Source organism: Macrotis lagotis, chromosome 2 (genome assembly GCF_037893015.1).
Source record: "Macrotis lagotis isolate mMagLag1 chromosome 2, bilby.v1.9.chrom.fasta, whole genome shotgun sequence".
Lineage (NCBI taxonomy): Eukaryota > Metazoa > Chordata > Mammalia > Peramelemorphia > Peramelidae > Macrotis > Macrotis lagotis.
In genome coordinates this window covers 183,282,755-183,343,702 of record NC_133659.1, presented here as the reverse complement: position 1 = coordinate 183,343,702, position 60,948 = coordinate 183,282,755, and the positions used below count along the sequence as shown (strand labels likewise).

The 60,948-nt window shown below is 36.1% G+C and overlaps 1 protein-coding gene across 2 annotated transcripts; it reads right to left on the bottom strand.

Moving 5' to 3' along the window:
- Positions 1-1,695: 1,695 nt before the first annotated feature.
- Positions 1,696-18,115, bottom strand: LOC141513657 (CMRF35-like molecule 2). 2 transcript variants are annotated; one of them, XM_074223689.1, is made up of 7 exons: positions 17,934-18,115; positions 11,328-11,654; positions 10,301-10,424; positions 8,712-8,824; positions 5,132-5,169; positions 4,555-4,656; positions 1,696-1,887 (listed from the first exon to the last, which is right to left on the bottom strand). In XM_074223689.1, the coding sequence occupies exons 1-7, from the start codon at positions 18,007-18,009 to the stop codon at positions 1,759-1,761; spliced, it is 909 nt and encodes a 302-aa protein (XP_074079790.1). In that variant the 5' UTR covers positions 18,010-18,115; the 3' UTR covers positions 1,696-1,758. The 2 variants fall into 2 exon arrangements, with proteins under 2 accessions (XP_074079790.1, XP_074079791.1); XM_074223690.1 differs by having other exon boundaries at positions 8,712-8,821; positions 17,934-18,114.
- Positions 18,116-60,948: the final 42,833 nt, after the last annotated feature.

Below are 60,948 nucleotides of genomic sequence, written 5' to 3'. Positions count from 1 at the left end.
TTTAAACTTTCTATGCTTTGTCCCTCCTCACTTGCCTCTCATCATTGATTATATTTCACCAACACTACATAAATTTTTTTTTAAACCAACAATAGATCCATACTATCCAGGCTTGACTCAGGGTCTGTGATAGCTATGTAACTCTCCTGGCTCCAAGCTGGAATTTGCATAAGATTCTCCTCATTTGTGGAGAGAATGATGACTAAACGCTCAATTTTGCCACCTTGTGTGGCCTCTCAAAGCCAGAAGCCAAAAAAATCAAGCATCTCTTCTCTCCTAGCCTCTTGCCAACTCCACTCCTCATTCAATCACAAAGGTATGAGTAATTGGTTTCTCCAAGGATAGTCTTATGCAATTGCTAACATCCACTCCCAGGTTGCAGTTAGTAAGCAAACCTCTACAGAATTATTTCTCCAGAAGTCTCTAAGACTGTTAATGGTGTCTGAGCTCCTCTCTAGTTCTAGATCCCATGATTTTCATTTTACAGATGGGAAACCTGATCTTCAGAATAGTCCAGTGACTAAGATTGCCCAGTTAGTTAAATGTGGTAGGGGTACTCAGAGTTGACTGATTTCAAGGTGTCTAACAGAATAGTGAGATAAGATAAATCTGAACTGCAAGTGGCTATGCTAAGGAGGTACCAGTTGGTACTTTAAAATATTGAATACCTGAATTGGTGGTATTATTAATTGTAGAGAATCTTAATGGCTTGAAAGACTGAGCAGGGGACAAAGAGAAGGTAGAACAAAGCTACTGGAAAAATTGCAGGAGAGGGTTAGAACTCAGGGTATACAATCCCATTATCCTCTTCTTCCAAGAGTCTTGAATAGCCCAGCGATTAACAAGTACGGTATGTGTAGGGTTTGGATCACACCATTATACCATCATTTATTTATCCCTTTGATGCTGAAATTTCAGTCCATCCTTTTCCAATACTTTGGAGATGCCACAGAGAAAGCCAGAATCTTGGCTTCATTACCTCCTTCCACTTCTAAATTCATGCTTGTCCTGTGGGTCTTGGAAATACATGGATTTCCTCCCTTCATTGTAAAATAAGCAGCTGAAATCAAGTTGAGGGAAAGATACAGAATAAAAATAGAGAAATAGACCTGAATTTTTTCATTTGGTTATCTCTGGAGCAGATGTTTCTTATTGGTCCTCAATGACCATCTTTATCTATGTGTTCTCAGTTGCTATTCTTCCAGGTGCTAGGGTAGGAGAGCTGAAAATGGAGAGGAGAGTGACCAAAATTGAGGACCTCCAATACCCAGTCTGAGTTTTTGGTATCATGGTATATAATAATTATTGTTCATATTTCTTTGAAACTTTATGGTTAAGCAAAATGTTTGCCTTATAACAACTCTGTGAGGTGGGTAATTTAAATATTATTACAGTTAATGTAAGTATTATCAGTTCTATTTTACATGTAAGAAAATTTAGGCTTAAAGAGGTTCTCTTTGAGTAATTAATGTCAGAATAAGAACTCAGAGTCAGGAAAAAAAAGGATTTGAATCCAAGTCTTCTTATCCTAGGATGGGATCTTGCTTTTCATATACCATTTTCCTGTTTCTCAGATGGAAATTATCCTTTTCCCTTCCCACCAGCCATTCTTTTACTTATATTTGTATGTGCTTCATAATTGTTCATCAGTCCCCATTACAATACAATACAAAATTGTCATTTAAGACCATGGGGGAAAAAGAAAAATAAGTTTATTTATGTTTTTCTTCAAAATGCAGGAGGCTAGAAGGTTGCAGCCTATGTCTTCCTTACTGTACTATACTCTACTTTCTCCTCCAGGTATTCCTGTGTCTCCAAAGTTTTTTTCTGATTGTCCTTGGGAAATGTTAAAATGGAATATGTAATAGACAGTTCATGAGCACCAATCTGTAGAGAGAAAGGATATATGTTTAGGGGATCAAGAGAAGGAGAAGACATAAGAAATGAACAGTCAGCTTAGAGTAGTGTTTCTCACACACTTATGGAAAGTGAGAGTGGGGATGACCTACTTAAGATCTTTCCCCCCTGCCCCAAGATATTACTGATGTGCTACCAGAGGTTTTCCCATAGTTATGGCTTTTTCTGAGATGGAGTGCTGAAATGGCTTCTCCTCATATATCCTACATACCTTCCTTAGACCATCTATGTCTATCTTTGACTTGCAAGTCATAAAGTATGTTATAGACACAGTCTAATTTGTTCTCATTAGTCCCTTGGCCAAGGCAACAACTGAATGAACACACTGAGGTGGGGTAGAAGACAAGTCAGATATATATAGAAAACAGATGAGGAAACCCACATGAAGAGAAGTTAAAAGACTTGTCCCAACATCTTACAACTAGGGAGAGATCAAGGTAAAAGAAAATTTGGTTATCCCCATTTGAATCAGCACCAATTTCAGAGACAACAATTTTGCAAAACTCCTAACCTGAGACTGTTAGTCAAAACTTTAGTCCCTGTAGCTGGACTTTTTATTCTTTTCTTTTCATTCCTTATCTTTATCCCTGCCAAGCTATTTTTGAAAGCCCTTCCCCATAGCTTTCCTTTTTCAGCATAAGAACCCATTACTCTCAATTTTCACCACATTCTCGCCTCAGCCTACATGCCAAAGAAGATTTAGAAATGTACACAAAATAAAAAGTTCTTGGTCTTTCACTTAGAAGCCATTGAGGGCTTGTTCTTAAACATGGTCTCTACCCTTCTCTGATACAGCTAACTATGTTGCAGTACTTCAACAACTCATGCTTGAATATAATAAAAGCCTGATGGTGGGTCTACTAGTCACAAGTCCTGCCCCCTGCTTCCCCACTCAGTCCAACCCATCCTCCATTCTGCTATCAAAATGATTTTCCTGAAATGTAGGTCTGACTATGTCATCTCCCTACTCCATAAATTCCAATAGCTCCCTATCACCTATAGGATCAGATACAAACTCCTCTCTGATTATCAAAGCCTTCACATCTAGCTCCTTCCTACTTTTCCAGTCTTCTTACAGTGCTTTGCACAGTGCTGATTGGTCCTCATATAGAAATATAGCCAGACTGTGCCAATCAGTGCCAATGGCATTGGGTGTAGTCAATTTGGAGGTGAAAAACACCTCCATGACTTACTATTTATGATTTGGAAGAATGCCCTCATCTGGGAGTTAGAATTAGAAATGCCATTATTATTCTTGCCAAACCAGGAGTACAGAAGTGATAGAAGACTATCCCTCTGACATTAGAGTAATTTTGTCTTCTTTCTGATGCAGAAAGGATGGCACTGGGGAATTTTGTGCTGCTATTCATATTTTTCTAGGGAGGACCAATTTATAGGACTATTCTCTAAACCTTACCATCTATGACAGGACAATAGATGACATGAACTCCCAGAATTTTCAGACTCCTAAAAATTTTCACCCATAAATGAGGATATTTTAAAAGAGAAATTTATTCTTTCCCAGCATTTATCCATATTTACTCCACCATGGTCTAGAAACCTCTATATCCTAGAAGCTCACTCTAAGAGGTCTGCAATTCATACATTGGAAATACTGCTACCTGTGCTGCATTTTCCTCTGATTGACTGGCTCCTCCAGAGTCTCCATTCAAGGAGGGTACCAGGCCAATTATATTTTCATTCTTTAGGCTGTGCTCTGAATTGTCTCTACCATGCTTTCCCCATCCTGTCACCCAAACTTGGTTGTGTTTTTTCTCTGACTTTTTCAGTCTCTTTTAATGTGTAGCCTTCCCCTTTCAGAATGTAAGCATCTTCAGGCAAGGGACTTTTTTTTGCTTGTTATTTGTACTCCTAGTGCTGAGCACATAGAAAGCACTGAATGAATGCTTACTGCTTTCAGGATATTTGCTTCAATTATAGGGTACCCACTTCAGAGGGAATCAGGCAGCATGTTACAGTGGAAAGAGGACTGGATTGGAATCACAGGACCTGGGTTCAAATCTCACTTCTATTACTATCAGGATGAGATCTTGGGAAATCCACTGAATTCGTCTAGGCTTCACTTTCCTTATCTGAAAAATGAAGTGGTTGAGCTATATGGTATCTAAGGTTCCCTTTTAGAGCTAGATGTTAGATAGAACTTAAGGTGAACTTGAATGAAAATCAGAGCTCAAAGTGAATCTAGGCAAAACACTAAAACCAAAACTTAAGAACAACAAAAAAATCAAAGCACAAAGGAACATTGGGAATCCCTGATCAGGATCATGTGTTGGTATCCCTTTCATAGACAGGACTGTATTTCTTAGTACCCCCCCCCCCCACCTTTCCTCTCTAATACAATAACTCAACCCATAATCCCAGCCACTTCTCAAGGCATTGGGCATCAGCTCAATAAGGGACCGTGTGTGAGAGGAAATTTCAGTTTTACTATGCTTTTTTCATCCTGTATAGACCATACCAAAATGTGGTGACTCCAGTCCATGACAACACACCTACTCAGATTTTGTGGATATTGACTCTCCCAAGATGTTTTTAAAATTCTTATTACTGGGAATGTGAGTCATTGTAAGTAGGGTTGCTTACATAAGTACAAAGAGGAAGACTCCAAATACTTACCAAATTGCCATATTCTACACCTGCATTACTTTGGATAAGTGAATCCTGATTTGAGTGTCTCTCCTGTAGCTCCAGATTCTCATAATAGAGTTCAATATTTGGCTGTTCAGGGGCAAATGCATAAGACTTTGTCAGAACATTGGATAGTACCAGGTAAATGACCAGACCTAGAATTCTTACTAAGTATCTCCTCTACTGGCTGACCCAGTTCTCTCTGCCTACTTGCTCTCCTCCTGAATACCTTACACTTTGCAGGCAAAAGCCTAGTTGGATTATTATCCCTTATCTTCCTTAGTTCAATGCCTTATAGCCCTGAACTTGGAATTATTTTCACACTTTCTTTGTTAGATATAGGAATAGAAACAGTTCCTTCTCTGCAATACAGTCTTTAAGATGCTCAGGGTTCAGAGATGCTGACTTGCTTAAGGTCAAACCCTTCTGTAAGAATGGATCAAAATGAAGGAAGACTCCACTCTGCCATGGGACATGATATAAGCTGCATTCTTTGCTTCTTTCCTTATCAGGGAAAAATGAGGGAAGGGGATATTGATTTTCCTCAGATCATAGCTTCTCTTACCTGATTAGGTTCTGGAAACACCATGGACTTCTCACCAGCTAAAAAGAAACAAGTTAGAAGTCACAGAGTCATTTTCAAAAACCACAGATATTTGTCAGGGTGGGAGAGGAGTAAGCTGAGTCAGGATGATGGGATTGGAAGAGAAAGAGAAAACTTTCAGTATCATTCTCAGTGTCAATTCTCTTAAGGAGCAACTTTAAAGACTTCAGTCCAGGAGAGAAAAATCTTGTTCAGAGTCTTGGCATGGATAGTAAGGGTGGGCTCAGAAGCAGAGTCATTATGCAAAAGGAAAACAGGAAAGCAGGACAGGGTGGAAGAAAGGCAGGGACCATGTATACCTGAAGAAATATGTCCATCTTCAAAGAGGAGTTCCTGTGGGATCTGAGACTGATCTTTTTAATTTTCACTTAGGATCAAGGATCCAGAGCTGGATGGGACACCATGGACCATTTAGTTGATCCCCCTCATTTTATAGATGGAGAAACTAACACCCAGGGAGAGGTTTAGGTAAATTTCTTAAGATCATATAGAAAGTAAGTGTTTTATGTGGATATATATATATATATATATATATATATATATATGTATATATATATATAATATAAACCTAGATTCTCTAACCACTACTTTTTCTATTTTCCCTATACCTAGCTATCTCCCTCTGGAGAGGACTCATGATTCCATTTTTAAAGAACTCTCAGTGAGAAAACTTTCTTTACAAATATAGAGCTTTATAATTTGTCATCTTAGAATAGGAACTCCTAACCTGAGGTTCTTTATCTGTTTTTTTAATTGATGACTTCATTTCAACATAATTACATAATTAGTTTCCTTTGAAATATATATATATATACATATATATATATATATACATATAAACTTTATGTGTTTAAAGACACTATTTGGAGAAGAGATTTATAAGCTTCACCACAGCACCAAAGGGACTCATGCCATTAAAAAAAAATTAGAAAGTTGGATTAGAAAGTTGCCTGAGGGCATCAAGAAGTCATATGATCTGTCCAGAGGTTACATAGTTAGTCCATGTGAGAAGTAGATCGTGACTCTTGGATCTTCCTCTCCACTATCTCCACACTATCTTTTGAGAAGATCTCAAGAGGTCATCTAACTCCTAACATAATCCCTCTTTCTTTGGCCAGCAAACTATCTAAACCATTAAAACTGGTGAGATCTATATACTTTCTATTGTTAAAGTTTTCTTACAATCATAATCATTGTCTTAGAGTTATCCATTTTTTTCGGCATAGCTCTGCTTTTCCACATCTCTGTCCTTGTCAAAGAGAAGGATAAAAATCTTTAAAAGGAGTTGTAGTAAATAAAGGGTTGTTCACAAACCTGGGATAGGGGCAAGGAATGAGGTGTGACAAGGAATCAGAAGGGGAAAGATATACTTGATGTCTAGTGACTTTATTCTAAAATGAAGACATTTCACCCACATATTTTACATATGCACATATATGGATATATATACACATTAAAAAATGAAGCCAATTTTAGATAGGTTAATAAGTATCTTAAATTTTTTCAGTGCTTTCTCTGATGATCAGATTCCTACCCTAGTAGGCTCACATGCTCTAATTTTTCTTTATATAATTTTTTGGGAAATACTAATAATATCAACAGCAAAAATTTCTGCATTATCTTTCATATATCTCATTTGTTTCCTACAATAACCATTGAGGTAGATGACATTTTACAGATTAGGAAACTAAGATTCACACTTCCAGGAAGTATCTGAGACCATATTTGAACTCAGGTCTTTCTGATTCTAGGATTAGCTCTCTAGCCACTATGCCAGCAAGGGAAATAGTCTGCTTTTACGGGGCTATTTGACAAACCAAAGAGCAACCACTGCCTTTTTGGGGCAGCTAAACCCATGAAACTTTCCTAGTTTATTTTCCCCTCCCAAATTTTATAATGTCTCGCTTGGGGGTGTCTCCTAGGCCTTCTTAACTTCAGGGTTCTGAATAATGCTCAGACTACTCTCTTCTCTCTTTGGAAACCTGGCCCCCAGCCACTGTTGATGTCATAAACTAAGATCTAATTAAAGATCTTAGGGTCCCCTACTTTATTCCTCATCCTAACATTCAAGATTATATTCTGAACCCCACTTCTTACTTCTTTCACTGACCAATAAATTGGTTTTAGATTGGTATTGAGTGTGATTTACTGGAATGATTGGACTGATCAGAAGTAAACAGGGTGGTCTAGGCAGGCTTCCTGGAAGATATGGCTTTTAAATACTAATATTCTTAAGGATAAGCTTGGGGGGAGGGATAAAAGAAGAGAAAAGATAATCACAGAAGGAAGAGAATGTAAATATGAATTGAATCTGAGAAACTTCAGGTAGAATGAAAAGATTTACTTGATTCTACCCCAGGCAAAATAAGGGTGACAATTGGCACAGGAGTCTTGTAGGCCTAAATCAAGAATTTAGTTTTTTATATGAACATTTTACTGAGAATTAATTTTTCTAAATGGAAATATGGGACCATTGGACTCTTAGAGAAAAGTACCCCAACTAATCAGTGCCCTAAAGTTAAGCAGGTATGAGAAACAGTTCTGTTTGACTGATTAATAGTAAAGTTGAAGGAAAATGATATGAGCTCAGCTACCAAATAGAGGAAGTGATGCTTCTTCAGCCTGTAAAACAGAGTACAGAATAAAACTGAGAACCAACCACTTTCTTCCCCAAAGGCCACAAATAAACAGTGGGAAACTGAATCAGATGAGTGAGGCTGCTGTGTATGAAGATGAGGGGGAAGGGATAAGGGCAATTCCCCCTGTTGAGGATAATGGAGATCTATTTTTATTCTCCTCTGAAGATCACTGGGTGAGTTCAATGTTCCAAATTTCTCATGACTCTTGTTTTGAATCTCTCCTTTTGGAAAGCCTTAGAAGTAGAGAGGGGCTATGGTTAAAAATCTACCTCACCCTAAATTGCTAATGTACCAAGGAGCTCAAAATGAACTTAGGTGGCTTACTATTGGCTCTGCACCCTAGGGAAAAAAGTAGGAAGACTTGACCTATAAAACAAAGATATCAAAGAAAGATAAAATAGTAAAAAATATAAAAATATTTATATCAGCTTGTTTTGTGGTAGCAAAGAATTAGAAACTAGAATTTAAGCTAATTAATTGAGAAATGGCTGAACAAATTATGGCAGGTGAATGTAAAAGAATACTATTGCTCCATAAGAAATATTAAAAGGGATGTTTTGTATGAACTGGGGAGATTTGTATGAATTGATATAAAGTAAGAACCAGGAAATCAATTTACATTAAAACATTAATATTGTAAAAATGAACAATAACAACTCTAATCAACTATGATTTCAGAAGACTGGTGATAAAGAATGCTGCCTCGTAACAGAAAGGTGATGGGACTAATATACACATATTTTTGAACATGACCAATATGAGTAATTTTTTTGCTTGATTATGTATATCTCTTATGAGGTTTTTTTTTAAAGAGGGAGTTGAAGGAAGAGAGGCAAAAACACTAGGTAACTGAAAAAAATTAACAAAAATAAAAAAGACTTGGCCTGGGTTGGCACACTTACCCTTCTTCTGTCTCATCATTCTCCAAGCCAAAAACAAAGCTCCCACCAATGAAATAATTAAGAGACCCAAGATCAAGAGCAGTACTCCAGGCTTTTCAAGAATCCCAGATCTACTTAAAACAAAAAAAAGAAAAGTAATCCAAAGTAATCACTGGTTTAATCCCTCTTCCATTCCTCCTTCTTTCATGTCTAGGCACATAACCCATGTCCTAGCTGCACTTGGAAAACTGACCCACCAGATCTGGAGAATGATTCAAAGAAAAACTTATTAGGGACCAAAATGACTCTCTTGCTATCTAATAACCAAATGTAGAGCTAGAGTTTGGCCCCTTATTTCCTACAAGAGCAAGTGATTCAGGATTAATGGTGTCCCCAGCTTGAATATCAACTAGGAAAGAAGGCTAGCCAGTTTGATAAGACCAATTACATGTCAAAAATGTGAAGATAAAATTGGGAACCTTGATAATCATTCATGAGTATAAAAATATGTTCCCAGTTCTGGACATAGATATCCTCTCCAATTTGGGACATGTAGTAGAGCAAGTGTTAGACTGAGGGCTAAGAGGACTGGGCCTTCCTTCATTTAAGCTTTGCCACTCAATAGTTGCTGATCTAGCAAAAATCATTTCCTCAGCTTGGGGACTTGATTTCTTTTTCTTCAAATTAAGTAAATTCAAATTCAGGTTTCTTTAAGTGGTCTCTAAGATCCCTTCTACTTCTAATATTTTATGGTTTTTCAACTTTCAATCTGTCAATAAAATTTTTTTTAAAGTGCCTGAGGGCATTGTGCTAAATGCTAAAGATACAACATGTACATAAATGGATAAACAAGTTATATAAAGAGTTAAAGGGAGGTGATCTTAGAGGAAAAGGCAGTAGGAGCTGGGGGGAGTAAGCAGGAAAAGTTTCTTGTAGAAAGTGGCATTTGAGTCAAATTCTGAAAAAAATCCAAGGGATGTCAAGAGGCAGACGTGAGGAGGGACAATACTTCAAGCATGGGAGAAAGTCAAAGCAAAAGCCCAAATAAATGAAATGAAATACCATGTGTAAGGAATAGAAAAATAACATATGTTAAGAACAGAAAACAACCTTATTTCTCTGTATCATTGAATGTGGAGGGAATAAAATATGAGTAGACTGGAAAGGTATATCAAAACTTGATTCTATAGGTAATATGGAGTCACTGTAGTTTATTGAACAGGGGAATGACATGGTTAAAACTGCCTTATAGGAAAATTACCTTGGCAGCTTTGTTGGATTTATTGGCAGATTAATTGGAGAGGAGAGAGCCCAGGAATCTAATTAGGGCCATGGAGTCCAACTAGAAGACTATTTCAATAGTCTGGGGGAGAGTTGATAAAGTCCTCAACTAGGGTGTGTGAAGAGAAGGGGAAGAATGCAAGAGATTTTGTGAAGGTAGAAATCAGATTTGATAATTAATTGTATATGTGGTGAAGGAGAGAAGGGAGTCAAGGAATATGCCAAGTTTGTGAACATGGGAAATTGAAAGGAGAATGATAACTTTAACAACAATAGGGAAATTCAGAAAATTAGGTGATTTGGAGGAGAGATAATGAATTTATCCCTACCTTGGGGTAAAAATAGTGTCAGAAATTTCTTTTGAGGTCACTTTTCCACCTATTTCATTAATGTCTGTCACTGGCATATCTGTTGGTGATGTGGTTACATATATATTTGGGGCTTCCGAGGATGCTAGAAAAAGGAAAATGAAAATCAGGTCCAAGGCATTGTTCCTTTGTCTTTTCTCCTGCAAACATTTGTGTATTTCCATTTTATATAGAGTTTATGGTTCATGACTGTAGCCACAGAGATGACTTTGAGGGATAAGACTTGCTGGAGTAGAGGGGGGTTATACTTTGCCTAGTCCTACAAAATTTGTCTAGATCAGGGATGCTTAATCACGATTCTGTGACTTCATTCTTAACATTAATTTTGATAACTGTATTTAAATACAATTGTATTTTGTAATTCTCTATATTTTATTTTATAAAATTTGAAACATCACTAAGAAGAGGTCTATAGACTTTACCAGGAAGACAAAGATTTCCAGGACACAACAAAGATTAAGAATCACTGACTTAGTCCCAGACAAAAGGCTACTTAGATACATCTCAAAGTTCTATAACCCTGTACTATTCAATCTTTGCCTGATGGGATAAATGTAAGAAGACTTATGCAGAGAGCTCTCATTAGATTGATGAACTATTCAGTATGGAAGACCTGGAAGTCATGGTAGGGAAGAAGTCAACACTTGAAGGTGGTTGTAGTGACTTCTTTGTTGAATTTAAGTGTTTTCTTTCTGGCAACAGCAGATATCTCTCATAGTGTAGTAATCAGTGGCTTGAGACCTTTAATAAGTCTAGAAAGTCTCTTCCTTTCTTGCTTCATGATGTTCTAATTCAATGTGGCATGTTGGAAAGAGCAATAGAAGACCTGGAGCAATAGAAGCTCCAAGCGTACTCACACATTATTTGGAGTCACCAACAACTAGTTGTGGATTGGTTTTACTGCCTTAAGTTGTGGGGATGGAATGTGGAGGATAATTCTTGGTTCCATAGGTCCTGGGGGGCTAGCTGGAAAAAGTATCCTTCTTACCTGGAGAAATAAATATAGTAATTGAGAACGTTTCATCCAGAGAGTTGGGGAGATCAATCCCACATTGGTATTTTCCTTCATCAGCTTCAGTGAGGTTTTTCATGGTCACAGTGAATGTTAGGTTTTCAGAATGATCTCTGATGGACACTCTTGATTCTTGAGTTTCCATTATTTTTTCACAATTTTTATATACAAATATAAATGTATCTTTCATTTTGCACCAGTATTTTTTTTTAGTCTTGTATTTTTCTTCATAGGAACACTGCACAATCAGAGATTTTTCAACAATGCCTTTCACCTCCTTTGGGCCAGTCAGAGACAAACAATCTGGAAAACACAAGTAAGAGCAAGGTCTAAAGCAAAGCACATGGTATCCTACATGTTTGTTTCCCCTTAAGGACTTCATCAGGCATCATCACCCTAAGGTACTGGCATAAAGTAGAAGTCAGGGACACAGTAGATGCTGTTATCAGATTCAGAGACAGAGAGAACAAGATGATCATGCTCAGCTCAGGGGAACTGATGATTAGAAGTTTTGTTTTTATTACTTTTGCTTTCCAGAAAGGAAAAGTGGAATACTATTCTCTTAGGAGAGGTGTTAGACACCTCAGTACAATTACTATACCTTGTGACTTTACCTAGGAAGTTGTCTTTAGAGGACCAGGAAATAAGATCATTATCTTGGATATAACATAAGGCTAAGAATCAAGAGGTCTGGATTGTAATCTTAATTCTGCCATTTTGACTTTGTCACGTCTCTATCACTTTTACATCTGTAAAAGGAAATGTTTACAATAGAGTACTTTCTGGCCCCAACACCTGTAACATCTGAGACATCCCTCTTTTACACATGTAATGTCCAGATATTTTTGGTTAAACTTATTCTGTGGGTACACATATACTCAAATACACTTTTTTTCTGGTTAACTAGCTTAGAAACATAAGTTACCATAAAGCATCTCCATCTGTCCTCCTCTTCACCATGGACCTAGAGCATACTGTTCCATAAACACACATCATCAATATGGAAAATAGTCACATTTAGGGATCAAATATGAAGACTGCACATTTGGAAAATAAGGACACCTATATGATGGGGCAATTCAAGCCTTCAATACTATAGGACCAAAGATGCATGTCATTTATGTTATTTTATATGTTAGTTATGTCATTTAATTGCTTTCATTGGACATGCTCCCCATTGGATGGATGGAATATCTCCATGTCACTGGTTCTCATTGATCTCATGGTGATTACTGGTATTAGTTGTTAATAACAGCTTGGCAGTTAACCTCAGTTGGTCAGGGTCTCATGGCAGATAATGGACACAGTAATCATTCCTTGGTATTATTCATCTGGTTGGTTATTCTACTGAGTCAGTTAGGTGACACAGTGGATAGAATGATGAACCTGGAATCAGAAAGTTCTGAATTCAAATTAGGCCTTGGATTCTCATGAATTGGTGCAATCCTGGGCAAGTTACTTTGATCTCTGATTGCCTCAATTTCTTTAGTGTAATAGGCATCATAACAGCATCTACCTTTCAAGATTATGAAGAGAAAAGAGATAATGCTAACACACAGTAGATACTTAATAAATGTTTGTTTTCCTGGAGAGCAGTTTGGCAAAACCTAGGCATAGATCAACTCATGTTGTTTAGCAAGATAAGGTCAATATGAGTACATGACTTATAGAGTGATATCATAAGAAATAAGGAAAGCATGGAAAAATTTACATGTCAGATTTATGGAGAAGGGAAAAGTTTATGATCAAAGAGATAGAGAGGATTATGGAAAGTATAATGAATAATCTTTGTTTCATGAAATTAAGAAGTTTTTGCCTAAACAAATTTAAAGAAGCCAAAATTAGAAGAAAAGGTAGAAAACTGGGAAAAATTTTACACCAAGTTTCTCTGAAAAAGGTCTCATTTTGAAAATATAGAGGTAACAGCCAAATTTATAAGTATATGAGTGATTTCTTGATTGGCAAATCGTCAAAGGACAGTAACAGTTTTCAGAAGAAATCCAAGTTATCAAAGGTCATATGAAAAAATGCTTCAAATCATTACTGATTAGAAAAATGCAAATTAAAACAATTCTGAAGTACTACCTACCACTAATCAGATTGGCTAACATGGTAGAAAAGAATGACAAAAGGAGGAATGTGGAAAAATAGGTACACTGATACACTGTTGGTAGAGTTGCAAACTAGTCTAACCATTCTGGAAAAAGAATTTGGATTAATTCCCCAAGAACTATAAAACTTTGCATATCTTTTGACGTAGCATCTCAAAGAGATTACACAAAATACACAAAAATATTTATAACAGTTCTTTTTGTTGTGGCAAAGAATTAGAACTTGAAGAGATACGTCTATCAATTGGAGAATAACTGGACAAGCTAAGTTAAATGACTGTGATGGGATACTATGGTGTTATAAAGAAGGAGGAGGATGGTTTCAGAAAAATAGTGGAAGACATGAACTGCTGCAAAGTGAAGTAAGTAGAACTTGGAGACCATTGTACAAAGTAACATTAATATTTTAATGATGATCAACTGTTAAAGATTAGTTACTATGTTTCCCCTTAAGGACTTCATCAGAGATCATCACCTTAAGGTACTGGCATAAAGTCAAAGTCAGGGATATACTAGATGCTGTTAACAGATTCAGAAACAACTGTTAAAGATTAATTAATGTTACTATGATAGTTACTATAATACATTGATCCAAGACAAGTCCAAATCACTCACTCAGATGAAAAGTTCTATTTACAATTACAGAGAACACTGATGAACTCTATCTAGTTCTTTAAATTAAAAAAATATTTTTTAATATTTTTTTTTGAGTTCCAAATTCTTCCCCTTCCCCTTCCATTGACAAGATAAGCAATATGATAGAATTTATGAACTTTTAAGTGTATATTGAAACATATTTTTTTGCTTTTTTTCCAATATGGAATTTTTTTTGCATAACTTCATATGTATACTTGATATTCCATATTACTTATCTTCTCAATGAGTGGGGGAGGAGCTGGATGGGAGGAGAGAATTTGGAAGTTCAGTTTTATAAAATAAATGTTAAAATATAATTATTTTTAAAATACTTGTTTTCTTTCTTCCTTCTCTCTCTTCTTTCTCTTTCTTCCTTCTGTTCTCTCTTTTCTTTTTCTTTTTTCCTTTGCTTTCTTTTAGGTAGATTAAGGTAGATGGGGAAGGGGTCTCTCTCTCTCTCCCTCCCTCTCTCTCCCTCTCTCTCTCCCTCTCTCTCTCCTTCTTTTCCCTCAAGAACAGTTAATGCTAACTTGCCACCAAGGCACATAACAAAGGACTTTTCTTACTATGATGTTTCAGTTTGCTTCAAACAAATTGTATCCTCTAGTTGACTAGAACTGCAGAGGCAGTTATCTTTATATGCAAGGAAGTTGCTCATGGATATTGGATATTGTCTTTTTTTTTTTTTTTTACCATTGAATGCTACTGAGAATGTTAAAGTACCAGAGAAGGAAGATTTCCTAGGTGGTACCAGATTTGGAAGCTACCAAATAGGTAACCTCAAGATTAAGAGTTTTCAAATTTGAGCTTTAAGGTATTAGATTCTTAGAGGAAAATATCCTCTATACCATGCTTCTTGGACAAGGAAGAGTATTGCTGATAGAGGACTGCCCTGTAATTGATAATTGTGTGTGTGTGTGTGTGTGTGTGTGTGTGTGTGTGTGTGTGTGTGTGTGATTTTGCTGAGTGAGGTAGCAATGACTGAGAAAGGGGAAGGAAGAGATCTGAACCTTCCCAATCCTGCTTTTGCTTTGAATTACTCATATTGAAGTTTGTCTAACATCTCATCCGGCCCCCTACCCTGCGCCAAGTGCAATTAACTTATCTAATAGGCTACTTGAATGTTTTTATATCTCTTCCTGGGTTCTCATGAGACAGTTTCTGAGAGGGACAAAATATAAACTGAGCTATATCTAATATATATATATATATATATATCCTACTATGTATATTTAGAAGTCTTTACTTTGGAAATTTCCCCAGAGTAAAACTCAAAACACTGTTTAGTCAGCCAGAGAAAATGAGCATTTTGGGATCAAGTGACCCCAAGGTCTTGAGGATAGATGGATAGGTAAAGAATGAGTCATGTGTGTAACATAAGGTTTATGAACTCCCGGTAACCATTTTAGGTAGGCAAGTATTGTTTCTATTAGTAGGTAGGGCTTCAGAAGAGAAAGTGGTGGGGGCAGTTAAGTGATGCAGAGGATAGAGCACCCATCCTGGAGTCAGGAGGACCTGAGTTCAAATCCAATCTCTGATTCCTGATGTTTACTAACTGTGGGACCCTGGACAAAGTATACTTGAAAAAATAAAAAAAACAGAGGAGAAAGTAGGTTTGAGGAATGAACACCTGATGAAGATTGAATCTCAGAATAAATAAATAAAAGAGACTTCTAGACTATGGATTAAATTATAGGAATGATGGGATTCTTGATCATAGACAGAATACCAGGAATTTGCCTGGAGTTTGACCAAGAAGTCATTAAACTGAAAATGAAGAGGGAAGGGTAAAAATTATCAAGCTAGGTATTGAGCTAGTTATTCAGAGGGCAGCATATACGATATAGGAAAAAACTGAAGTCCAGAAATGATTCTGAGGAGAAATAAAATGTATATGTGATTTTAAAAGCTATTTAAAAGGCATGTGCAGAAACTAAAAGAAAGGGTAAATAGTGGAACCTAAATACAAAACTGTCACACAGTCTTGGAAGAATAATATCCAAAGCCCTAAAGTCTGGAATTAGCTGTGGCTGGTAATAAGTGTTAAAGACAATGAAAAAGGTGTTTTTTTTAAATTTATGAGAGGCACAAGAGAAACATCATTGAAGGAATAATACAGTTTCTGCATGTGGATGGAACAAATGAGAATGAAAAAAAATGAGAAAGCATTTTTAACTTTGCTTCTCAGGGTTCTAATGAATTACATCCTAAGTTGAAAGAACTAACAGATACTATGACAGAAATGTTTTCAGTTATTTTTGAAAGATCATGAAATTGAACAAAGTGTGATTGTATGACAAGAGAAAAACAATAATCATAAACTTCAAAAAAAAGGTTGCATTTGAACTCTATAAAACATAAGTCACCAAGTATGAATTCAATTCCTGACAGTATTCTAGGATTGCAAAAGGGATGTTTATAAACATCTAAAAAAAAGTGAAGTACTGAAGACTGAGACAAAACAGTTTTCAGTAACAGAGAACAGACTAATTTCATTTCCTTTTTGACATAGCTAAATAAAGCAGATTTCTTTTCTTTCTCTTTCTTTCTTTCTTTCCTTCCTTCCTTCCTTCCTTCCTTCCTTCCTTCCTTCCTTCCTTCTTTCTTCTTTCTTTCTTTTTCCTTCCTTCTTTGCTTCCCCTTAAAATAATTCTAATACCAAAAATTTACACGTCTCTGTAATTCACATCCTCTCTATGAAGCTCAATATACCCTTATGTAGAAATGAAGTCATAAGATTCTGTCCTAAACAATTATTTTCATAGTATGCCACAGTTCAGTTCAAATTTATCCTGAAGTTGATAGAAACCTCTATTTCCTGGAGGTGTAAATCCTAGAAAAGAGGTTTCATTCTTAAGGGTAAGTATAAGTAAAATCCTATATTTAAGTTTTTTAAAATTAAAGAAATTTTATTTTAATTTATGGATTAAAATAAGCATTTCTAGAATGCAGTAAAATAAAAAAAGATTAGTACACATGAAATTGTCACTCTGCTATGTATAACTTTTTATTCCCTTTAAATATATAATAAAATTAAAATGCAAATTTCTTTTTTCTTTCCTTTTTTTCTTCACTCCCCCTTGACCCTTCCCCCACCCTAGAGATGGCTACCATCAGGCACAAATAGGTATATATACACATAGATATGTTTATACATGTTCATATATGTATATAAATATATAATCAGATATTTATTTTTATGTAAACATACAATACATGTATACACACATATATAATATGTACACATATATGTAAAATTATATAGGTATGAGAGCCAAGTTAATGTGAATGAACAGACAAAAAAAAAGTCAATAGGATGACATGGCAGCCAAAAAGACATTGTTTTCTTCACTGTCCATTAAGAGAGGCAGAGGGAAATTTGACCACTAACTGTCCTCAGCTGTGATCAGATCAGAGGCTAAACTCCTTGCTGATCCTCAGACAAAACATTCTATCTTCCAGCTCTGAATTCTTTCACTGGTCTGGAATGCTCTTCTTCCTTATTTCTGCATCCTGCCTTCCCCAATTTCCTTCAAGTCCCAGTTCAAACCAGGGAAACCTTTGTGGATCCATCTTGTTTCTATGGCTTCCTTCTATTGATTATTTCGAAATTTATTCTGTCCATGGCTTATTTACACATAGTTTTTGTATGTTCCCTCCCTCATTAGACTGTGAACTCCTGAAGAACAAGGACTGTCTTTTGCCTTTCTCTGAGCCTGAAACATAGTAGGATCCCTTCTAGATTCTGTATAGAGCTTGGTTCCTAATTTCTCCTCCTAGATTCCTCTTCCCCTGCCTTTGCCAGAGGAACTTTCAAATGATCTGCCTCACTCACCTTTTGGGCAAAGGAAGAGCAGGATAAAATGCAGAGGCAGCAGCAGCAGCAGGGGGAGTCTCTCTTGCGTTCTCATTTCTTCAGTGAATGCTCAAACCACATTATTTTCAGTTCACTTCTCTTATCTTTATGATGAGCCCAGGAAGACAATGAAGTTCCTACAAGCCTCTGGCTTAGTTTTCTGGTTTTTTTTTTTTTTGATATCATGCTTCCTGTTTTTATGTAACTATTTAGTTAATGTTAAGTCAGTTGTTCAGAGGGAGGAAATAAGCATTTATATAATGCCTACTATGTCTCAAGCACTGTGCTAAGCATTTCACAAATTTGAAAGTTTACTGAGATGATAACTCGATGTGAGTGGTTAGAAAAAAGGATAGAAATATGTTGTGTTTGGTGGGTAAGAGAAAGGAAGGGAATAAAGTATAGCAAATACTATGGGTCAAATTCTATTCTTGCTTAGGTTCTAGGTAATGGATAATGTTCTTGCACTTTTCCAGTCACCAGTGGAGTGAAACAGAGTTATGTGCTGGTTCCCAAGATTTTTCTTTTTAGTATGTTTTCAATGATGTTGTCAGATACTTTCAATGAGTACAGAAACCATATAAAGGTCAGCTATTGTACTGATGGTAAGTTATTTAATTTGAAAAGACTACAAGTCAAGACTAAAATGAAGGATGAATTGGTGCATGACTTTGTATTTGCAGATGATTGTGCATTCTATGCAACCTTCTGAGACTGCTATGCTTCAGAGTTTGGATTGCTTTTTAAATTTGGTATGAAAATGAAAAAAGATGACATTTGAATTCAATTTTTCCTGACTCCAAGACAGCATTCTGTCCATTAGGTTACTTACCTGTATCATGTACAGGACTGCTTCTTCCTCTATGGACCCAGCAGCAACATTTCTATAGGCTGTGTCATTCCTTTGTATCTATGGTGAAATTCCCTGTAAGAGGATACATAGCTGAGGCTGTGTCCTCATCTGGGTTGCCATCAAATTTGGTAGTCCTTGCTGCACTCTTCTTCCTTTTAACTCCAAGAAGATAGTATCTGTTCAATAAGACTGAATGGATTTTTAGTTGTGTCTGATTCTCTCTGTCCTCATTTGGGGTTTTATTTGAAAAGATACTGGAGTGGTTTGTCATTTCCTTCTCCAGAACATTTTACAGAATCAGGAACTGAGATAAATTGGGATAAGTGACTTGTCTAGGGATACATAGCTGGTAAATCTCTGAAGTAAGTTATCTCAAGAAGATGAGTCTTACAGACTCCAGACCTAGCACTCTATCCATTGTGCCACTTAGCTACTCCTCAGTAAGACAGTCTGCACTATTGTCCTTAAATATTTTCATGATTGGTAGTCCTGTACAGTCACCTCTTAGACTGTGAGTTTCTTGAGGAGGGGGACTATGCCTTTCCTTCAAACCTCTGTCTTTTTTGTCTCCAATTTTCCACAGTCCCTAGCATTTTGCTAAATTTTGGTAAATGCTTAAGTAATGTTTATTCAATTCAATTTCATGAGAACACTAAGGAAAGTTTTCACAATCCCATTTTCTTATTAGAAATATATGGAATCATGCTACATTTCCAGCTAGATAATGGATTGTTGGGCCTGGAGATAAGAAGATCTAAGTTCAAATTTAGCCTCAGACACTTAGTACCTACCTAAAGTGACTTAGTTACATCTTTTGTTTGCTTCAGTTTTTTCATATGTAAAATGGAGATAATAATAGTACCTAAATTGTAGGGTTGTTGTAGGGATCAAATAAGATAATCATTGTAAAGTGCTTAGTAAAAGTCAATTCATTTTTTAAGGGACAGAGCTGAGGGAATTAATCAGAGACAAAGTTGAGTCTTCAGGGAGTTATTAGCCCTTATGTGTCATCTTCTTTCCTACCACATACTGCTAGACAGATACAATCCACTTGGTTTATAAGGACAAATGACTAAGACTTCAAAAATAATAATATATCTAGGGCAGCTAAATAGCCCAGTAGATAAAGCACTGGTCTTGGAGTCAGAGTTCAAAAAGTTCAAAACTATATTATTAGCTGTGTGCCCCTAAGCTGGTCATTTAACCTGTAAAATAGGAACAATATTACCTTTCTTTCAGAGATGTTGTTAGCATCAAATTAGATAATAATTATAAAATGTTTAGCTTGATAAGTGACATATAGTACTCTTTTAATGTCAACATTATTATCATTATCAACATTATCTCTGTTATTGTTGTTATGAGGGCCAAAGACCAGTCTGAGAGTTCCATGGAAGAAGTTTCACTTTGACTTATTTCTAGCAATTGTCCAAGGCAGTAGTTCTTACTCTTTTCTTTGTCATAGACCCCTTTGTCAGTCTGATGAAGTCCATGGACCCTGATCAGAATTTGCTAAATTTTAATTGGAATTTAGTGAAAAAATATGTTTTCTTCCCTTTCCAGGTTCATAGATCCTCTGAAATCTATCCATAGATCCATTGACTCCAGGTTAAGAACCTTTGGTCTAGGATACCTTCAGCTCCTTGCCAGTTCCAAGCAAGTTAACAAGTCACAGAACATAAAATAGATTGATTATTTTCAGTAAAAATACAAAAAAGAACCCACAGATTTAAGAGAATCTTCCCCTCTAATAATTTCCTCCTCTTCCTGAGGTCTAAACCTTGGTTCCTCGGTTGAGGACTATGTAGATCCTGGAAGCAGGTAGGATTTACCACAGATAAGGTTTGCTACACTGTCTACTAATCTGTGTCCTTTCCTTAGTTGAGGAACCAAGGTGTGCCTCAACCTAAGAGAGGTATTCTAAGCTTAGATCAGTTTTGTAGACCCCTGGCAAGAGAAGCTGCATTTTAAGTCTCCTCCTTCTGCTACTAATTGTGAAACATGTAAATTATTCATAGGGACTGAGTGGAATAGATGAAAAGGAGTTGCTGACCTTTGTTCTACTTCCCCCCACAACCAAATAATAGCATTTCTAGAATCGTTAAAGGAACCCAGGGAAGTGGGTTGTATGAAGGAAGTGAGCAGCAGGTCACACCAAGCAACCTGGATAGGTATTCATTTTTCCCTAAATCAAGTCTTCATGAGAGACTTTGTAAATTCCTAGGTAAATAAGCGTGCCCATGTGTCAGTGGTGTAACATCTGTTCCCCCATTCCAAGCAGGAGTTGGGGAAAGAGAGAACCAGAGAAGAGGAAAAAGAAGTTCCTCTTTTGTCTTTCTTCCTTCAAAAAAGATCCCATTTATGATTGCCTTGACCTGGGACACAGTGTGACAAAGACTGAAAGACTGCTCTTCAATTCATCAAGTAAACATAGTGCCTTGGCCTTGGTAACAAGTTTATTGACCTGAATTACAGGGTTTAAGTGAACCTCTGAAGTTATCTAATCCAAGCCCCGGCTCACTTCTTCCATATAACCTCCTCCCCTGGGTTCCTTCAAGTATTTTTTTTTTGTCATCAGTTGCTTTTTTCTCAAAACTTTTGTAGAATTGCTTTAGCCTCTGTGTGTCAAAGGACTTTTTGTATTTTAGAAATCTTGTAATTTGGTTGTGAGGGGAAAGTAGGGAAAAGGTCAGCAGCAAAGGTCCTTAATTCCTTTTCATCTCTGCTCAGTTTCTGTGGGTGATTTACATATTTCACAACTAGAATCTGATGTGTAGAAAGGAAATGACTTAAAATGTATTTCACTTGCTACTTGACTGGGAATGATTGGCTAGGGTTAGATTAATGACAGATAAACTGTGACTGTGGCAATGAATTTTTATAATGTCTGGCTTGGTGCTCTTTTTAATGATTTATACAAGGATATGTTTGTTGTTTTGTATGTTTAAAACTGCTAAGTACTATCCTCTCTCTAAGAATGTAAATGAATTGTTATTACATTTTAGGGAATTAATGTGTTACCTTCAGCCCTAAGCTTCTTTTTCCATAAAGATCCTTGGTCCTTGATTTAGATGAAATGGATTCAGTCCTTGGGGACTGAATGGATTCAGATTTTTATTCACACTCTTTGGCTAATTATCTCTTCCTTTCTCTTCTCAGCCATCCTAGGGAAAGTCTCTACAGCAAACCTTAGGTATGACTCATTTCCAGGGTTTCCTTAAAAAAGATCTACCTATATTTCTCTTAGGAAAGTTAATCGATGTACAAATCAATCAACAGACATGGATTAAGCTCTTACAATGTGCCAGCAGGCACTGTGCTAGCTGTCAGAGTTACAAAGACAGAAGGGACATAAGGTTTGACTTCAAGGAGTTTACATTCTAATGGGGGAGACAATGTATACATTTAAAGGTTTATGTAAAGCAAGGGACAAAATAAATACAAAGTAGGTATTAACAAAATAGTTTGGGTGGTAATACCAGGAAAGGCCTTCATAGAAGCCAAGTGGCAGAGTTAAGGAAGAAAAGCATCCCAGCAAAGGGGTATTTTAAGAAAGTGTGGAGATGGAAGATGAAGCATCATGGATAAGGGACAGCAAACAGGATGAGCCTGTAGAGTGTATGCAGGAAGGAGTAAGATGTAAGATAAGGAGAAAGGCAAGTAATAGGGAGGTTGTGAAGAGCCTTAAAACCAAGTCTTTAAAGAAAATTTATGTTTGCTCCTGGAAGTAGTAGGGAGATATTGGAGTTTATGGAATAGGAGCATGACATGGTCAGATGTATTCCTTGGGAAAATCACTGTGGCAGCTATATAGAGGATGAATTGGAAAGATAAGAGACTGGAACCAGAAAGACAAATTTGAAAGTTATTGTAATAGATTAGGTAAGGCATAAATTAGAGTGATAGCTCTGAGAGTGGAGAGAAGAGGATAGGTGTACATGTTTTTGTCTATAAACATATAACACATGTGTGCAGTACACACACCATGTGTAGATATGTATGGGTAGGTATATGTATGCATGTATATTGTATATATATATGTATTTATGTATTATATATGTATATCTCTCACAGAATAGATTGACTATTAATGTTAACATTACATATTTCAGTCTTACAAATACAGATAAGTATATAACAATATAATTATATAATATATGATATATACACATTATATATAACATATACATTATAATATAATACACATTATATTTATATTTATGTTATAATCACACAATTAATATATTGATATGTAATAAAATATATTAATATGTCAACATAATATATCATGTACATGGTATATATATAAAATACACATTTTTATATGCAATATGAGTATTAATAGTCTATGCATTCTGGGCCACACTTTCCTACCAATACATACAGTTTACATCTGAGAGAATAAGAATAAATCAATGAGGCACTTGAATAGGGAAATCCATGTGTCTTGGACAATTGACCACTCTGCCCTGAAGGCATTGGTATTCTTGGTCCTGCTAGGGAACAGTCCTGAGATGAGCTGGGTGGGACTATTGTTCTTCTGCTTCTTTCCACTGTCTTGTTGGGTGAAGTTACTTCTTTTCTATTCTCAGTTCATGGAAGCCATACTAAGATCTTTTAGGGAAATAATAACCCTTAGTCTGGAGTTTATCTTTTCAAGTTGACTCCCTTTGCTGAAGCTGAAACAGTATTGTGATTACAATGACACACAGAGGGCAGGAATTTCTATTCAGTTATCTAGATTTCTAATGGTAATATTGTATTTCTCTAATTCCTTTTTACAATATTCCATATTTTTTCAGCAATCCATAACTAGCTGGAACTCTCTGGTGGACTTTATGCAATGCTTTTGTATTATTACATTCTACTTAATCTTGTTTTCCTGGTAATAATATTTCAGTCCATTTGCTAGAATTAAAGCTTTCCATGTCTTATTTTAGAGCAATACAAAAGAAATCGTCACAAACTAGTTGAACTTTTGTCAAGATATTATACTCAGGTTATATAAATAATGCTAGTTAGGTACTTAGATTCCTAGTGGCAATTCTGGTTTTTCTCTAGCTAAATTTCCAATATTTCAAGTATTATAATCAAATATCATTAGGAGCTCTCTAAAAGATGATTTTTATGTGTCATTGTTTAAATGTATTCTGCTGAAATGGATAGTGCTCATGTGGATAGAGCACTGGACTTGGAATCAGGAAGACTCAACTTCATGAGTCCAAATCTAGTCTCTGACACTCACTAGCTGTGTGATTCTGAGCAAGTCACTTAACCCTGTTTACCTTAGCTTCTTATTTGTAAAATGACAAGGAAGTGGCAAACCAGTCTGGTATCTCTGCCAATAAAACTGCAAATGTGTACATGAAGGGTAGGACAACAACAGGAGTAGGACTCATCAATAAAATTATGTTGAAGTATGATGTTTCCCAATAGTATTATCTTTCAGTATTTACTAGAAATAAAGTTTTTCAGTTATCTAGAATAATAGAAAATAAATTAGAGTTAGCTAGCAGAATTTTTGACAATGTAATATACTTGTGTTAGGCAAATGTTTTTGAGGTAGATATTGAACTTCTTAATTGCATTATTGGTTTTCCTCAATGAGGTTTCCAGCATTCCAGCTGTTTGCAGTGTTCCAATCAATTAGAACTCTCCTGTGAGATGCAATGCCATTTTGTTGTTAAATACCTTATTCACTAATAATATTTAACTGCATCAAAAATATTTTATTAAAAATTTTATAAATATAAACAGACATGGACATTTCTAAAATGCAAAGAAAAACAGAAAAAGCAAGATAGTATGTAACCTTGGATTTCTATTATATAAAATTTCTAAAAACTGTATGTGTTAGATGTAACATAGCTTTTCCAAAACTGTTATGTTTGTTCTCTTTTTAAATCTCCTGGTTTCTTCTGTGTATTTGTTTAAGGATTTCATTGATATTCTTTCTTTTACTTTTTATATTATTATTATTATTACTCCTCCCTGTAATTTCCCCTTTCAAAAACTAAGCAATTTTCCTTGTAACAAATAAGTATGGTCAAGAAAAACAAGTCCATACATTGGTTATGTGTGAACATTTATATCTCATTCTATACTTTTTAGTCCATACCCTCTCTGGGATGACCGCTCCCCAAGAGAAAGGGGAACACAAATCATTGTGAATCAACTAAGGTAGTGGTTGGTCAATGTGATGATCATAGTTTAAAAATCATTCATAATTGTTTTCCTTTACATTGTTGTAGTAATTATACAAATTGTTCTTCTGCCTACTCACTTCACTCGGCAGCAATTTATTTAAGTGCTTCCAGGTTTATCTGAATCTGGTTTTTATTTTATTTTATGGCACAATAATATTCCACTACATTCATAGAACATAATTTGTTTAGCCATTTGTTTTACTCAATTGTTGGGTACTTACTCCCTTTATTTGTCAATATAAAAAGTGCCAAGTCTATGTAGGTCTAATCAGCTACAATCAGATATATGTTAGACTCTTAACATAGTTATGTCATTTTGATCCTCTTTGAGAACAAACCACTACAAAAAGTGCTGCTACAAATATTTTTGTACATTCTTCCCTCCCTTCCTCTCCACTTTCTTCTTTCCTTCTTTGTTTACTATACTCCCTCCCTCCCTCCCTCCCTCCTTCCCTCCCTCCCTCTTTCCTTCCTTTCTTCCTTCCTTCCTTGCATCTTTTGACCTTGTAGAGTTATCACTGAGGTAAACTATGAATAGTTTAGTAACTTTTGGGATATAATTCCAAATTTTTTTTAAGAATGACTGAACAATCAAATAGCTCCATAAACAAGACATTCATTAATCTGCTTATCTAACCACTCCCTTAAAAATCATCATTTTCATTCTTTCTCATCTTTTGCCGATCTGATTGATGTAAGACAGAACCTCAAAATTGTTCTGATTCATATATCTCTTAATAGCAATGGTTTGAATCATGTTTTATATGACTGTTGATAGCTTCCATTTCTTCTTTTGAGAACTGTCTTTTCATAGCTCTGACAATTTATATTTTGGGGAAATTGATCTTGATCTTTCTTATGTATTTGCAATAAATTCCTAATATCTGTATATGCATCTCTCTCTCTCTCTCTCTCTCTCTCTCTCTCTCTCTCTCTCTCTCTCTCTCAATCTCAATCACACCTTTATCAGAGAAATTTGTTGCAAAGATTACCACCTCCCCCAGTTGATTTTTTTCTTCTTCTGCCTTTTGCTGTGTCAGTTTTGTGCAAAAATTTTTCAATTTAAATTACAAATTTGTCCATATTCTCTTCTGTGATTCTCTTTATCTCCTTAAAAAAAACACTTCCCTTTTCAATTGAGAAAGATTGTTCCTTTCTTCTTCTAGGTTGTTTGTGTTGTGACCTTTTATATCCATGTTTTGTTCCCATTTGGAATTAATTTATTCTGTGACATGAAATATTTATTTAAACCTAATTTCTGCCAGATGGCACTCTAATTTTCCTGGCAATGCTTGTTAAAAAAGTGAGATATTGCCAATAAACACCTCAATATTCAGAGTTGTTGGGCTTATTGAACATTATTTATTGGATATGACTGCTTTTGGTTCTTGTGTGTTGCTATTGTTTCATTGCAAACATTGTGGTCTGGTGCTGGTAGACATCTTCCTTCCATTTTTTAAAAACTTATTTTTTGAAAGATTTTATTTTTTGTATCTCCAGATGAATTTTGCTATTATTTATTTCTAGTTTTATGAAATAATTCTTTGGTAGTTTTATTGAACATACTGTCATTCTTTATTATATTGGCATGTCCTAGTCATAAATAATTATTGCCTGACTTTATTTGTGTAAAGAGTAATGTATAGTTGTATTCATTTGTATCTTGGCAGGTGATGTCTCAGACATTTCATACATTCTTTAGTTATTTTAAAAAGAACTTCTTTTCCTGGATATTCATGCTAGGTTTTGTTGGTACTATCCAGAAAACTTTATGAATTTGTGGTTTTATTTTACATATACAAGACCTCTAGTATTTCTTTATTACATTTTATGCTTAGTTTTGGATACTACCAACCTTATAAAGTAGTTCATTTATTGGGAGCAGCTAGGTGGTACAGTGGATAGAGCAGAGGCCCTGGAGTCAGGAGGATCTGAGTTTGAAGCCAACCTCAGAAATTTAATAATTACCTAGTTGTGTGACCTTGGGCAAGTCATTTAATCCCATTGCTTTAAAAAAACCCCAAATAGTTAATTTATTACTATGCTGTTTTAACATAATACAATATTGAATTTTTCATTTCCTTTTTAACCATCCATTGCTATTATCATGTGATTTTTAATTGTTTTTGTTATTAATGTGGCCTAATGTATTTATAGAATTTCTTATGTTTAGTCAACTTGAATTCCTAATATTAATCCAACCTTATTGTTTGAGGTATATGGCCTCATCAACAAGTATTTATAGCCTCTATGATGACATTTTATTCAATATTATACCATCAATATTCACTAGAGATATTGGACTATAGTTTTATTTCTCTGGATTTATCTAACTTAAGTATTGGGACCTTATTTTCAATGAATTTGGTAAGATTCATTCATCTCTTATTTCTGCAAACAATTTATTTGATATTGGATTTAATTTTTCCTTGAATGTTTGATAGAATTCACATGTATTTCCATCTAATCCTAATATTTTTTTCCCTTGGAAGGTCTTTTATGACTTGTTCAAATGAGATTGGTTTATTTAAATTCTCTATTTCTTGTTTTGCCAATCTGAGAATATTATATTTTTGTAAATATTCATACATTTTATTTGTTAGCAGTTTTGTTGGCATATAATTAGGCAAAAGAGTTTCTAATAGTTTCCTTCATATTATATTGACTTTGTTAGAATATTTATTTCCTGGAATCATTAAGTTCTGATTGCTCCGTTTTTTTTTTTTCAAGGAGTTCATTAGTTGGAGGTTTTTCTATCTTTTGATTTTTGATCTAGCTAACTGACTTTCTGACAATCAATGTAGCATGATGAATAGATAGCCCTTCTCAGAGCCAGGAAGATCTGAATTCAAATCCCACTTCTGACATTTATTGGCTATTTGATGTTGGGCAAATCACTTAATCTATCATAATCTTTGTATCCTTTCTAACAGTCTAAGTTTCAGGAAAGGTCTGACCTTTATTGATAGTAGAAGTTTCCTCATCCTCACAGCTTCCTATAGCACACAAGTCTAGTCCATATTATTATATTTATCTCTGTCTTTCAGGAAAATTAACTTTGGTTTTTTTCCACTTCGACTGCAGGTATCCATTTGTAGCAATACTTTATTTTTAGCTGTCTATAGTAAAATGGTGCAGTGTTAGCTTATTACTGTATACCACTTTAAGTATCTCCATTCCTAGTAAGGATCTTTTATTCTTTTAACTAGAAATAAATGTATTTTGCTATTTAAAGTAATATAAAATGAATAAGAATAATCTAGTTTTGATTTTGACATGTTTTTTAATCTGGATGCTATACATGATTTTTTGTTAGCTTAATTTATACTAGTAATTTTGTTTTCTCCAGGTAGGCTTCTGGTATTCAATTATTTTTATCATTCCAATAGTAACAGGAACTCTCTAGTGGAACTTGCTTCAATGCCAGTGTATAACAATAACTTAAGTATCTTGATTCTAAGTAACCATATTTCACACTATTAGTCAGAAATAGATCCTTGGAACTATATAGATCAATACTTGTCACTTTGGAATGAAGAATTTGATGAATTTGATTTAATTACATGCCTGACTTTTAGTTAGCCAAATCATATTCTAACAGTAATATTGGAATACTTTATTTGGATCTCTGATTTCTATCTATTTGTACCATTACATCATCAATAGGAGCTCTCCAGGTGGACTTAATGTATTGTCATCATATACATATAATTTACTTATCTTGGTTTCTTTTAATATTTCATCCTTTTTGCTAGATATATATATATATATATATATATATATATATATATATATATATATATATATACACTTTCTATTAAGGACAATTCAAACCACATTGGAGCAAATAAATTGAAATTTGGACAATATATTCTATTTAAGTTATGTACATGATTTCTCTCTAGTAATATAACTTTCCAATATTAACAATCCAGGTAGGTTTTTGGTATTCTAGGTATTTGCGTCAGTCCATCATCATTAGGGGTTATCTAATGTAACTTGATGCATTTTAAGTTGCATTTTACTTGTTTTTTGTTTTGTAGTAAAAGTATTTCATGTCATCTGGTAGAAATAGATGCTTCTCGATATTTGACAATACAAAACTTAGGAGTAAATGATATGAACTTTTTATGATGTATTCTATATGTTAAATATGAAATTTCTATCTAGAAATCTAGATGTTTATTTATATTAACCCAACCTTAATAAAGCTTGAAGGTCTGAGTACAACATTGCTGTCTCACTGTACTTTATTTTTGTCTCCTTTTCCCCACAATAATCTTTCACTCCAATTCATTAGAAATAGATCCTTCTAGCTATTTAGAGTAATACAAAACAAATTAGAACAAAGCATTTTTTTGACTTGACAATGCTCTCTAAAGTTATGTAAATGGTTTCCAGTTAATTACATAGTCTTCATGTTAATGTTGAGTTTCTGAAAATAGATTTTCAATATTCTAGCTATTTGTTGAATCCAATATTAGTAAGAACTCTCTAGTGTAACTTGTTGCAATTTCAGTATATAACTGTGTTCTACTTAGGTATCCTATTTCTTCACAATATTATTATTAGTAGTAGTAGTATTTATTTGCATAATATTTAACATAAGGGAGATAACCTCAAAGGTTCTTTTCTTTATTTTTATATTCATTTATAGTCTGTCTTTCTTACTGCCCTCCCTATTGAGCAACAAAAGCAAAAAGAACTTCTAAAATAAGACTCTCATTTGGTCTTAAGGAACTCACATTCTAATATTATTCTGAAAGTGAAATGGAAAAGCCCAAGAGTCCTCAATGCATATCAGCAAAGCAGGTGGTGGTAATATATCTTCTTCAGCATCATTTTCATTAATTAAATCATGTCTTTTTCCTGATGTTAAACCGTTTGACCATACCAAGTGAAAACTGATAATGGGACCTTTCTTTTTATGGTCTTTAATGGTTGTGGTTGTTGAGGGGGTAGCATTTGAGAAACAATTGATAGGTCAAATTTCGAGTTGCTTCTCCTCAGTGATGGTTGTGGGTGCTAGGATAGAATAAAGAAAGTAGTTTTGACTTAAGTTCCTAAAATGTCCATCCATTGGTTCGATGTGCCCAGCTGTCTTTGAAGAGGGTGGAAACTTTATTTTCTAAATAACTGTGGAATGAGGAGTTAGTTATATTTGATTTTTTCAGTTTATACTTTTATTCTCTTATAGAACACAGGAACTCAGTAGGACCTTAGAGGAAATCTAGTCCAACTCTCTCATTCATAGAGGAGGAAATTAAAACCTAGAAAAGTAAATTGACTAAGGTTATAGAACTAGTTAGTGTCAGACATAGGATTTGAACCTACATCTCCTCACTCACCACTCTTTCTACTACTACTTACTTTTTACATGCAAAATCCCTTTCTCACTATGCTTTTTGCTCTGCTCTACTTCATGGAACCTGTCTCTGTTGGTTTGACAAGAGACTTCTAAATTACTCCAACCCTGTCCATTAGCCCTGGATAACTTGGCCATCTTGCTCACAGTTCATACTGGGATTCTATCCAAGTTACGGCCTCCGGGTTTGGTGGTTGTCAGATCTATGGCATGTTCATATTTCATGCCAAAGCAAGACTGAGACACACAGAGGATTCAGGAAGAGAAGTCAGAGGGACTAGGAGGCGGCATAGGGACATTGTGTTTGGCTTGGCTAATTCCAAACCTGCACCAAAGAAGACTCACCTTGTTTCTCATTTGTATTGTCTAGTTTCAACCTCCTCATCAGAAATTTTTGATTAGGCATTTAATTGGCTATAGCAATCTAGGGTTTACTGATCCTTTTCCATTAGTTCCTCTGTGGAATAGGTCAACATATTTCTGCTTAAAAGTCTTCTCTGACTAACCTTAACCCTCTTCCCTTGGGGGATACTGGTAAATATTATAGAATGTAAGAGCTCAATAGGGGAGCTGGGTAGAAAACTGACTCTGGGGAGAAAAAAAGGACACAGAATACACTTGTTTGACTTGTACCAAGAATGAATGAAAAAGCACTTTGTTACATTTATTAACATTTTCTCCATAATCTTTTTAAGTCTAAAGATAATCAATAAAATAATAAATCAATCCTTGATTCATAGTGTTTGCAAGTTTCTAAGATATAAATGATCACACTGAAAATTTAACATTTAATTCTGGTGAACCAGTACAAATCTCTGGCATTCCCTGCTTGCTCTACCTTGAAAACTCTTAGAGTTTACATTCTGGGTACTAGATTATCTTGGACTTTTTCACATTTGACATTAAAATTGGTTTATTATATTTCATATCAGAAGACCCGAATTTGAATTCAGCTTTATCTGTCAATCAATCAATAAGCATTTATCAAGCACTGACTGTGTGGTGGGCAAATTATGCTCCATCTCCTCATTTGTAACATAAGGGTGTTAATTAGCCTTAGTATGCCTCAGTTTCCTGAGCTTTAAAATGGGGGTAATAACAACATCTACCTTCCAGGATTGTTGTGAGGATCAAATGAGATCATATTTATAAAATCCTTGGCACACAATATACACTTACTAAATGCCTGCTTCCTTCCCTTCAATATAACTGAAGGAGAGGATCTTTACTTAATTAAGAGAATAAACTTTTAATAGAATAAGTAGAAAAAAATAAAGAAGAGAATAATTTTAAAGCCACTTTAGAAGTGACCATTTACAAAAATAAAATATAACTACAGAATAAGTAGATGGAAGGGGTGAAGGAGAACATTTATTAAATGCATATGGTGTACCAGGTACTTTATGCTAAGGGTTTTATAAGTATTATCTCATTTGATTCTCATAATAACTTTGGAGGTAGGTGCTATTATGACCTCAGTTTAACATTTGAGGAAACTGAGGCAGCTCCCAGGGTCACACAGCTAATAAATGTCTAAATCTGGATTTAAACTCAGTTCTTAGTGATTCCATGTCCACATTCCATCCACTGCTCTCTAGTTTCGTGAAGGACATTTCTTTTACTTGGACTTGGATATTGCTACTACGAAATAATTTATTAAAGCACTATCTCTACTAGGTAGCTTTTGTCTATTTCTAAAATAATAAATTTTATCTATTTGACAGCCATAAACTAAATTTCCTTGAAATTGTTTTATAATTCATACTTAATTATTTAAGATAGTTTTTTTCTTCTAATGAAACCAAATCTGTGAGGTGGTTATGTATTCATTCATTCAACAAACATTTGTTTAATGCCTACCATATAAAAAGACCTGTGATAGGTACTATTTGAATATGCTATTAGAAATAATTAAATCTTTAAAAAAGCTATTCCAGTATTTTCCACCAAATTATTAATTACACTACTCTGGGAAGAACTGTTTCACGTATAATTGGATCCCCTTCCCAAGAAACATCTTGTGGGATCCTTTAGCAAGTGATTAATAGGAAATTGTAATTTTATTGAGTGAATTTCACTTAATAAAACAGAAACAAGAGAAGGAATCAGGTTAATGAAAATTACTTGCACACAGACTTTTTTTTTTTAGGTTTTTGAAAGGCAAATGGGGTTAAGTGGCTTGCCCAAGGCCACACGGCTAGGTAATTGTTAAATGTCTGAGATCAGATTTGAACCCAGGTACTCCTGACTCCAAGGCTGGTGCTTTATCTACTATGCCACCTAAGTCGCCCTGCACATAGACTTCTAGGGAAATATCTAGTTTCATGAAGATTTGGTACATGCTCTGGGGCTACTCTTCCATTTCCTAAGATGAGTCCCTAGAGAACATATCTGACCTCAGGGTTCTAGGGTTAACCCAGAGGGTTTGGAGTGGGTATCTTTCAACTCACGAATCTCCAATGGCTTGTCTTGAGACCCCCCCCATCTTAACTTAGAACTGGGTATTTATTACAGTATTATGTTGATATAAAATATTCTCTCTGTCCTCTAGTCTCAAATCTGTGACATATTTTCCCTTAAGTATATACAGAGTCCAGAGAAAAGTGAACTCAAGCTTAGAGAACATATGTGGCAGAAGGTTGATTACAGTTCCTGAATGCTTTTGTTGGAATGTTCGAGATGTTGTTCCCCATACTTATGGCCTACTTTTCTGCTTGGCTTCTTGTAGAGCCCTGAGTTTTCCTTTCCTCCTTGTGTACATCTGTCCTTGGTCCCTGGGTATCTGTCACTACTGTTCCAGTGATGATCCTAGGTTACTGCTAAAACATTGAAAAATGCTAGTCCTTTGAAGTTCATCTGAAGGTGGCAATCTGAGGTCCTTCATCAATGAAGGGGAGGGTGAAATACTGAGGTTGGGACATTCTTCCTCTTATCCCTCCCCAAGCAAGTGATTCCTCCTCAGGGACTTGTCTGGAGGCTTCCCATATTTGTTGTTCAGTCATTTTTCAGTCTCATCCTTCTCTTCATGACCCCATTTGGGGTTGTCTTGTCAAAGATACTGGAGTGGTGAGTGGTGTATAAATTTCCTTCTCTAGCCCATTTTTGTAGATGAGGGATTGAAGCAAACAGCATTAAGTGATTTACACAGGGTCACCGAATTAGAAAGTGTTTGAGACAGGATTTGAACCAGGAAGATGAGTCTTCTTGACTACAGACCTGGCACTCAATCTACTGCATGAATTAGACCTGGCACTCAATCTACTGCCCCCTAAGCTTCCAATCCAAACTACTATATGCCCAACTCTTTGTTCAAATCCCAATTGGCTTATTATTATTTATAGATATCCCATAAGTTCTGACCAAGTTTCCTCAACTGATTCAAATACACTTCCCATGAAAAATCACTCTAATCCATCTAAAGACTTTTTTTTTTAGATTTTGTAAGGCAATGGGGTTAAGTGGCTTGCCCAAGGCCACTGATATATATATATATATATATATATATATATATATATATATATGTATATATATTTGTATCAATATATATATATATATTTGTATCTATATATATATATTTGTATCAATATATATATATTTTCCAGGCAGCTATTTCCTTTCTTATTCTAATTGTATCAATTTTGTTCATGTGAAGGTTTTTTCAATTTTACATAATCCAAATTATATTTTTTTAACTTTTGTTATCATCCCTATTTCTTGTTTGTCTAAGAATCCACTCCCTTAGTCATAGCTTTGAAAGATGTCTAACTTGGTTCTCACTTAATTTTTTTATGTTAGGATATTTAATATTCAGGTCATGTGTCCAATTTAATTTTATTATGACATATGGTATGAAATGTTGATCTAAAATGATTTTGTGCCAGAAAGTGCTTTAGTTTTCTTTCCAATTCTAGTCAATTAGGTAGTTATTTTATAGGTAAGTTATCTAGGTAAATTATGTATTGAACTCTCAGTTATTGAATTCAATTATTTTTGATTCTTTTTCTTAGTTTCATTGATCTGCTTTTCTGTTTTTTTAATTCTAGTATCAATAGTTTTGATAACTGTTGTTTTATAATACGATTTTCAGTCTGGTTTTCAGTTTACTGTCCATTTATTCTCCCCATTTTTTCATATTTTCACCTTCTCTTGTCTTGTAGTCTAGTCAAGTCACTCGCAATGACCTTCTTTCTTGCTAGAATCTCTAAAGCCTGTTCCTTATTTCCTCTTCAACAATGGAAACAAAAGTCCACCTTTGATGTTCAAAAATCTATTTGACAAAAGTCTTAAGAGTGCTCCTCTTCTCCTTCTTTAAGGGACAGTAGAGTTTTGATCAAGGAGGTTCTGCCATGTTAACTACAGAAAGTTGCTTTTTTAATCTAGTCACAAAAATCATCGGTATTCCCTTCTCTGAAGTTTATGTTGATGAAAGGTGAAGGGGGATGGTTAAATACATAATAAATTCAGAGGGTCCAAATATTTATTGTTGAAAGGGACTTTATTGTTATGTTCCTGTTAGACTAGCTGCTCAGGAAGTGTTAGGTTCCTGACGGCTAGTTTATCCTTACCCAGGTGAATGCTGAAGTGGCAGGAGACAAGGGAGACAAGTTCTCCTTAAAGTTTTCCTAGTTCTCCAAGTTCTCCATTTATTAAACCAAATACAAGTGCTTAAATATCCTTCCCAGTCCCTGGTCCTCTCCCACTCCTGTGGCACTTAGTAAAATAACACTCTGGTGCTAGAGGACACCAGGTGATACAGTAGTCCCACACACAACAGTCCCTTACACTTGATTAACTATATAGTCCAACCTCCTTATTTTATAGAAAATTAAGACCCAGAAAAGTAAAGTGACTTGTGCAAGGTGACACAGGGAATAAAAATAGAGATGAGATTCAAATACAGACCTTCAGACCTTTCTTTCTATTATACCAAACTATTGACAACTAAAATGAAAATGATGCCAAAGATAGTGAAACAGGTAGGACCCTAATAACAAAGATGAACAAGATATAATCTGTAACCCCATGAAACTTGCGCTTTAGTTAGGGAGATGTTGGGTTCTGTTAGGATTAAAGGGGATTTGCAAAAGAATCAGATGTTGAAAGCAATAGGTCCATTGTTTCGAACCATAAGAAAAATCCATAAAGTTTAACTGGAAATATACAAGAAAACACTGGAAGAGAGACAAGGGTAGCAACTGATACCTCTAAAGCAAGGGAAGTCACTGAAAACTGAGGAGATTAGAATAATACACATGAATAGTAGTGGGATTATTAAAGAAATTTTGGTTTGGCAGTCTTTACAACTAATGTTTCTGACAAAGGACTCATTTCTAAAATATACAGAGAACTGAATCATATTTAAAAAAAAGCCATTCCCCAATTGACAAATGGTCAAAGGCAATTTACAGTTGAAGAGCTCAAAGCAATCCATAGTCATATGAAAAATTGCTCTAAATCATTACTTATTAGAGAAATGCAAATTAAAGCTTCTCTGAGGTACCACCTCATACCTCTCAGATTGGCCAATATGACCAGAAAGGACAATGAACAATGTTGGAAGGGTTGTGGGAAATCTGGGACACTATTACATTGTTGGTGGAGCTGTGAACTCATCCAAACTTTCTGGAGAGAAATTTGGATGTGCACCCAAAAAACCCCAAAAATGTGCATGTCCTTTGATCCAGCAATACCACCACTGGGTCTATACCCTGAAGATAAGATGAAAAAGGGTAAAAATATCTCACTTGTACAAAAATATTCATAGCAGCCCTGTTTGTGGTGGCAAAGAATTGGAAATCAAGTAAATGTCCTTCAATTGGGGAATGGCTTAGCAAACTGTGATATATGTATGTCATGGAACACTATTGTTCTATTAGAAACCAGGAAGGATGGGAATTCAGGGAAGCCTGGAGGGATTTGCATGAACTGATGCTGAGTGAGATGAACAAAACCAGAAAAACACTGTACACCCTAACAGCAACATGGGGGCAATGATCAACCTTGATGGACTTGCTCATTCCATCAGTGCAACAATCAGGGACAATTTGGGGCTGTCTGCAATGGAGAATAGCATCTGTATTCAGAGAAACAACTGTGGAGTTTGAACAAAGACCAAGGACTATTACATTTAATTTAGAAAAAAAACCCTGATATCTTATTGTCTGATCTTGCTATCTCTTATACTCTATGCTTCTTCCTTAAGGATATGATTTCTCTCTTATCACATTCAATTTGGATCAGTGTATACCATGGAAACAATGTAAAGACTGACAAATTGCCTTCTGTGGTGCTGGGGGGAGGGAAGTAAGATTAGGGGGAAAATTGTAAAACTCGAAATAAATAAAATATTTTAAAGAATTAAAAAAAAAAGAAATTTTGGTTTGGGTCATGCTCTGGTCAACTAAGGAAAATTCACCAAATGACACAAAAGAAGTTTATTAGCACAACAAAGCATAAAGCTCCTGGAGTGTTCCTGGTCCTCAAACTATTCTGCTTTTATATAATAAAACAATTTAAATATAAGAGAAGACAATCTTGATTGGTACACATTTTCAATAAAGAGGATTAGTACTACCTCATCTCTTCCTCTATCATAGCATCATGGGGTATAGGGGTGTTCAGGCGGGGTTAGTATAACTCTGGTAAGAGGGCTTGCAGAGCTCTTTTCAGGGCCGCTACTCACCTCTGGCGTTCGCCTTTCACCTAACTCTTACCTGTGGCTCCAAAAAAGCTGTAGCACGTGCAGTAGTTACTCCCAAGATATCAAGGATGTGTTCATTGTTCATCTGTATAAGGAAATAGATTATACTGTGGCATTCACAGGGAAGTCTCTCTCAGTTATTGCTAGCAAGATTTTTGCCAGAATCCTTCTTAATCAGCTGATGCTTCACCTGTCTATGTGAAAGCCAATGTGGTTTCAGAAAAAAAATGACAGATGACTGACATGGTGTTTGCTGCCCAATAACTCCAGAAAAAATGCTCGGAGCAGAACAAAGGTCTATATACAATGTTTATCGACCTGACCAAAGCCTTTGATATTGTCAATCATAAGGGCTTGTGGAAGATCATGGCAAATTTTGTGAATATTTTTGGAAAAAATCATCAGCTTGTATAAGTTCTAGCTAAAGGATAATGCTCTCACACTTTCCCAGTCCCCAGTGAAAAGAAGCAGAACTGCTTCCATGCTTTTTAGTATGATGTTTTTCCTGATGTTGTCAGAAGATCAGCTACCACACTGATGGTGTGGTATTTAACTCAAAAAGGCTACAAACCAAGACTAAAATGGAGGCAGAGTGGGTGTGGGATTTTTTGTTTACATATGATTACACATTCAATGAAGCCTCTGAGGCTGAGATACAACAGAATAGGACCACCTCTACTGCTTGTGCTAATTTTGAACTGACAATTAACACCAAGAAAACAGAAGTTGTCCTACATATGTGGAATCATTGATTATAGTGAGTGGAGAAATTTTGAATGCTGTGGGTAATTTCACTTAGCTTGGCAGTCAATGAAGTTGACATACATATTGCCATAGCTCACCATTTGGAAGACTCCAAAAGAAAGTGTGAGAGTAGAGTTATTAGGCTGCCCACCAAACTGAAGGTCTATAGAATTTGTGCTGACCTCATTGTTGCATGACTGTGAAAACTAGATAGTATTATTAGTACCATGTCAGGAAATTGAATCACTTTCATTGAATTATCCAGGAAAGATTCTGAAGATCACCTGGCGGATTAGATATACACTGAGGTCCTTTCTGGAACTGAATTGCTAAGCATTCAAATGTACTGCAGAGAGAGCACAACTGTGATGAGCTGACTGCCTTGTTCAAATGCCAAAAATTTGCCAAAAAGACTATTTTTATGGAGAACTCACACAAATGTTCATATGGGGGGTCAGAAAAAAGTGATACAAGGACATTCTCAAGGTCTTTCTAAAGAACTTTGGTATTGATTGTGAGACATGAGAGATATGGGCACAGCAATGCCCATTATCTAGTGCCTACATTCAAGAAGATGTAGTAGTTTATAAGCAAAACATAATTACAGTTGTTCAAGAAAAACATCCGCAACCTAAATGTTCAAATACATTTTTTGTGGTAGAGCCTTCCCAGTAGCTAGTAGTCTGGTCAGCTACAATGGGACATTCTGTACCTTGACCCCAATTTCATAATGTCATTTTAGTCAACAATAATAGTAGTATCATATAGAGATGGGATTAGTGATAAAGGGATGAGATGGTGTATCTGCAGAGCATCCTCTCCTGCAGACTGGCTGCTCACATATCCAAAGTTCAAACAAGGTTAAAACATGAGGTTACTCAGATTACCTCTGAATCAATTACTGGTTTTGCATAGTATGTGTTGTCCATGTTGTCCATAGCTTGTTTATAGACAATGTGTGTATTGTCTAGATGAGGATTTTGCAGGAAGGCCTGAATAGATATTTCTAGAATCTTGCTCACCCTTCTCCAAATAGACTTCCTGTCTAGAAGAAAATAAAGGAAGGGATCTTGACATTGTCTGCTCTGTTCTCTGAGAGGGGTTCCTGAATCAGATATATATATATATATATATATATATATATATATATATATATATATATATATATATATATATATCTATATATATATATATATATATATAAAACTGTCCCTGCAGGAGAATAATGTTTTTTGTTTTTTTTTTTAGTTTCAAGCCACTAGTTTCTTTGGTCACTTTCCTTAGAGGAAAAGAATACTCCAAGTTTGTATTTCTAGGTTTAACTCCTTTCTATCAAATGATATTTATATAAAGGATCATTACAAAGAATCAATAGTGAATAAACTCACTTATCCAGGTAGATAGCAAATGGAAATGAAAGAGGTTTTACAGATTAAAATCTGCCAGAAATATATGGGAGGAGGGAGAGAGAGAGAGAGAGAGAGAGAGAGAGACAGAGAGAGAGAGAGAGACAGAGAGAGAGAGAGGCAGAGACAGACAGGGACAGGAAGGGGAGGAAGGAGAGAAAGAGGAGGAAGAGAGAGAAAGAGACCCTGATCTGATCCAAAGGAAAATTTCTTGAAGTTTAATAAGGCAAGGGAGCATGGAGATCAAGGCAATGTTGAGGACCAGACTTTCCCTACATATCTTCCTTCCCAAGTTCATTCTCTACATATTCTCTTTTTAAAAAGAATCTAGAACTTCCTGAATCTTTTGAAGCAGGAAGGAAGAAGAATTTATCATTTCTTCAAAAGCATGAACTCCTCTCTTCATGCAAATGTTATCATTCTTTCTGCTAATGAGGAGAGACTTTTGCAAATGTTCCAGACTGGCAGCCAGGATTACACTATATAATTAAATATGTAATTGTGTGGTATTGACTGGTTCAGAAAAGAGGGCTTGATAAACATTTATTAAGTACTTACTATATATCAGGCTTGATACTGTGTGTGGGGAACACACAAAGAATTCCTTGCTCTCAAGGAGTTTACATTCTAAAAGGATACTGAAGGAGGGAGAGAAAGAGAAAAGGTGGGGCATGGTAGAAAATGTCAAGGAGACCTGGACCCTGGCAAGATAAGGTATAAACTTACCTATCAGAGCCAGAGAACTCAGGGGTGGAACTCAGGTTTCCATTGGGGGTGAAGATGGTTGGAGAATGAAAAGGTTAGAAGGCAGGGTGGAGGTCTAGGTTCCCATTTTTAGAAAGTGGTTGTGTTGCGGCAGTGCCATAGGTGGGAGAAAGACTGTGAAGAAGAAAAAGAGTCACAGTAGGAAAATGTGTAGTGTCAAAGAGAGGAAGTGGGGTCGTATTCCCTAAGGTTAAAGCCCTAGGCCAAAATACCTTTGGTCTCATGCTAGTTACCATTCTGACCACTGGTTAAGGTTTAAAAACAACCTGGCATTCAAATTCTTCCTACTTATCTTCTTCAAATTCATTTTTCCATTGAGTTTAGAGTCACAGGTTAATTAACAATAGGTTAGTTTGCTGCATCTCCTCTGGTCTAAGAAGTGTCTACCATTGGTAGTAGGTGAGTTATTCAAAGTATTGACTTAATGCTCTGTCTCTAGACTTCATCTTGTCTTACTCACTATTTCTTGCATTCAGGATTTTGTCCTTTGGACCCTAGTTCACTGCAGCAACATGTAGAGGAGAAAGTGTTGACTGGGAATTAGGAAAACCTGGGTTCTAATCCTAACTCCAATTCTGGTGGGTCACTATTTCTTTCTGTGCTTCAGTTTTCTCATCTATAAAATGAGGGATTTGGATTAGATGGTCTCTAAGGTCCCCAAAGGCAATGATCTTATGAATTGTTCACAAAATATCATCCTGCTTCTGCTTCAGGGCTTCTTGCTTTTGATATATACAGACCCTTTGTTGTTTCTGCTGCCTGCTCACATACTAAGCTTCCCACTTGCCTCTCACACATTATCTAAACTAACATTGGTGGTTAACCCTCCCATGGAAATTCTCCTACCGTCCTAGGACTACTTCTCTTGTTTTCTCTTTCTGCGCATTCTCTGGCTCAGAGGTGCAAAATCTCTGTTCTATCCAAGCAGACTTGGGTTGACCCTTCTGCTTCTTAACCAGCCCAGCTTCAAGTGATCTTTACTATTTTAAATTTCTCAGAATACTTTGGACTACTCTTTGCTTTTCCATTCTGATTCTTATTTAATTACACTTACGGAGTGTAAACTCCTTGAGGGTGAAACTGTCATTCCACTTTTTTCATCTTTTTCATTATGCTCTGTATAAAATCGATATCTGACTTCCTATTGAATTCCATCAAACCCAAGGTAGCAGTTAGATAGAGCTGGTGAAAAGTAGAAAGCTCTCTAGCAAAGTTAACTGGCATCTGGGGTCCTGAGAGTAGAGTGCTAGTTTACAGGATTTCTTCCCTATGTTGCGATTTTTTTTAAGGGAAATTGATAAAAACAAAACAAAATATATGTTTAAATCTGAAACTTTATTCAATGCAACAGATATACATCTATTATATTTTTATTATGTAAAAGTGACTCCTGACTCCTGGACTATATTGTATCACCCTGGAACCTTTCTTAGTGTCTGAGGTCTCCTCATTGATAAACATTCAGCCGTTCTGTGACCTTCTTATCAGGAAACATCTCTCTGTAAAACTTCCTCTTTTTTTCTATCTTTCCCTGACTTGATCCATTGCTGAAACCACCATTTTGTGGAGGGGTCCAGAACAGCTTTCATTCTCCCTCCAACTCTGTTTTCAGACTTCAAATGCATGACCTTGCATTGGATACCCTAAGCCTCCCAGATTCAGCTTTTTTTTGCTATATTGTTTTTTTTTTCCTCATTGGAGTATAAGCTCCTTGAGGGCAGGGATTGTCTTTCTTTTTGCTTGTATTTGTATCCTTAATTGGAGAACCAGGTGCTTTTGTGGAAGAGATGGAGATTAGCCTCATGGAAGACTTGTTCCAGGAGACTTCAGTTGCTTGGATAACAGAATGCCTAAGAGATGCCACACCTAGAATCATGCCTGATATAGTAAATACTTCATAGTAAGTACTTCCCGGGGGTGGCTAGGTGGCACAGTGGATAGAGCACCGACCATATATATATATATATATATATATATATATATATATATATATATTGGACTAATAGGGAAAACACAGCAACAACATAGGGAAGGCACTGGAATGAAGAGGAAATGGAGAAAGGTAAGTACTTCCTGGTATATAATAAGTTTTTTCTCCTTCTTTCCCCCCACCCATCTCTTCCTTCCTCTCTCCCTTCTTCCCTGCCTCCTTTCTACCCTTCCATTTCCTTTCTTCCTTCTTCCTTCCTTCCTTCCTTGCTTCCTTCCTTCCTTCCTTTTACCCTCCCTTCTTCCTACACTCTCTTTCCTTTCCTTTCTTCTTCCCTCCCTCTATTTCTTTCCTCCTTTCCTTTTTTCTTCCCTCCCTCTTCCTCTTTCCTTTCTTCCTTGTTCCTTTCTTCTATAACCAGAAGTTCTCCTGAGATCTCTGGACTTAGACATGCTAGGTTAAGTTCTATGGGCATGACTCCAAAGGATTAATTCCTCATATTGATCATTATGCCCAAACATGAATTCTCTAGGATAATTTATAAAAATACTGATTAGGTTTGACTCATGTCCTGAGTAAAACATTTAGGTAACAGGGTCTCTTCTAGAAAAGCTACCCAATGTATAGTGTAAATATCAGGTATGGGAACATTTTTATTTCACTCACCAGAGAAAAGGCATAAGACACAAAGGACTTCCAGGCTTTCATGAACAAATACAGAAAATAAAACACTATAATAATTCATTGGACTCATTAGACTGCTGTAAAGGGGAAAGACACTTTGCAGAATTTCTAAACAAACATTTTCCTTTCACCTCAGTCCTCCATAATCTGAGCACCTTGCAGGTGATCTCTGCGTTCTTATTTATTTATTGATATTTAGCAATACAGGTCTAGTCCCTTCCTACAAAAATTTTCACCTTATAATCTCATTAAATTGGTTAAATTGATCATGTTAACTTGATTATCTTCATTATCATTCCAATTTCATTCATATACCACTATTTATTGGGGCAACTAGCTAGGTAGTGCAGTGGCTAGAACACTGGCCTTGTAGTCTGGAGGTCAGGAGCTCGAATCTAGCCTCAGAAACTTGACAGCTAGCTGTATGACCTTGGGCATCTCACTTAATCCTGATTGCCTCACATCCAGGACTATCTCCAGTCATTCTGATTTTTATCTGGCCACTGGATTCAGATGGTTCTAGAGGAGAAAGTGAGGCTGGTGACTTGGCACAGCCTCCTCTCATTCAAATTCAGTTCATGTGCTTGTCTTGGCATCACCTCCCTGATGTCATAGTTCTTTTCGAGTACGAAGGACAAACATTATTATTATTATTATTATTATTATTATTATTATTATTATTATATCATTCTTTAGTTGATTGACATCCATTTCTAAATGGAACTTCTGCTTTTAAAAGGGAACAACTAGAGTTCTTGTTGTATGAACTAAAAAAAAGAAAGATAAAAAGAAAAGTACACAGCATGATGCTTGGTAATAGGGATAAAAAGAAAAAAATACTCCATCAACAACCTAGTTCCTTCCCTTAGGAAACTTATAATTCCTTGCCTTTATCTTTTTCAGTGTTCAATGGGCACAAGAGGAAGAAATTGTCACAATTCAGTTCACATCACTACAGCTTGCTCTTGATAATTTGTGTCAATGTAGGGGAAGCATCAGTACAGAAAATAATAAACAATGGAAAATCCCCAAACAATTTCTTTGTTTTTAGAAACGAATTAAATGATCTTGTTTGGAAAGAGTGGGGACAAGGAGAGATTTACCTTCATAATTTGCTTGTTTTTAATTTATTTATAAATTATTCAATATTTATAACCTCCTACAAGGTTCAAGACACAGTACTAGGCACTGGGGAGATACAAAGGTGAATAAGACAGTTCTTGCTTTCAAGGGGGTTTATAGGCTAAAAGGGGGAGACAGGACACATACATGTGCACATATATATAATTTTATTCTAATTCATATATTAATTTGTATATGTATATTTGTTTATATAACTATAATAAAAATTAAGGTGATATGAGATCAGTTAATAGAATTATTTTCTGTTCTCACCCTTCCCTTCTACTCTGCTTCCCACATTGGCCAACCTACCAGGTCAGGTTGCCTAGGGGCATGCTAGTTGACAAGAGGAACCATTACAGAATTAAGTACAGAGTCTTGCATATAGTAGGTATTTAATAAATGCATGTTGGATTGGATTTTTTTTTGAGTTGAAAACTGATCCTGGAAAATACTGAAAAAAAGCAGATGCTCAACTCAGCAAGGAGTTAGTTAATTGAGGGTTAACTGTAGATTAAACAGACTCTTGCCAACGTAGGACAAACTGACTTGAGCAATATATCGGCAGGCAGTCTTTAGGTTTCAACAGAGTCCTCTGTTCCTTGCCAATTTAATATCCTCGATTCAGGAGAGCATCGTGTCTTTTAGCTACTCAATGACCTCCAGTGAAATAGCTGCTCGTAAAGCATTGGAATTGTCAAGAATTTTTGCCCTCCTCCCATTTTACAGGTGAGGAAACTGAGGTCAGGGAAGGAGGGATGACAGATTGATAGTGGTAGAGCAGGAACTAGGATCCTATGAGGGTCTAGGTTTTCCCAACTCCCACTCTGGTACTGTTCCCATTATATCCTTCCAACAATGTGTTTGACTTGGCTTCCTTTGGCCACAAGATGGCAATCACAGAGCAATGATAAGTTGTCCTTTTTCCCAGGCAGTATGCAGAACCTGAATGAGTCTGGTGTCTTGGGACCACAAAGATTTCTTCAAAATGTACAGTGGGAGGAAGGGGAGGGAGTAAGGATGGGAGCCAGGGAGGAAGGAAGGGAACTCCTCAAAAGGGAAAAGCTAAATTGTGATCACCTGCTGACCCCCAACTCCTGGCTATTCCCCCAACTGCTTCAGCTCATATGAAACCACTTCTCTTTCTCTAACAGTAGATCCTTGTCAGTCTGATTCCCCAATGAAAGAGGGAACTCAGCTAATGCCAGGGAAGTTTACGTGAACAGAATTTGTGTCTGTGAATCTGGAGAACTGGTTATTTATAATCCTCCAGGTTATTTATCCTGCCCCTTCTGTAGATGCCTTTCATACTGTGAAAGGGGATTTACTTTCCTAGGTGCAGCTTCTCCTAGGTGAGCTCTTACCCAGCAACTGGAGCCCCTTGGGAGGAGCCCTACATGTAGATGCTCTCCATCTCTTCTCATCCAGTTCTCCCACTCTACCTCCTCCCTTCCAAAAAATCACCCCACCAAACAGTTTTTGTCCTCATTTTAAAACTGATGACAAATTTTAAACTCAAATTACTAAGGGAGAATCCTTCCTCAGGTACCAGAATTGAATTCTAGGCAATGTTGGTGAGAGAGAGAGAGAGAGAGAGAGAGAGAGAGAGAGAGAGAGAGAGAGTGTGTGTGTGTGTGTGTGTGTGTTTACTTTCACAGAAGGAAATGAGATTGAACTGGAGAAGAGGTACTTAATCATTTTTTTGTGCCCTGGACCCCTTTGGCAGTCCATGAAACTTATGGAACCTTACTCAAAATAAAATTCTTAAAGGCATAGAATAAAATACATAGTGTTTCAAAGGTCCATATTGAAATGCAATTCAAAAAAAAATCAACAAAACAAGGTCAAGGACTCCAGATTAAGATCATATGATGGGGGCGGCTAGGTGGTGGCTAGGTGGTGGCTAGGTGGCGTAGTGGATAAAGTACTGGCCTTGGAGTCAGGAGTACCTGGGTTCAAATCCGGTCTCAGACACTTAATAATTACCTAGCTGTGTGGCCTTGGGCAAGCCACTTAACCCCATTTGCCTTGCAAAAAAAAAGATCATATGATAGATGATCTTCCAGCTCTAAGTTCCCTTCCAATTCTAAGTCTTATGACTCTGTATGTCTATGTGATATAAAATTGCTGTAAATATGAAAGTGCTGTAAATCTATAGATTTAAAGTTGGAAGAGACTAATTCAACCCTATCATTTTACTGATGAGGAAATTGAGGCTCAGAAAAATTAAGTGACTTGCTTGAGATCAGATAGAAGGTTAACAACATGACTCAGGACTCTACATTGTGCTTACCTCCTGCACTCTGGAAAGTGGGGAGAGCACAGTTATTATCTGGTGTTTAGAAATCAGGGTTAACTATAGACAAAATTATGAAGACTGAAAAGTTGAACTTTAAAACCTTTCATCCTCTCCTTTTTATAGCTTCTCTTTCCTCTCTGTGATTTTCTTTCCTTTCCTTTCCCATTTTCCTTCTTTCAGAACCCATGTTCTCATTTGTCCCCTTCTCCAAAACATGTTTAGGAAATGACTTCATATCCAACATTTACATCTTGGTGTGAAATTAGATTAACCTGCTCTGTAGTGATAGCAGCACTGCTTCTGCTATCAGAAGACCTGGGTTTGAATCTTGCTTCTGATGTTTTCTATCAGTATGACCTTTGGTAAGTCACTTAAACTCACTGGGCCTCAATTTCCTCATCTGTAAAATGAAGAAGCTGAACTATGATTTCTGAGGTCTCTTCCAGCTGTACATCTATAATCCAAGAATCTAGTCCTTGAAGAGACTTTAGAGCATCTCTAGTTCAATCTCTTTATTTTAAACATGGAGAAAATGAAGATTCTAGTAGAGTGACTTAGCCCAGTTGATCCAGGTTGTAGTGGAATTGTGATTTGATTCTACATCCTCTGTTCCAAATCCATTGTTTTCCCCATGACAGGCCACCCTGTATAATCACATTATAATTGCTCTGTCTGAATTTATAATGGAAAGTTTTGATTTTGATGTTGATCATTTGTAAGTCCAAAAGATATTTATTTTTGAGGGAAAGAAGTCCTTCTCTCACCCCTATTCTGTCTAATCCCGAGGCTTGCCAGAGTATCTGTATGCCTGACCAGTTTGGGTGAGGTCAATCTATCATAGTTTGACAGTCCTGCCTTTTACTTGGCCCCTACTCATACCGGTTGGCCATAGCTATCCTGGGTCTTATCCCAGCTATCAAGGCCCACTTGTTCTTTTGGAAACCAGCTTCACCACCATCTGTCCTTAGCTATTTCCAGGAGGTGTTGGGAATATCATTAGATTGTGGCCTCTCTAGGCCAAGCACTTGCTTTGGCTAAACTCCCTGATCTGCTGGGCTCTGGTACTAACTCTCATAGAAGCCTTTCCTCATCACTTGGATCAAATTGCCTTTCTGATTTTAGTTATTAAAGGAAAATAAAAAATTAATTTCTTTCAACTCTATGGGAAGGGTTTAGATAGGGGAGCTGGGGAGAAGGGGCATGAGGGGAAGGAGAGAGAGAGGTGGGACAAAAGTCTAGGATTTTAAACTCAGAAATTACCCTTTTATCATAATCTCTCTCTCTCTCTCTCTCTCTCTCTCTCTCTCTCATTTCTCTGAATTTGATCTTTTTTTGTTCCTCATCATGACTTTTTCATCTTGCAGAGTCTTGACTTGTCTAAACTTGAATCCCTTTCATTTTTTTTCTTATTTCTACTCAGGCTTTTACATTTGGATTAAATCCCTATCATTTGCCTTACCTGTATCTACTCAAATACAGCTGAATACTTCTGGAGAGAGCTATACCACTATGTCAACAGTTCTCATTTCTGATTGATATTTCTTAACCTCAACTGGGTCTTCATTGATACTTGGCAATTCTTTCATTCTACTCAGTGTAACCTGGTGTCTTTCTCTGAGGAATAAAGTTCTGTTGGTTAGAATGGAATTTTTTGGCTTGTCAGGATTCATGGACTAAAGAACAAATTAAGAAAATTTAAAATCCTACAGATATGTGTATATATATATATATATATATATATATATATACACACACACATATATATGTGTGGATATTTGTATCTGTACACACATACATAGATATTTTATTTTTCTTCATTGCCCTAGAGGGGAAGAAGGAGAAGGATATAGAAGGATAAAGAATACAGAAAGGGGATTGAGCAAGCAATTAGCATACAAGTTGGACTGTATAAGTCTAACCAGGAGAAAAGGGAGGCAAGTTGATTTTTGATTATAAGTTAGGGCTCCTCCACACTCTTCCCCGACCTTCAACCTGATAAGACAAATTGAGTCCATGTCTAGATTGCAGACTTTTCCCTCAAAAATATATGGAGAAGGGGGTGGCTAGGTGGCACAGTGGATAGAGGACCAGCCCTGGAGTCAAGTACCTGAGTTCAAATCCAGCCTCAGACACTTAATAATTACCTAGCTGTGTGGCCTTGGGCAAGCCACTTAACCCCATTGCCTTGCAAAAAACCTAAAAAAACCCCTCCAAAATTATATGGAGAAAATAGTGACATACCTGCCTTTCATTTCTTCTTTCTGTCTGTCTCTTTCTGTCTGTTTCTCCTTCCTTCCCTCCTTACATATGTCTTTGTCTCTTTCTCTTCTTCTCCCTCCCTTTCTCTCTCTCTCTCTGATTCTGTCTCTCTCTGTGTCTCTCTCTTTCTGTCTCTATGTGTGTGTGAATAGGAAACAGATAATTTCAGGGTTTTTCTGTTCATTCTATTAAATGAGTTTGACCACCGGTTTAGATAAGTTCCCTAAAATCAGGTCTAAATTGCTTCTTTGTAACATTCACTCCTTGCTCCTAGTGTTGCCTTTTGGGGCCAAACTGAACAAATGAAATTCCTTCTCCACATGGCAACTCCTTAAAAACTTGAAAAAGGCAATCACATTCCTTCTGTATTCTCTCTTTCCAAGAATAAACAAGCCAACATCCTTCAACTGATCATCCTATGTCATGAATTTAAAGTCCTTTTCATTCTGGTTGTCCTCCTTTGCATATTATCTAGCTTATTAATATCCTTAAATCATGGTGAACTGAACCTAATAGCAAAGTACTCACTTCCCTACTCCTGGAAGCTATCCCCTTCCTAATATAGGAATGGAGATGTGGGCATGTCCTAAATGTGCTCTTGGGTGTGTGAGGCAGACACAATATCCTAAAAGACAAGCAAGAATGGAGGAATGGTGTTAGGAAGAGACTGGCTGTGAGGATGTAGAAGGGAAAAGAAGAGATACTGTTTCTAGGTAGTCAGCCTCAGTCCCATCTAGAAGACAACAAGAAATGGAAACTTGACATTTTTTTTTGGTTGTAGCTGCTGTAGTTGCCACCTCTTTCCTCCCATTGCCACCATCTCAAGTCTCTGTAGAACACCAGATACCTGCTTACTTTTTCTTTTTTTCTTTTTTGCAAGGCAATAGGGTTAAGTGACTTGTTCAAGGTCACATAGCTTGGTAATTATTAAGTGTCTGAGGCTGGATGTGAACTTAGGTCCTCTTGACTCCAGGGCTGGTGTTCTATCCACTGCATGATTTAATTGCCCTGATACCTGCTTTCAATAGCAGCACACAGACAAAGATCCAAGGAAGCCCAATACCTAACATGATTTCTTCAATTTTCCTAGCTCCAAGAATGACCCAGGTTCTGGTTTTCTTAAAAGAGGTCATGAAAATTCTCAAAAGACTTTTGTGTTTTCATTCATTTAATTTTGTTTAGGTTGATCTTGAGGAAAGAGAGAAGTAATGACAGTCAGGTGATTTAGGTTTAAATACTTGAACTACTGCTTACTACTCTGTGACCTTGGGCCATTACCATAAACTCTATGGGTCTCACATTCTTCATTTGTCAAAAGAAGAGTTGAAAGAATTATATGCTCTCTAGGGATCCCTTCCAGCTATAAAACTCCATGCCTGATATGCATATGCAATGCATCAATTTTCAAAGGGGAGAGGGTGTTGCAAAATTGAATAAATAGCAATGGGATTTTGCAACTCCCAGAAGGTTGGGAATCACTGATTTAGATAATTGACTTGGCTGCCATGCACCTTTTTAGCTTTGTTTTCCAGGTGTGAAAGTTCCATAAGGCTGACCTGATTTCTCTAAGCTTGGACTCCTTCCCTCTCCTTCCAGTGTGGGAACTGGGCCAATTAACTCTGGGTCACAAAATACTGAGCTCATGGGTTCCCTTGGCAGCAAGCCTCAACATGCACATAGATGGCAAATGTAACCAATGTAACCAGGATATGGGTTACAATCAAAAGGGTATTTAGGTTGCAGGCTATGCAAACTTGAATCCATTGCTTCTTCAAACATTTCTTTTATCTCACTAAATATTCTATCTCTTCAATATCCTTATTCCTGCCTTGATGCCTATAAACATGCCTCATCCTTAAAAATATCATCATTGTACCCACCATTCTTTCAAGCTATTGTTTTCTATGTTTTCTAAGTCCCCTTCCTTTCTCTTCTCTTATTGCTTCTCCTTTCCTTAACCTTTCGCAATTTGGCTTTCAACTTCATTTTTCATCTGAAACTCCTCTCTCCAAAGTCACCAATGATGTATTTATTCATTGATGGATCTGATGATTTTTTCTTAACCCTTTCTTTTCTTTTTATATCTTTGTTGCATTTGACACGATTGACATTCTCCTACATACTTTCCTTTCTTTGAGTTTTCAGGATACTCATCTCTCATCATTCTACTTCCCTGAAGTAGGAGTTTCATTGGTCTAATTCATTGTCTATATCAGTTGTTTCAAACTCAAATCAAGGGTTTCATATTGACATAGAAAACCACATTATCTAGATTATATTTTTCAAAACATTTCCCAATTACATTTTAATCTGGTTGGGAGTTGCTTGCCTTGAGTTTGACATCTCTGATCTATATCATGCCCTCTAACTCTAGATATACTCTAAAATTTTATCTTGGGCTCTCTTTTCTCCTCTTTCTAAATTGTCTCACTTTGTGAGCCTATTCCCTCTGATGAATTTATTTATCAGTTCTATGAAGATTACTTCTAAATTACATATCCATCCCTAGTTTCCTTCATGAGTTCCAGTGTTTCATAACCAACTGCTTATTGGACATTTCAAATTGAATGTCTCACAGATCTCTCAAACTCAATAATCTAAAAAGATGATTCAGATCTAATTTAGACCATTTCCATTTCTGCCAAAGGCAGCATCCTTCCAGTCACTCAGATTCATAGCTTCAGCATCATCTTTCACTCCTTAACCCATCTTGTTTGTCCTTCATTCTTGAAGAGGACCATGACACCAGGGATGCGATGTCATGACATGCAAATGAACTGGATTAATTGGGGGAAACCTATGCAAAATCATCAGCCTCATTTACCTCTCTGGAGCCATCTGGATCCAGTGACAAGATTTGAATCAAGACAACTAGAGATGACCCTGGATGCAGTGGGAGACTGTGGCCTTTTAAAACTGGATTTTAATAACTCTCAGTTTGACTGAAGTGACACCCATTCAATGATTAAGTCAGTTAAAAAAGAAAAGAGGCAGAGAATAGCCTCTCTAACCTAGACCCTCCCACCTCTGCCACCAAAAAGAGAGAGAGAGAGAGGACCTATGTTGCTTAATATTGCCATTCTAACTCTGTACATCTCATATCCATTCTCCCTTCCCTATCACTCATTAGTTCTTTCCTGAACTATTACAATGGCCTTCTAATTGCTCTCTCTACTCCAGCCTCTCCCACTCCAATTCATGCTCTACAGAACAGTCAAAGTAATTTCATAAGGGCTGTTCTCATTGTGTCACTTCCCTTCTCAATAAAGTCAAGTGGCTGCCTCTAGAATAAAATGTAAACTCTTTGAATGTTAAAGCTCTTTACAACCTTGACCCAAACTATCTTTCCAGATTCTTCCTACAGCTCAGCTTAATTGCATCCTTGCTGCTTTTCTCTATCTCTGCACTTTTGCACTGGTCATACCCCAGTCTTGCAATGGACTTCTGGACCTGTGAAATCCAACTCACATTGCCTTTTTGATCCCTCAAACACTAGTATCTTCCTTCCCTGGGATGCCATGTATTTACTTTGCATTTATTCTGCCTGTACACATGTGCCAAAACTCTTAGTTTAGTTTTAAGGCAGCAGGACCGCAAATAACCCACTCCTGATGTGGGAAGGTAGTGAAATATAACATGAAATGTTATGAAAAATAACAATGCAAGATTCTTTTCACAACCCAGTAATTGGAATTACATTTTAAATCTTTTAACAAGGATCCACTGGAGGGTAGGGCTAGTGCTAGTGGATGAGGTAATTCTAGCTCCAATAGACTATATAATAAGGTTTCTATAGTTAAAAAAATTCATAACTGGATCTTGGGATCCAGTTGGCAATTGAGCTGGCAATCCACTGTGAGGTGAGCCTCCACCTGACTTATTTCTCTTAGCTGAGGGTTCCTTGGGGGCAACAAAGCATTTTCTTTGAAAAAATTAGTGTTCAAAGCAGACTGGATTTGTCTGGATATCCCAATTAGGAATAATGGAGTAGAAGTAGGATCCTGTTTCTATTTTGCTGGTTTTTGAAACTGGAGCCATGATTAAGAGGGATGGCCAGGCTATTCATATTGGGCCACTAGAGGTGAAATTCTTGGACCAGTGGAAGGTAGAGCAGAGTGAAAGCGTTTGCCAAGAATGTTTTCATTAATCAAGAATGAATCGGATACAGTTGTAGTTCTGACCAAAAATAAAATGATGCTAGCTAGCAATTCCACTACATTATTCCCATGACCTAAAGGGCAATTTCTAGGAAATCAAATCAGTCTTTGAATTCCAGGGGAGTATGGTTGCAAAGTTGAATAGAATAGACTTTCAGGAGACAGTTTAGGTTAGTTTTACCCTTCTTTTTTTTTTTTTGGCAAGGCAGTGGGGTTAAATGACTTGCCCAAGGTCATACAGCTAAGTAAGTTTTAAGTGTCTGAGATTAGATTTGAACTCAAGTCCTCCTGACTTCAGGGTTGGTGCTTTATCCACTGCACCACCTAACTGCCCCTAGTTTTATCCTTCTGGTGAAAATTTGTCACTTAGTACAAATGGAATTATAGTTCCAAACATTGAATGCACTCTACAGATGAAGATTTGTTCCATATGTTGAATGTATCTACTTGAATGAAGAACCAAAATCTTCTAAATCTAACTATACCACAGTGCAAAATTGCCTCAGTGATCTGGGGAAGACCTATATTGAAAAGGACAAGATTTCCCATTGCATCCAGACTAATACCAATTGTCCTTCCTACTATATCAGACCACTGGGAGCAGATGTGTTTGGAAGAGATGGTGAGAATGTTGTCTTTGTACAACATCCCCTCACTTTCCAAATTATGCTCATGACATAACATAATTTTCTTAAGGTCATGGTCAATTCAAGATCAAAGGGCAATTTATTATTAGTTCAATTTTAAGCTATGAAAGTACTATCCAAGCTTAAACAAAGACTTTAAAGACATCCTGTATTTATATTATGTGCATCTCCCTTTGTAGAATATAAGCTCTTAGTGAGAAGGGATTGTTTCATTTTTGTGTTTGGCACCTATTGAATTCTTTTTTGAATTTCTTTTTTTGAATTTTTTATTAGATTTTTTTTTTGCAAGGCAAATGGGGTTAAATGGCTTGCCCAAGGACATACAGCTAGGTAATTATTAAGTGTCTGAGATGGGATTTGAACTCAGGGACTCCTGACTCCAGGGCTGGTGCTCTATCCAATGCATCACCTAGCCGCCCCTGAATTCTTTTAAAATACTTATTAATTGGTTGAGTGTTCTATACCTCTCTTCTGGACAGCTCTGTAACTCCCCAGATTATTATAAATTCCTTGAGGTCAAGGACTGTTTTTTTGCCACTTTTTGTATCTCCATGGCTTAACATAGTGCCTGATGCATAGTAGGAACTTAATAAATGGTAATTGATTAATGATTGAAACTGGTTGTATTCACTGCTCATTAATCCAAGGAATCAGGTCTTCAACACTGGATTAGTGGTCTTAGGAGGAGAATGAGTTTTGTGTGTCTAGGTAGAAGCTAAAGCATTATGTCATACGATCAATAACTACCAGAGTTCTCACTCCCTCACCTTTCCCTTGTGGATTAAAATCCCTAAAAAAGCAAGTTGTCTCCAAAGATGTAGTGGGTTGGAGCCTAAATTTCCTTCTTTAACTTCCTAACAGCTTTAGGACATCATCTAAGAAATTTTTCTTACCCACAGGTTCCCAGTATCAAAGAAACCACAAATCTAGCTTTGTCTCCCACTGTCTGTATTCTCATTTGGTCTTTATTCATAGTCTGTTGTCTGTCTGACATTTCTCAGGAAAGGGGATGCTCTGAAGGTTTGACTCAAAGTCTGGGGATTAGAGACATTTTGATTAAGGTTTCTGGAGAGCTGGAATCAGACAAAAAGAAGCAGAAACATGATGGCAATGGAAAAAGATGCCCGTCATTATTTAGCTTGCAGTACTTTGCCAGCAATTCCAGTCTACTGACTTTTAAAGTCAGATGGAATAGAAAGAAACTGATTTCTAACTCCAGTGGAAGAATTGTGGAGTTTTTTGAAAAAGGAAGTGACTTCGGTGTTTAGTTTATGGTGACCAGTGTTCTTTATCCTTCCAGAATGAAAGAGAAACAAGAGTAGAGCACAGTAGGCTTACTACTATAATATTTGCTTGAGTTAACTAATCTGTGTATCTCTCTCTTTCTCCCCATCCCCCCATCCCCTTCTCCCTCCTCTCTCTCTTTCTCTCCCTCTCTCCCTCTCTCCTCCTCTCTCTTTCTCTCTCTGTAGATCCAGAAAAAAAATTATCAGCTTGACTCATCCTGAGCTGAGAATCTATCTAATGCTGCAATTTTTTAATTTATAAGAATTACTCCAGATTCTTTATTTCCCATTTCTTTACCTTTTTCAGTTTTTTCCATGTGTAGAATACTATCTCTTTTCATCTTTGTCTTTTAGAATCCCTGACTTCCTTCAAGAATTAGGTTACATTCCACTTTCAGCAGAATATCTTTCCTACTTCTCCCATGAGTACTAGGGCTTTCTTTTTAAGATAATCTTAAATTTCTCTGAATGTGTCATGCTTATTTGAGTGTATATTGTTTTTCCACTAGAAGGCAAACTCCTTGAGGTCATGGACAACTTTTTTCCTTTATATTCCTAAGTCTTGGCACTCTGCTAATGAATAGTAAATGCTTAATAAATTCTTATTGGGTGATTTTTGCTACTTTTAATAAACTAGTTATAGTAGATTAAATGTGGTAATATAAGGGATTACTGACTGAGAAAGGGGAGTCTCTGGAATATAGGTTGGATAACTGTTTAAAATTTTTTTTGAGCAATATTTCATAAAATTCTCTAGCTAAATTCAAAAGTTGACTAACATGGGTTTTAAACACTTCAGTAGTACTGTTCAGATCCACATGGGATAGTGGTTTGACAAGCTCTCTTGTGCATGAGCCAGAGAGACCTTAATGAGACCACTTGGTATGTGGTTTTAGGTAGAATAACGACTGGTGGATAACTCAGCTATGACTCTCCCTCACTGAACAACTGTGACACTTTGTAATCCTGTAGTATCATAGAAGTCAATGAATAGATTGTTCTCTGCACATTGCAGAGTCCACATACAGGAGATCCATACATAGTGTTACAAGCTACAAGAAGTGCCACAAATGACAAAAAAGGAGGAGGAGGTTGTGTATATTCTAATATGCATCCTAGAATCTGAAAAGGTGGATTTCAAATGGTTAAAGAAAGGATATGTAGGATTCAAACATCTAAAATACTACAGAAAAGTTGAAAATTATCAGGATTAAAATTCTGATGATATAAACACAAAGGATTCCATTGAGGAGAAAAAAAGAAGATGCTGTCTAAACAGGTTGATGGAACTCCATCGGGAACTCACTAAACTCAGATAAAAAAAAAGTAGTAATGAGATAAAATCAGAAAAATTGCAGAGTGCTACAAAAAATGTCCAGATCATTATAGCCCAGAATGAGCAAAGGCAATAAATGCTCAGGACAACAAAAAGGGCTTTTAAAAATGTTATGTTGGAAACAAGAAGTTGATCACAGAAGGGGGATTAGTCCTTCCCAAGATGGATAGAATAAGGATAATAGGCAGGGGTGAAGAGGCAGAACCATTCAATACATATTTTTACTTCTGTTTTCTCTATAAAGGAGAATGAGTTTCTGACCAGGAAGGATAGGAAAAATGTGGCTAACAGGGAGTTAAAACCAAAGATAAGTGAGGAGATGTTACAAATACTTAGCTGCCCCTCATTGAGTTCAAGTCACTACATTCTCAAATACTGAAATAACATGGTTAACTAAGATTGTTGAGCCCCTGTTGGTGATCCTTGAAAGATCATAGAGAAAAGGAGATGTACCACAGGATTGGAAAAACATAAATGTTTCAAATATGAAAAAAGAGATGTGGATGGATTTTGCAATCTATAGACTGAACTGCCCAACAAAAGTAAATAAAATAAAAAGTAAGACACCCTCTGCTCTTCTTTTCTTCAAATTTACTTATTTATTTTTACAACTACATGTAAAGATAATTTTTCAATAATCATTTTTTTGGTAAGGTTTTGAGTTCCATATTTTTTCTCCTTCCCTCCCTTCCCCCCAGAATTATACTGGTATAACCATGTTAAACATATTTCCATATTAATCATGTTTTGAAAGAAGAATTAGAACAAAAAGGGAAAAATACCATGGGAGGAAAAAACATAAAACATAAAATAAATTTTAAAAATTGAAAACAGTATGCTTTGATCTGTATTCAGACTCCATAGTTTCATCTCTGGATGTGGATTATGTTTTCTACCAGAAGTCCATTAATATTGTTTTTGATTATTGTTCTGCTGAGAGGAGCAAATCCATCATAGATGATCATCATACAATGTTGTTAACATGTATAATGTTCTTTTGGTTCTGTTCACTTCTCTCAGCATCATTTCATACAAGTCTCTTCAGGCTTTTCTGAAGTCCAGCTATTCATGATTTATTTTTAGGTTTTTGCAAGACAAATGAGGTTAAGTGGCTTGCCCAAGGCCACACAGCTAGGTAATTATTAAATGTCTGAGATGGGATTTGAACCCAGGTACTCCTGACTTCAAGGCCGGTGCTTTATCCACTATGCCACCTAGCTGCCCCATTCATGATTTCTTACAGAATAAGAGTACTCCATCATATTCATATACCATGATTTGTTCAGTCATTCCTCAATTGATGGGCGTTCTCTCAATTTCCAGTTCTTTACTACCACACAAAGAGTAGTTATAAATATTTTTGTACATGTGAGTTTTTTAACCTTTCTTATGATTTCTTTGGGATACAGATCTAGTAGTGGTATTGTTAGATCAAAGACTGTGACATTCCCTGCTCTTAAGGAACTTAGAGTCTAATAGAAAACAACACAGAAAAGGAAGGTGGGGTGAGGAAAGAAAGAAGTCTGTAGAATTAGGAATATAACCTAGAGATGAATGAAGGAGTGAACATGATTAATCTGGGAAATTTCCTTAAAAATGGAGATTCTTGATAAATCAGAGGAAGGGTCCACAGGGGCAATCTTTCAGAGTGAGCAGGTTGAAGGGGTAGTGTGATCTTGCAAATGACTCCTGGCAAAATTTTGGGATTCATTTTACTAAAGGGATTTTATTAAGGATTTATTTAAGGGATATTTTAAAAGCATTCATGAAGGAAAGTAGTATGAAAATTTCCTCATCTGTAAAATGGGAATAATAATAGCATCTACACCTCACAATGTTGTTGTGATGGGCAAATGAGATAACATATGTAAAGTGATTTGCAAACTACAAAGTGCTGGATAAATGCCAACTATTATTATTCATGAATAAGTATCACTAGAAAGAAACTTGAGTGAGACCCTTAGAGATATCATAGTAGAATGAAAAATGTGTTTTAGCCTTAGAGGACTTTACTAGCTGTGTGATCTTGGACAAATCATTTAACTTCTGTAGTCCTCAGTTTTTTTTTTCCCATAAAATGTGGGAATTAAAATAGATGACCTTTAAGGTTCCCTTTAGGTTCTAAATCTATGATCTCATGCTCTTATTAGATTTTTAGCAATTTGTGTTGCATTGCACAAGGATCAAACATAATCCACCCCTCTACCTCCGATTTAATTCTTGGTTTATTTTTGTATCCAGCTACAGAGTCTGCAGAGGATATATTTAATGATATATTACCTCAATGAACTTACCTTGCAACTTTATGTCATAGTCTGGATAATATGGAGTTCTCATTCATTTAGTTTTCCCCACATGTTGTTATGCTGATATTTTTTGAGGAATTATGTATCTCATTGAAAAGATTAGGATATTCTGGGTTTGATCCAATCATTTCAAGATCAACCATAAAGTAATATCTAGAGAACTTCATCAACCAGCTTAATGGGTATCTTTTCCAATACGTTCTTCAACTTATTGTGGGCAAGAATGGACTTTATTTCATGTACCTAACTTTGAAAATGTGACTATACACAAAATGCCTGAAACAAAGTACTTAATGAGGCTTGTTGATTAATTGAAAAAGGAAGAACTTCAAGAAGGTTGACTGCATCGCATTGTTTGGTGACCAAAGTGGCCCATAATTCATCTCCTGATGCCATTCTGACAACCTCCCCTACTGGTTGGAGTCTTTTATCAGATGGATAGATTATTTGCCATTCTTCTACCCCATAGAGATCTGTTCATGGATCTCAATCCCTAAGGAATTCTCTATAGACAAGGCCAATGTTGCTTTCATGACATGCTGCTTGGAAGAGTAGACTGTATCTTGGTTATTTCCATCCTTGAGTGCTAACTAAAAAAATTCATCAATGTGATTTATTGACTTATGATTTTTCTGTCATTTAAACTCAATAAGCCATAGTGATGCAATTTAGATACTGCTCAAATCATACCGAAAAACAATATATTTCTCACATATCAAAGACTAGTGTCTTACAAGTGAAAGGGCATTAATTCTGGAGTAAGAGGACCCAAGTTAGTTCAAATTCCACCTCTAATGCTTACTATTATTCATGGAGTGAATACTTAACCTCCACTGGCCTCAGTTTCTCCATTTCTAAATTAATGGGGTTGAACTAGATGACCTCTGAGGTCCCTTCTAGCTCTTGAACCATGTTGCTATGACCTTTCAAGTGGCATTGAGAAGCTATGGCTTTGTTAAGGTATGGGTTGATCTTCCCTAAAATGGTCTTCAGCTAGTATTACTGAATACCTAGCCAAGACTTTAAAACATTTTTCTCTAGAGAAATGGGTTACTTTGGATAGCTTACCTTTCAAGGTGCTGCAGAGGACAACAACCTGTGACCAAAGGCTTTAACAGGTCATTGTGGAACTCAGTCTTATAATCTTCCTGAGGACCATGACAATATCCAAATGCTTCTTAGAAACTTCACTAGTTTCTAAGAACTAGACATTTTACTATTATGATCAAATGAAAAGTACTTCTGTTGGACAGTTAAAATTCTTCATAACCAACCTAACCCCAAGCTATCTTTTCTGGGTTTATCACACACTACTCTCCTATACCCCTACCAAATTGCTCTTATTGCCCTTCACACATCCTTCCTTGATCTGTTTCTGACTTTTTTGTCCAGATTTTCCTCCATGCTTAGAAGGCATTTTTTTCTTTTCCCCTGCCTCTGAAAATATCTAGCTTCTTTCAGAGCTCAACTCAAGCACCAGCTTTTGGTAGGATGTCTTTACTGATCTCCCCATAGAACTTCCATTAGATTTATCTTGTATTTACTTTGTATATTTTTTAAAAAATTTCTTACATTTTTATCTGCTGCTCTTCTTGAATGAATCAATTGAATAAATGAATCTTTGAGAGTAGAGACTGTTTCATTTTTGACTCTGTGTTCCCAGTACTTAGCACAGTGACTAGCACACTGTAGGTGCTTAAATGTTTGCTGATCAATTAATTAGTTGACATAATTCAACACATATTCGTGGAAGATTCTTATTAAAGCAGTACTAGTCAGTCATCTACATAAACCACAAGTATTAAGGTTTCCACTAATCAAGGGAGAATATGGCAATGCCAGATTCTTTCATTGTTCAAAATGAATATTTGAATGTTACAAGTGTAGCCACAGCAGCATGTATGTGATAAGCATCGAGAGTCATAAACAAGTCTATTTACTCAATACATTCCACTCAACTGCTAAAACACACATTAGCAAGGGAGCAAGACAATTCTAAAACAAAATAATCAGATATCATGTTATAATTGCAGCAATACCAATCAATCAGATGTTATACACAACATTAAACTTAATATTTTAATAGCTCTTAATTACCATAAGCATGGATATTCATTATATTCTCCCCATTCTTCCATGTCGTTATACATGGGCTTTGTGGATAACTGAAATGAAACTCATTAGCCATTTTCCTCTTCTCCCCATCATCTTCAAGTGTACACTTTACATGAAAATTATGTATACAAAAATATACAATATTAACACCAAGAATATGTCTCTCCAATTATTGCCAGATGTATGGTGTCTCTTGCTCGCCAAAGACATGTAGAGATTATTATTTTTAATTATAAGGTATAAAACAACATTTCTATTCTTCACCTTTTACATCTCATTTTGTCATATTAATGATGTTCTACAAATGTATCTTAAAAATCTCTAACTTTGTCTTAAGCTCTAGGATACAAATCTACCTGTGTATACTGGAAACAGAGGGCAAAGACCCCTATTGTGGCAAGGTTGTTGGATTAATGTCTTCTTATATTCTTTTTTTTAAATTTTTATTTTAAATTTATTTTTTTATTCTCATTTTGTACAAATTTTTTTTACATTAATAAAATATTCTTGTTTACAAGTAAACAAAATACCCCTCTTCCCCCATGAATATAGATAGACTTGTTTGGGTGAAAAAAGTAAAGGGGAGAGAAAAAAATTAAAATAAAAAAATAATAATAGTAATAATTGTAGGTATGGCCAGGTGGCACAATAGACTAAGCAACAGCCCTGGAGCCATGAGCACCCGAGTCCACATCCAGCCTCATAAACCCAACAATCACCCAGCTGTGTGACACGCAAGCCACCCGATCCCCACTGCACTGCAAAAACCAAAAAAAAAAAAGAAAGAAAAAAAAGACCCAAAATAAAATAAAAT

Coding starts and splice junctions, on each gene's coding strand:
- LOC141513657 (XM_074223689.1), bottom strand. CDS start 18,009: ATGAGAACGCAAGAGAGACTCCCCCTGCTGCTGCTGCTGCCTCTGCAT. Junction 11,655..17,933: donor GCTCTTCCTTTGCCCAAAAG/GTGAGTGAGGCA, acceptor TGTGTTTTCCAG/ATTGTTTGTCTCTGACTGGC. Junction 5,170..8,711: donor AATGATGAGACAGAAGAAGG/GTAAGTGTGCCA, acceptor GTTTCTTTTTAG/CTGGTGAGAAGTCCATGGTG.